Raw genomic sequence first — 69,164 nt, 5'->3', positions numbered from 1 at the left:
TCTCTGTCTCTCTCTCTCTCTGTCTCTCTCTCTCTCTGTCTCTCTCTCTCTCTGTCTCTCTCTCTCTGTCTCTGTCTGTCTCTCTCTCTGTCTGTCTCTCTGTCTCTCTCTCTCTCTCTCTCTCTCTCTCTCTCTCTCTCTCTCTCTCTCTCTCTCTCTCTCTCTCTCTCTCTCTCTCTCTCTCTCTCTCTCTCTCTCTCTCTCTCTCTCTCTCTCTCTCTCTCTCTCTCTCTCTCTCTCTCTCTCTCTCTCTCTCTCTCTCTATATATATATATATATATATATATATAATATGCCTATTTTTGTTTTCTTTGCTTCCTTAGGCCCAACCATCCAGAAGAGAGCAGACCATCATGCAGGCTTTGGAGAGTTTAACTGAAACTCAGGTTGGTCTCTGATCTTTCACTGGACTTCTGTGTCATAAGATGGCTGTAACACTGTTGTCTCAATGTGGTAGGATTGAAGGCCTATTTAAATAAATAAGCAGCATTTTATTTCTGTCTTCATTCATACCAGCTCAGTACGGCTGGGTTGTTTCATGAAACAGCAAGGTTGTGCATTTGTGGTTGTGTGTCTGCATATGTATGTGTGTGTGGTTGAGATGGGAAGGAGTGACTCAACTCGACAAAGAACAGTTTTCTAAGAAATGGCTAGGTAGTTCTCATTATGGTCTGACTGCCCCCGCCCCTGACTGCACCTCACGCGCACGCACGCGCGCGCACACACACACGTGCGCACGCAGTGACCTAGCCTCCACCACAAGTTGAAAATATCACCACTATATAGAGTATATTGGTTCTATTTACACAGAATATCAGAAGCCATTTTGTACCCGAATGCAAACCCTCACATCAGATATTACAATGGAGAGGTGAGCAGTTCAACGAGACTGTTGTCTGTTGTCGTGACTGCCGTCTTTAGGCCTGATAGCCTCTTTGTTACTGAAGTGTTCTGCTTCGTGACTGGGCTGGGCTAAATAGAGACATCAGACTGATAATAATAAAACAAATCTAAATTGTAATGCCTCTGTGTCCATAGAAAGCAGTTGTCTCTCAGTAAATAGCTCTGAATGTCTGGGGCAATAACACTAGTGAGAGAGTACCAATATGACTTGTCTGTTTAAGCTTATTACATCTTGGATCATTAAGGACCCTTGTAATGGAGAGAGACAGCAAACAAATAAGTGCTGTAAATATATTAATCAAGTTATTCCTCCTTTTCTGTATCTGCAGGTCAGTGACTTCCTGTCTGGCCGCTCACCCCTGACCCTTGCCCTCAGGGTCGGTGATCACATGATGTTCGTCCATCTCCAACTGGCCCCCCAGAGTGCCGCTGGGCAGCAGCAGAGTCACCTCATCACCCAGCGAGCAGGCAGAGCTGGGGTTGAACAGGTGCATGATGCGAAGTGTGGGTCCACCAGGTTCCCTTACCCCAGCCCAGCCCACCTCTCCTCCAACACCCCCGCCTCCCCTGCCCCTTTCTCCTCTCATACCCCCTCCTCAACCTCTCACGCCACCTACCTCTCTCCCTCACCTAGTGCCCCCCTCCGCTCCACCAACCCCACCTGCTTCAGCCCTGGACCCCAGAGCCCAACCCCTGCCACCACCTACCCAGAGGTGGGACTAATAGATTATTCATATTATTATAATGTGACTATTATGTGTGTATTATCACATGCTAATGTTATTTAAATACTTCAAAGCCTGATCCTGTTAGTAAGGCAAGGAATAACTTTTCAATCTAATGTAGTTGCAGATTTATTGTAATATTATTATATGACAGGTAGGCTACTGCTAGTATCATTATACAGGCTCTATTTGACTAGAGAGGGAGTATCTTATATACAATATCTATATTATATAATTTTGGTGCGGCAGGTAGCCTAGTGGTTAGAGCGTGGGCTAGTAACCGAAAGGTTGCTAGATCGAATCACCGAGCTGACAAGGTACAAATCTGTCTTTCTGCCCCTGAACAAGGCAGTTAACCCACTGTTCCTAGGCCGTCATTGTAAATAAGAATTTGTTCTTAACTGACTTGCCTAGTTAAATAAAGGTTAAATAGAAAATACAACTCTTTCGCTCTCTTTATCACAGGGTGACTGCAGTGTGGCTGGTACTCCCACCTCTAATAAAACAGCTGCCGGGGAACCAGGTGCTGTCATAGAGAGCTTTGTGAGCCATGCCCCAGGAGTCTTCTCAGGGACCTTTTCAGGCACTCTGCCCCCAGCTGGGCAGGACAGCACCAGTACCGGTGTCAAGTCATCCAGACGAGGCATCAACACCATCGTCCAGATCCTCAACGACCTTCTCAGTGCCACTCGCCACTACCAGGGGGCTCCACTGTCCCTCTCCCAGCTCCTCTGCCGCCCTCCCAGCACCCCAACCAGCAGCACTCCGAGTACCCCAACCTCGCCCTTCCCGCCGCCCTCACCTCTCACCCCTGACCTTGTCAGCACTGCTACCTCAGGACCACTTACAGACAACATCAGCCAGGAGCAAAGTCACTCATGTAAACCTACTGGTGAGTTGAGGTCCCACAGAATAACCAAAACTTGTCAATGCTGTGTGTAGCTGATTATAGGCTAAACAAAGTACAACATTATGCTGAGACAAAGGATGTTTAGGTTTTGTTATACCATGCTGTCTTTATTCGACTCCTTTTCTTCATAACACAACTAGAGAACCAAATTAATGAGATAGAGATTCTCTTTTTTGTCTTCATTGAAAACGTATGTACTGTTTGTGCATTAAATTAATGTTTAGCATTCAAGTATTCCTTGTCAGTGGTCTGTCACCTAGTTCTCGCTCCTGCATTCCGGAACCCTAGCGTCATGTTTGGAAACCAGTCCAGCCTTCTCAAGCAGGTCCCACAATAGTTGAGTTCTGGTTCTGCTTAGTGTCCAAGTTTAGAAAGTAGCAGCTGTACAGCAGAGAACACTGGTTGTGAGGGTATTGTTGGAAAGGAGGAAGTGGTTTCTGCGCCCCCTATTAATGAACAAGCGTTGTTTATATCCGTTCCCTGGCGGCCTACGCATTCATTTGTTCCCCAGTCTGCAATGAATAAGAAAAGTGTGTGTGTGTGGTTATAAGTGTTTTGCGGCAGAGTGAGCATGTAGCTACATGGCCCACAGGGGTCAGTTAGTAACAGGAATGCACTCACCGTCACACACACATAGTAACAGGACCTTAACCTTTTAACCTGAGGGTGTGAACTATTGTATCTTACTAGCACCTTTTCACCCTAGCGCCGGAAACATACTAATGAACACATAATCATTGGCGACAGTGGCAGCTCTGGGTCACGTTGTCAGGGAAACGGCACTGCTCCATTCTTGGAATTAGAATTTATTCCATTTTGTTCATGGTCCCAAAAACAATGCTAGGCTGATTATATGAGTATGGTGCAATGTACTGTACGCTATATATACAAAAGTATGTGGACACGCCTTCAAATGAGTGGATTTGGCTATTTCAGCTACACCGTTGCTGACAGGTGTGTAAAAGCGAGCACACAGCCATGCAATCTCCATAGACAAACATTGGCAGTAGAATGACCTTACTGAAGAGCTCAGTGACTTTCAACATGGCACCATCATAGGATGCCAGCTTTCCAACAAGTCAGTTTGTCACATTTTTGCCCTGCTAGAGCTGCCCAGATCAACTGTAAGTGATGTCATTGTGATGTGGAAACGTCTAGGAGCAACAATGGCTCAGATGCGAAATGGTAGGCCACGCAGCTCACAGAACAGGACCAACGAGTGCTAAGGCGCATGGTGCATAAAAATGATCTGTCCTCGGTTGCAACACTCACTAACAATTTCCAAACTGGCTCTGGAAGCAACGTCGGCACAATAACTGTTATTCGGGAGCTTCATGAAATGGGTTTCCATGGCCAAGCAGCCACACACAGCCTAAGATCACCATGCGCAATGCCAAGCGTCGGATAGAGTGGTATAAAGCTCTCTGGAGTGAGGATTCAGGCTTCACAATCTGGCAGTCCGACGGACAAATCTGGGTTTAGCGGATGCCAGTAGAAACGTTACCTGCCCGAATGCATAGTTCCAACTGTAACATTTGGTGGAGGAGTAATAATGGTCTGGAGCTGTTTTTCATGGTTCAGTCTAGGCCCCTTAGTTCCAGTGAAGGGAAACCTACAGCAAACGACATTCTAGACGATTCTGTGCTTCCTTCTTTGTTGCAACAGTTTGGGGAAGGCCCTTTCCTGTTTCAGCATGACAATGCCCCTGTGCGCAAAGTGGGGTCCATACAGAAATGATTTGTCGAGACCGGTGTGGAAGAACTTGACTGACCTGCACAGAGCCCTGACCTCAACCCCATCGAATACCTTTGGGATGAATTGGAACGCCAACTGCGAGCCAGACCTAATCACCCAACATCAGTCCCTGACCTCACTAATGCTCTTGTGGCTGAATGGAAGCAAGTCTGTTATAGCAGCAAAGGGGGATCGACTCCATATTAATGCCCATCATTTTGGAATGAGATGTTCGACCAGCAGGTGTCCACATACATTTGGTCATGTGGTGTATATGTAAACTCAGCAAAAAAAGAAACATCCCTTTTCAGGACCCGGTCTTTCAAAGATCAACAGATCTTCATTGTAAAGGGTATAAACACTGTTTCCCATGCTTGTTCAATGAACCATAAACAATTAATGAACATGCACCTGTGGAATGGTCGTTAAGACACTAACAGCTTACTTAGGACACTAAAGAGGCCTTTCTACTGACTCTGAAAAACACCAAAGAAAGATGCCCAGGGTCCCTGCTCATCTGCGTGAACGTGCCTTAGGCATGCTGCAAGGAGGCATGAGGACTGCAGATGTGGCCAGGGAAATAAATTGCAATGTCCACACTGTGAGACGCCTAAGACAGCACTACAGGGAGACAGGATGGACAGCTGATCGTCCTCGCAGTTGCAGATCACGTGTAACAACACCTGCACAGGATCGGTACATCTGAACATCACACCTGCGGGACAGGTACAGGATGGCAACAACAACTGCCCGAGTTACACCAGAAACGCACAATCCCTCCATCAGTGCTCAGACTGTCCGCAATAGGCTGAGAGAGGCTGGACAGAGGGCTTGTAGGCCTGTTGTAAGGTAGGTCCTCACCAGACATCACCGGCAAAAACGTCACCTATGGGCACAAACCCACCGTTGCTGGACCAGACAGCACTGGCAAATAGTGCTCTTCACTGTCGCGTCGCGGTTTTGTCTCACCAGGGGTGATGGTCAGATTCGCGTTTATCGTCAAAGGAATGAGCGTTACACAGAGGCCTGTACTCTGGAGCGGGATCGAATGTCATTGCAGGCAATCTCAACGCTGTGCGTTACAGGGAAGACATCCTCCTCCCTTATGTGGTACCCTTCCTGCAGGCTCATCCTGACATGATCCTCCAGCATGACAATGCCACCAGCCATACTGCTCGTTCTGTGCGTGATTTCCTGCAAGACAGGAATGTCAGTGTTCTGCCATGGTAAGCGAAGAGCTCGAATCTCAATCCCATTAAGCACATCTGGGACCTGTTGGATCAGAGAGTGAGGGCTAGGGCCCAGAAATGTCTGTGAACTTGCAGGTGCCTTGGTGGAAGAGTGGGATAACATCTCACAGCAAGAACTGGCAAATCTGGTGCAGTCCATGAGGAGGAGATGCACTACAGTACTTAATGCAGCTGGTGGCCACACCAGATACTGACTGTTACTTTTGATTTTGACACCCCCGTTTGTTCAGGGACACATTATTCAATTTCTGTTAGTGACATGTCTGTGGAACTTGTTCAGTTTATGTCTGTTGTTGAATCTTGTTATGTTCATATAAATATTTACACATGTTAAGTTTGCTGAAAATAAACTCAGTTGACAGTGAGAGGACATTTCTTTTTTGCTGAGTTTATATACTTCCTGAATTCCTGCTATAATATTCTTCCTCATGACCAGTGGTGTAAAGTACTTACATAAAAATACTTTAAAGTTCTACTTCAGTAGTTTTTTTGGGTATCTGTACTTTACCATTTATATTTGACATCTTTTACTTTCACTCCACTACATCCCTAAAGAAAATAATGCACTTTTTACACAAATTTTCACTGACACCCCAAAAGTACTCATTACATTTTGAATGCTTAGCAGGACAGAAAACGTGTAAAATTCACGCACTTATCAAGAGAACATCCCTGGTCATCCCTATTGCCTCTGATCTGGCAGACTCACTAAACACAAATGCTTCGTTTGTAAATGAGTGTGCCACTGGCTATACGAAAAAAATACAATTGTGCCGTCTGGTTTACTTAATAAGGAATTAGAAATTATTTATACTTTTGATATTTAAGTATATTTTAGCAATTACATTTGCTTTTGATACTTAAGTATATTTTAAACCAAATACATTTACTCAAGTAGTATTTTACTGGGTGACTTTAAATTTTACTTGAGTCATTTTCTATTAAGGTATCTTTACTTTTACTACAGTATGACATTTGGGTACTTTTTCCTCCACTGCTCATGACTCTACCCATCTTCTTCCTCCCACCTCCTGTTTTCTCTATTCCCTCTCATCCTCCCTCCCTCCTCTTCCTCTCTCAGCAGGCCTGTGTTCCAGTCAATCTGAGGAAGAGAACCAGTCGTTGCGTTGTAAACTGGAGCGCCTTCAGATGTTGATGCACCAGAGACGCCTGCGCAGGCGGGCTCGCAGGGACACACGCACCTCACACCCCTACCCTCACCGTCAACCCTGGTCGCCTGGACGAGACAAAGCCAACGCCAGCCGCCATAGCAACGGCAGCCTGTCCAGCAGTGAGGGCTCTTCCCTGGACGACCTGGAGTTGCAATGGAAACCGGAGCTACCCTCCGACCTTGTGATGGCATAAAGAGAGAGCATGAGATTAAAATAAGTTTGGACCTATGTCATTGGCTGTCCTTTGAATGGCTGAGTAGGAGAAATAAACTGTCCATTTTGGGACTCGATCACACTGCACAAGGACTCTTCAAATAGACGACTGTGTCCTTTCTTGAAACTGGACATTCAAACAGAACTTCAGTAGTATATTGTATGTAATTAATTAGGTAAATAGTTTTTTACCTAGTTTATACTCCCTTGACTGAGCTTTCTGCGGATCATATGACACTTCTTTACTGTCAGTCTGTCTATTTTCCAGAGTCTGTTGGAACCGGACTGTCTAACATTTGAGGGTCTAAGCTTTGTCTACCAGTAATCATCACTTTACCTACCATTTTAAACTCATCTGACGCACATCTTCAGTTGCTGTTCGCATTGTCAGAACTATGTAGCATTATGAGGTTGTCAAATATACGTTTCTGCACATTTGTTTTGACAGCTTTATTGCAAGGTTTTGCAGTCGCTCAAGAGTGAGCGAAATTATACTTTCGTCTTTGTATACAGTATGTTTGATGCATACAGCATGCAGGTAAAGGATAACATGTATAATGTATTGATTTGACCTTGGTAAATATGTAGACGGTTTCAAAGTTTGAAGCAATAATTGTTAAGCAGACTTTTCTAGGAAATACAAATTCTGAAGTCAGTAATTTGCCTCTGTTATACTCCTAACATCCATTTGACAACACAATACTCCAAGCCCAATGCCTGTATTTAGTGCTGGGGTGCGTTCAGGACAGTTATTACTGCAGGACACTTCTCTAAAACTTGACAGGTGTTTCCTCCATTTCTTGGGTGTGACCTGAACATATTAAGTGCAGTGGAATGTTCTGCAACCAGTTTACTAGTTGTTCAGAACACTAATTGAATGTTGCAGTACATTTGTTTTGTACTGAACGCAAGCCCTGGGGTGTTGAAATGGAAAAATGGTTTCTATTGACATATTCAGGTAAGTTTGCTTCCTAGTGAAGAGCTAGAATCAGGTCCCTCCCCCCCCGGGGCATGTAGTCTTCAGATCCAAGACAACTTATCCTGAAAGTTAACGCCTTACTGCGACAAATTGAGATGGTGTGAGTTTAAACAGTTGCCAAACGTTCTGCAACTAGTGTTTATTTGACAAATTCAGACAAGTCCCTCCCAATTAAGAAACATTCTGCAATTTTAATAACCCCAGGTGTGTAAGGCGTTGCTACCAGCTCAGACGTTTTCTGCAATACTTGCAGTTCCTTATACAAGTGTCAAAATACAACTTCTGCCAATTTTAATTAAAGAAATAACAGAAGACTGCTTTTGAGTCACCCATTTACAAATACAGGAAGTCAAACAAGTTTCAGAAAAGTATGGGCTCCGGCAGTTCGTGTTCCTACGGTCGGTGCTGGTGATAGGAAGGTTCGACACTCAGCTGGCCTCTTCCAGCCCCAAATCAGCCATTATTTCTCTTGTTTACTCCAAGCTTCTGTTATAGCTGCGAGGTCAGCTCAGACTAATGCCTCCTGCCTAAACTGACATATTGGACTTGCCCTCACAAACATCACAAGTCAAGCGCACATGAATCCAGACACTTTAAAATGTTTATTTTCCCAAAAAATCAAGTAGTCAATTGACAAATCACTCCTGGAAATTGATGGTGCCCAAGGGAACAATTCAGTAGCAATGTTACAAACCTGAGAAATGTAGCTCATGAAAGTTCTGGGAATGAAAGTGATCAGCTACACATTCCTGAATTTTACATTCCAAATAAATCCAGTCAGATGTGAAATTTGTAAAGTAATAAGTTTATTCACCTCAAAACAGTTAAAAAAAAGGCAACATTCTTGTAATATTACTCTTGGACCATGATAGGGCCCATGGTAGCTTCACCTTCCTTCTGCACATCTGAGGAGAGTAGAGAACAGTGATAGGATTTAAAAAAAACTGATGATAAAGCTCTGGCTTTGATTGACACTTACCTGAATCACTGTCCAGATCTCTAGCCTTGATTGCAACACAGCTGGAGTCACAGCAGCCACAAACCTGGTCATCCCCACCTGCAGCCTTCCAGCTACAGATAAATATGAAGGTTAGTTTATATAGCAGCATGTCATAAAGGTAATATACCCACAACTCAGTTTATACATACCCATCTGTGAAAGAGCAGGCCTTGTTCTCAGCATCAATGGGGGACGAGGCTGCAGTCGCTTTCAGATGACATGTTATGTAGAGCTGTTGGGAATCATTCTGTGTTTGGAACCTGAAGGACTCCAGCTGAAACTGGATCTTGTCATCCTGGGATCTGGACAGGAACTGGGAGCTGGAGCCGGTCAACTTGGCATCAACCAGACACCTGAGGAGACCAAGGGTCAACGTTAGACTTCAGGGGTTACATTTAAGGTAATATAAGAGGAGTCAAACTGACAACTAAACTCACCCATGGTCCTCAATGAAAGAATATCTAGGGACAGTGTGAACATCAGGCGCCAAGGTGGCGACACAGCGGTCCACAAAGACACGGAGGGGAACGTGGTGGTACGGCATGACCGAGGCTTCCATGTTGATGATGTCACCTAGACGGTAATGGTTGGAGGGCCTCTCAAACTGCCAGTCAGCTGGAAAGACGAGTGGCATGTCAGTGGGGGTTTACACAAAGGAAGAGGCTTCCAGTCAGGTTTACCTACCAGTCATTAACCTCAGGGAGAAGTAGAGGAGTTCCTCTGCCACCATGTTGGAAGTGTAGGGGATCCAGGTCGGCTTCAGGTATTTGCTGCTCACATCGTGATTCCTAGAAACAAACATGGAATATGGCATTACTCAAACCTCAGAATGATATGGGTTGTCCAAGTGAAGAACGCAACAATAGTTACCTCAAGTAGTGGCACTCAATATCAACCATAGCTGCACTGGTCTTCAATATAGCAGTGTTAGCAAGAGGTTTTGGCTCATAGACAAGAGTGAAGGTGTAGATCAGCACATCCTCAGTCATCTAGGAACAGGATCACAAATGATGTAGCACAAGAATAATGATTCACAGTCAGGAAGTTAAACAACAAATGTGACATACCGTCAGCTCACTGCCACAGCCATGCAGCTCTGATTCAAAGGTGAGCACATGAGCTTCAGCGTCCTTCTCAGTGGCAGCACAACCTCCTAGAGTGATACGCTCTGGCTGGATGAGCCGGCCAATCCCCAGCAGGTCCTGGTTCACTTGCACACGGACCACACTCTCCCCACACTGAGCCGACACACTGTTGGCAGCCACCTGCTTCAGCCGCTCAGACACAGTAGGCTTGTGCTCAGGCGTTGCAACTTTAGGATAGCGCCAAGTCAAAGGGTTCTCGGAAGTCTGCTTGGACTGGGAGCTCTCAGGGTCTTCATCCTGGCTAGGTTTCTGGCCCAAAGGCACACCAACAGGTTCCTGGCCCACAGACTCTCCTCTAGGTTGCTGGACCACAGGCTCTTGGCCCACAGGCTGCTCGCTAGGTTCCTGGCCCACAGGCTGCTCGCTAGGTTCCTGGCCCACAGGCTGCTCGCTAGGTTCCTGGCCCACAGGCTGCTCGCTAGGTTACTGGCCCACAGGCTGCTCGCTAGGTTCCTGGCCCACAGGCTGCTCGCTAGGTTCCTGGCCCACAGGCTGCTCGCTAGGATCCTGGCCCACAGGTTCACCAACATGCTCGCTAAGTTCCTTACCTAAAATCTCACTTGGTTCCTGGCCCACAGGCTGCTCTCCAACAGGTTCGCTGCCCACATCCTCGCTATGTTCCTGGCCCACAGGCTGCTCTCCAGGATCTTCACCCAAAGGCTCTCCAGGATCTTGATCCACAGGTTCACCGCTAGGATCCTGGCCCACAGGCTGCTCTCCAAACGGTTCCTGGCCCACAGGCTGCTCGCTAGGTTCCTGGCCCACAGGCTGCTCGCTAGGTTCCTGGCCCACAGGCTGCTCTCCAACAGGTTCGCTAAGCTCTTTACCCAAAATCTCACTTGGTTCCTGGCCCACAGGCTCTCCAACATGCTCATTAGGTTCCTGGCCCAAAGGCTCGCTAGGTTGCTGACCCAAAGGCTCGCCAACAGGCTGCTCGCTAGGTTCCTGGCCCACAGGCGGCTCGCTAGGTTCCTGGCCCACAGGCTGCTCGCTAGGTTCCTGGCCCACAGGCTGCTCGCTAGGTTCCTGGCCCACAGGCTGCTCGCTAGGTTCCTGGCCCACAGGCTGCTCGCTAGGTTCCTGGCCCACAGAATGTTCGCTTGGTTCTTGGCCCACAGGCTGCTCGCTAGGTTCCTGGCCCACAGGCTGCTCGCTAGGTTCCTGGCCCACAGGCTGCTCGCTAGGTTCCTGGCCTACAGAATGTTCGCTTGGTTCTTGGCCCACAGGCTGCTCGCTTGGTTCTTGGCCCACAGGCTGCTCGCTATGTTCCTGGCCCACAGGCTGCTCGCTAGGTTCCTGGCCCACAGGCTGCTCGCTAGGTTCCTGGCCCACAGGCTCTCCAACATGCTCGCTAAGCTCATTACCCAAAATCTCACTTGGTTCCTGGCCCACAGGCTCTCCAACATGCTCGCTAGGTTGCTGACCCAAAGGCGCGCCAACAGGCTGCTGGCTAAGTTCCTGGCCCACAGGCTGCTCTCCAACAGGTTCGCTGCCCACATCCTCGCTATGTTCCTGGCCCACAGGCTCCTCTCCAGGATCTTCACCCAAAGGCTCTCCAGGATCTTGACCCACAGGTTCGCCGCTAGGATCCTGGCCCACAGGCTGCTCTCCAAACGGTTCCTGGCCCACAGGCTGCTCGCTTGGTTCTTGGCCCACAGGCTGCTCGCTATGTTCCTGGCCCACAGGCTGCTCGCTAGGTTCCTGGCCCACAGGCTGCTCGCTAGGTTCCTGGCCCACAGGCTGCTCGCTAGGTTCCTGGCCCACAGGCTCTCCAACATGCTCGCTAAGCTCATTACCCAAAATCTCACTTGGTTCCTGGCCCACAGGCTCTCCAACATGCTCATTAGGTTCCTGGCCCAAAGGCTCGCTAGGTTGCTGACCCAAAGGCGCGCCAACAGGCTGCTGGCTAAGTTCCTGGCCCACAGGCTGCTCTCCAACAGGTTCGCTGCCCACATCCTCGCTATGTTCCTGGCCCACAGGCTGCTCTCCAGGATCTTCACCCAAAGGCTCTCCAGGATCTTGACCCACAGGTTCGCCGCTAGGATCCTGGCCCACAGGCTGCTCTCCAAACGGTTCCTGGCCCGCAGGCTGCTCGCTTGGTTCTTGGCCCACAGGCTGCTCGCTTGGTTCTTGGCCCACAGGCTGCTCGCTAGGTTCCTGGCCCACAGGCTGCTCGCTAGGTTCCTGGCCCACAGGCTGCTCGCTAGGTTCCTGGCCCACAGGCTCTCCAACATGCTCGCTAAGCTCATTACCCAAAATCTCACTTGGTTCCTGGCCCACAGGCTCTCCAACATGCTCATTAGGTTCCTGGCCCAAAGGCTCGCTAGGTTGCTGACCCAAAGGCGCGCCAACAGGCTGCTGGCTAAGTTCCTGGCCCACAGGCTGCTCTCCAACAGGTTCGCTGACCACATCCTCGCTATGTTCCTGGCCCACAGGCGGCTCGCTAGGTTCCTGGCCCACAGGCGGCTCGCTAGGTTCCTGGCCCACAGGCGGCTCGCTAGGTTCCTGGCCCACAGGCTGCTCGCTAGGTTCCTGGCCCACAGGCTGCTCGCTAGGTTCTTGGCCCACAGGCTGCTCGCTAGGTTCCTGGCCTACAGAATGTTCGCTTGGTTCTTGGCCCACAGGCTGCTCGCTAGGTTCCTGGCCCACAGGCTGCTCGCTAGGATCCTGGCCCACAGGCTGCTCGCTAGGTTCCTGGCCTACAGAATGTTCGCTTGGTTCTTGGCCCACAGGCTGCTCGCTATGTTCCTGGCCCACAGGCTGCTCGCTATGTTCCTGGCCCACAGGCTGCTCGCTAGGTTCCTGGCCCACAGGCTGCTCGCTAGGTTCCTGGCCCACAGGCTCTCCAACATGCTCGCTAAGCTCATTACCCAAAATCTCACTTGGTTCCTGGCCCACAGGCTCTCCAACATGCTCATTAGGTTCTTGGCCCAAAGGCTCGCTAGGTTGCTGACCCAAAGGCGCGCCAACAGGCTGCTGGCTAAGTTCCTGGCCCACAGGCTGCTCTCCAACAGGTTCGCTGCCCACATCCTCGCTATGTTCCTGGCCCACAGGCTGCTCTCCAGGATCTTCACCCAAAGGCTCTCCAGGATCTTGACCCACAGGTTCGCCGCTAGGATCCTGGCCCACAGGCTGCTCTCCAAACGGTTCCTGGCCCACAGGCTGCTCGCTTGGTACTTGGCCTACAGAATGTTCGCTTGGTTCTTGGCCCACAGAATGCTCGCTAGGTTCCTGGCCCACAGGCTGCTCGCTAGGTTCCTGGCCCACAGGCTGCTCGCTAGGTTCCTGGCCCACAGGCTCTCCAACATGCTCGCTAAGCTCATTACCCAAAATCTCACTTGGTTCCTGGCCCACAGGCTCTCCAACATGCTCATTAGGTTGCTGACCCAAAGGGTCTACAACAGGCTGCTCGCTAGGTTCCTGGCCCACAGGCGGCTCGCTAGGTTCCTGGCCCACAGGCGGCTCGCTAGGTTCCTTGCCCACTGGCGGCTCGCTAGGTTCCTGGCCCAAAGCCTGCTCGCTAGGATCCTGGCCCAAAGCCTGCTCGCTAGGATCCTGGCCCAAAGGTTCACCAACATGCTCGCTAAGTTCATTACCTAAAATCTCACTTGGTTCCTGGCCCACAGGCTGCTCCCCAACAGGTTCGCTGCCCACATCCTCACTATGTTCCTGGCCCACAGGCTGCTCTCCAGGATCTTCACTCAAAGGCTCTCCAGGATCTTGACCCACAGGTTCGCCGCTAGGATCCTGGCCCACAGGCTGCTCTCCAAACGGTTCCTGGCCCACAGGCGGCTCGCTTGGTTCTTGGCCCACAGGCTGCTCGCTAGGTTCCTGGCCCATAGGCTGCTCGCTAGGTTCCTGGCCCACAGGCTCTCCAACATGCTCGCTAAGCTCATTACCCAAAATCTCACTTAGTTCCTGGCCCACAGGCTCTCCAACATGCTCGTTAGGTTCCTGGCCCAAAGGCTCGCTAGGTTGCTGACCCAAAGGCTTGCCAACAGGCTGCTCGCTAGGTTCCTGGCCCACAGGCTGCTCGCTAGGTTCCTGGCCCACAGGTTCACCAACATGCTCGCTAAGTTCATTACCTAAAATCTCACTTGGTTCCTGGCCCACAGGCTGCTCGCTAGGTTCCTGGCCCACAGGCTGCTCTCCAACAGGTTCGCTGCCCACATCCTCGCTATGTTCCTGGCCCACAGGCTGCTCTCCAGGATCTTCACCCAAAGGCTCTCCAGGATCTTGACCTACAGGTTCGCCGCTAGGATCCTGGCCCACAGGCTGCTCTCCAAACGGTTCCTGGCCCACAGGCTGCTCGCTTGGTTCTTGGCCTACAGAATGTTCGCTTGGTTCTTGGCCCACAGGCTGCTCGCTAGGTTCCTGGCCCACAGGCTGCTCGCTAGGTTCCTGGCCCACAGGCTGCTCGCTAGGTTCCTGGCCCACAGGCTCTCCAACATGCTCGCTAAGCTCATTACCCAAAATCTCACTTGGTTCCTCGCCCACAGGCTCTCCAACATGCTCATTAGGTTCCTGGCCAAAAGGCTCGCTAGGTTGCTGACCCAAAGGCTCGCCAACAGGCTGCTGGCTAAGTTCCTGGCCCACAGGCTGCTCTCCAACAGGTTCGCTGCCCACATCCTCGCTATGTTCCTGGCCCACAGGCTGCTCTCCAGGATCTTCACCCACAGGTTTGCCGCTAGGATCCTGGCCCACAGGCTGCTCTCCAAACGGTTCCTGGCCCACAGGCTGCTCGCTTGGTTCTTGGCCCACAGGCTGCTCGCTAGGTTCCTGGCCCACAGGCTGCTCGCTAGGTTCCTGGCCCACAGGCTGCTCGCTAGGTTCCTGGCCCACAGGCTCTCCAACATGCTCATTAGGTTCCTGGCCCAAAGGCTCGCTAGGTTGCTGACCCAAAGGCTCGCCAACAGGCTGCTGGCTAAGTTCCTGGCCCACAGGCTGCTCTCCAACAGGTGCCTGGGCCACAGGCTCACTAAGGTCTTGGCCCACAGGCTGCTCTCCAGGTTCCTGGCCCACAGGCTGCTCGCCAGGTTCCTGGCCCACAGGCTTTTGGCCCACAGGCTGCTCGCTAGGTTCCTGCCCCACAGGCTGCTCGCTAGGTTCCTGGCCCACAAGCTGCTCGCTAGGTTCCTGGCCCACAGGCTCTCCAACATGCTCACTAGGTTCTTGGTCCAAAGGCTTGCCAACAGGCTGCTGGCTAAGGTCCTGGCCCACAGGCTGCTCTCCAACAGGTGCCTGGGCCACAGGCTCACTAAGGTCTTGGCCCACAGGCTGCTCTCCAGGTTCCTGGCCCACAGGCTGCTCGCCAGGTTCCTGGCCCACAGGCTTTTGGCCCACAGGCTGCTCGCTAGGTTCCTGCCCCACAGGCTGCTCGCTAGGTTCCTGGCCCACAGGCTGCTCTCCAGGTTCCTGCCCCACAGGCTGCTCGCTAGGTTCCTGGCCCACAGGCTGCTCTCCAGGTTCCTGGCCCACAAGCTCTCCAACATGCTCACTAGGTTCTTGGCCCAAAGGCTCACTAGGTTCCTGACCCAAAGGCTTACCAACAGGCTGCTGGCTAAGTTCCTGGCCCACAGGCTGCTCTCCAACAGGTGCCTGGGCCACAGGCTGCTCGCCAGGTTCCTGGCCCACAGGCTGCTCGCTAGGTTCCTGCCCCACAGGCTGCTCGCTAGGTTCCTGGCCCACAGGCTGCTCTCCAGGTTCCTGGCCCACAGGCTCGCCAACATGCTCACTAGGTTCCTGACCCAAAGGCTTGCCAACAGGCTGCTGGCTAAGACCCTGGCCCACATGCTGCTCTCCAACAGGTTGCTGGCCCACAGGCTCACTAGGTTCTTGGCCCACAGGCTCACTAGGTTCTTGGCCCACAGGCTCCTGGCCCACAGGCTGGCTAGGTTCCTGGCCCACAGGCTGCTCTCCAACAGGTTCTTGGCCCACAGGCTGCTCTCCAACAGGTTCTTGGCTCACAGGCTCTTGGCCCATAGGCTGGCTAGGTTGCTGGCCCACAGGCTCACTAGGTTCTTGGCCCACAGGCTGCTCTCCAACATGCTCACTAGGTTCCTGACCCAAAAGCTCACCAAAAGGCAGCTGGCTAGCTTCGTGGCCCACAGGCTGCTCTCCAGCTTCGTGGCCCACAGGCTCGCCAACAGGCACGCTAGGTTCCTGGCCCACAGGCTCTACGCTAGGTTCCCGGCCCACAGGCTTTATAACAAGCTTGCTAGTTTCTAGATCCAGAAGCCCGCCAAAACACTTGCTAGGTTCCTGTCCAACAGTCTTTCCAACCGGATCCTGGCCCACAGGCTGCTCACTAGGTTCCTGGCCCACAGGCTGCACGCCAACAGCTTCATAGCCCAAAGGCCCGCCATAAGGCTGTATAGGTTCCTGTCCAACAGTCTCTCCAACCGGATCCCGGCCCACAAACTGCTCGCTAGGTTCCTGGCCCACAGGCTCTACGCTAGGTTCCCGGCCCACAGGCTCTACGCTAGGTTCCCGGCCCACAGGCTTTATAACAACCTGGCTAGGTTCTACAGCAAACTTCAGGGCATTGCTGCTCACATCATGATTCCTAGAAGCACAGAATTTACCATTACTCAAACTTCAGAATGATATGGGTTGTCAAAGTGAAGAACGCAACAATAGTTACCTCAAGTAGTGGCACTCAATATCAACCATAGCTTTACTGGTCTTCACTATAGCAGTGTTAGCAAGAGGTTTTGGCTCATAGACAAGAGTGAAGGTGTAGATCAGCACATCCTCAGTCATCTAGGAACAGGATCACAAATCATGTAGCACAAGAATAATGATTCACAGTCAGGAAGTTAAACAACGAATGTGACATACCTTCATCTCACTGCCACAGCCATGCGGCTCTGATTCAAAGATGAGCACATGAGCTTCAGCATCCTCCTCAATGGCAGCACAGCCTCCTAGTGTGAGACGCTCTGGCTGGATGAGCCGGCCAATCCCCAGAAGTTCCTGCTTCACCTCCACACGGACCACACTTTGCCCACACCGAGCCACCACACCGTTGGCTGCCACCTGCTTTAGCCGCTCAAACACAGTAGAATTGCGCTCATTCTTCTCAAGCGTAGGATAGAGCCAAGTCAGAGGGTTCTCAAATGTCTGCTTGGACTGGAAGCTCTCAGGGTCTTCATCCTGGCTAGTTTCCTGTCCGACAGGCTCGACGCTGGGCTCCTGGCCCACAGGCTCGCTAGGTCCTTGTCCACTAGGGTTCTCTCCCACAGGCTCTTGCACTGGCTTCTGAGAGTCAAACTGGGCTGAAACTTCATCGTCACACAGAAACCCCATTCTCAGATAAAACGTTCTGGAGGTCCAAGCATCACTAACACAGCCAAAAGTCACCACCAACAGCAGCACTGCAGACGCTTGCCTGAACCCCATCACTCCAAATAGACATGAGTTAATCTTGTCAATTCTTCCACAGTGTCTGTCAAACCATTTTATAGCCACAATGTCTGACAAAGGCCCCACCCCATTCAGCAATCAGCTTGATTATTGTCCAGACCTGATTAATTATACAGGTGCTGAAGAATGTGAAGTTGATTGTCATTTACCTTCCATTGGTTGCCTTTGTGCAGACAAAATCACGCACACCTGGAGCTTATTGAGGAGGGCTCAACTTTAGAGAGTGTTCATAGAAATGTGTTATGTAGGACAGACATGCTTTTCTGTAGTGGATGTTACTCCCTGATCCTGTTGTTGTTCTAACCTTGGTAGAGAAAATGAAAGATTGGTCAGAAGTCAGTGATATAGGGAAACTGGTTGACTTTGGTTGAAGTTTTTACGCATTTTTATCGCTTTTCACACATGGATCCAAGGACCCAGAAACTGGGTGCACAGCTAGCAGGTGTTTACGTTCCTGAATTTGATGTGCAAATATGTAGAAGACTAACAGATGAACTGTCAGTATAATCATTTGAACTGTTGGCGATTAGTAGTTTCCCTCCAGTGGGTGGAGGACGTACAACCTGTCAGAATTATAGTACGCTCAGATTCCCTGTCTATATTGAATTGTTTATCATCTGGCTAATCTAATAGGAGTGACCTACTATTGGAGGTATTAATGTTATTATGGAGAGTTGAGAGACAGGGCGTGTTGAATGAATGAATTAATGAATTAAATGTATTTCCGTATCAAATCGCCAATTGGAAACCCATCCCTTATGTTTATGAGATTAATTGACACAAACAAACATTACAATAATTCACTATGGTAATTAAATGATCATTCTTCTTCCGGTGTGCTCTGCATTGTGCATCGCATAAAGAGTGAAAAAAACAAGTCAAAATCAATACATATTAGTAAATAAGGTTATCCAAATAATAATTACATCCCTAGAGCAGTAAAATAATAAACATACATTGTACACAGTTGAAGTAGGAAGTTCTCAGTGTCTCCCGACCCCTCCTGTCTCAGCTTCCAGTATTTCGTGGGGCTAGGGTCAGTCTGTTATCTGGAGTATTTCTCCTGTCTTATCCGGTGTCCTGTGTGAATTTAAGTATGCTCTCTCTAATTTTCTCTTTCTTTCTCTCTCTCGGAGGACCTGAGCCCTAGGACCATGCCTCAGGACTACCTGGCCTGATGACTCGTTGCTGTCCCCAGTCCACCTGGCTGTTCTGCTGCTCCAGTTTCAACTGTTCTGCCTGCTACTATGGATCCCTGACCTGTTCACCGGATGTGCTACCTGTCCCAGACCTGCTGTTTTCAACTCTCTAGAGACAGCAGGAGCGGTAGAGATACTCTGAATGATCGACTATGAAAAGCCAACTGACATTTACTCCTGAGGTGCTGACCTGTTGCACCCTCGACAACCACTGTGATTATTATTAGTTAACCATGCTGGTCATCTATGAACATGTGAACATCTTGGCCATGTTCTGTTATGATCTCCACCCGGCACAGCCAGAAGAGGACTGGCCACCTCTCAAAGCCTGGATCCTCTCTAGGTTTCGTCCTAGGTTCTGGCCTTTCTAGGGAGTTTTTCCTAGCCACCGTGCTTCTACACCTGCATTGCTTGCTGTTTGGGGTTTTAGGCTGGGTTTCTGTACAGCACTTTGAGATATCAACTGATGTAAGAAGGGCTTTATAAATAAATGTGATTTGATTGGATTTATATGCACTTAGATTGGAGTCATTAAAACTCATTTTTCAACCACTCCACAAATTTCTTGTTAACAAACTACAGTTTTGGCAAGTCAGTTAGGACATCTATTTTGTGCATGACACAAGTCATTTTTCCAACAATTGTTTAAAGACAGATTATTTCACTTATAATTCACTGCATCACAATTCAAGTGGGTCAGAAGTTTACATACACTAAGTTGACTGTGCCTTTAAACAGCTTGGACAATTCCAGAAAATGATGTCTTGGCTTTAGAAGCTTCTGATAGGCTAATTGCAAGTGCATCGGCGATGTCATACCCACAGCGTCTATTAAAACATTCCCAAACCAGAAACCGTGGATTGATGGCAGCATTCGAGCAAAACGGAAAGCGCGAACCACTGCTTTTAATCAGGGCAAGGTGACCGGAAACATGACCGAATACAAACAGTGTAGCTATTCCCTCCGCAAGGCAATCAAACAAGCTAAGCGTCAGTATAGAGACAGAGTAGAGTCGCAATTCAACGGCTCAGACACGAGAGGTATGTGGAAGGGTCTACAGTCAATCACGGACTATAAAAAGAAAACCAGCCCCGTCGCGGACCAGGATGTCTTGCTCCCAGACTGACTAAACAACTTCTTTGCTCGCTTTTTGAGGACAACACAATGCCACTGACACGGCCCGCTGCTAAAACCTGCGGGCTCTCCTTCACTGCAGCCGACGTGAGCAAAACATTTAAACGTGTCAACCCTCGCAAGGCTGCAGGCCCAGACGGCATCCCCAGCCGCGTCCTCAGAGCATGCGCAGACCAGCTGGCTGGTGTGTTTACGGACATATTCAATCAATCCTTATCCAAGTCTGCTGTCCCCACATGCTTCAAGAGGGCCACCATTGTTCCTGTTCCCAAGAAAGCTAAGGTAACTGAGCTAAATGACTACCGCCCCGTAGCACTCACTTCCATCATCATAAAATGCTTTGAGAGACTAATCAAGGACCATATCAACTCCACCCTACCTGACACCCTAGACCCACTCCAATTTGCTTACCGCCCCAATAGGTCCACAGACGACGCAATCGCAATCACACTGCACACTGCCCTAACCCATCTGGACAAGAGGAATACCTATGTGAGAATGCTGTTCATCGACTACAGCTCAGCATTTAACACCATAGTACCTCTATAGCTCAGCCCTCTCCTGTACTCCCTATTCACCCACGACTGCGTGGCCATGCACGCCTCCAAGGCAATCATCAAGTTTGCAGACAACACTACAGTGGTAGGCTTGACCAACAACGACGAGACGGCCTACAGGGAGGAGGTGAGGGCCCTCGGAGTGTGGTGCCAGGAAAATAACCTCACACTCAACGTCAACAAAACAAAGGAGATGATCGTGGACGTCAGGAAACAGCAGAAGAAGCACCCCCCTATCCACATCGACGGGACAATAGTGGAGAGGGTAGAAAGTTTTAAGTTCCTCGGCGTACACATCACGGACAAACTGAAATGGTCCAATCACACAGACAGCGTGGTGAAGAAGGCACAGCAGCGCCTCTTCAACCTCAGGAGGCTGAAGAAATTCGGCTTGTCACCAAAAACACAAACTTTTACAGATGCACAATCGAGAGCATCCTGTCGGGCTGTATCACCGCCTGGTACGGCAACTGCTCTGCCCACAACCGTAAGGCTCTCCAGAGGGTAGTGAGGTTTGCACAATGCATCACCGGGGGCAAACTACCTGCCCTCCAGGACACCTACACCACCCAATGTCACAGAAAGGCCAAAAAGATCATCAAGGACAACAACCACCCGAGCCACTGCCTGTTCACCCCGCTATCATCCAGAAGGCGAGGTCAGTACAGGTGCATCAAAGCAGGGACCGAGAGACTGAAAAACAGTTTCTATCTCAAGGCCATCAGACTGTTAAACAGCCATAACTAACATTGAGTGGCTGCTGCCAACATACTGACTCAACTCCAGCCACTGGAAAAATTTATGTAATAAATGTAGCACCAGCCACTTCATATAATGTTTACATACCCTACATTACTCATCTCATATCATCTCATATACTGTACTCTATACCATCTACTGCGTCTTTCCATCTTTTATTTTTTTTAATATATTTTTTAAATTTGACCCCCCTTTCTCCCCAATTTCATGGTATCCAATTGTTAGTAATTACTATCTTGTCTCATCGCTACAACTCCCGTACGGGCTCGGGAGAGACGAAGGTCGAAAGCTATGCGTCCTCCGAAACACAACCCAACCAAGCCGCACTGCTTCTTAACACAGCGCGCCTCCAACCCGGAAGCCAGCCCACCAATCTGTCGGAGGAAACACCGTGCACCTGGCTACCTTGGTTTGCGCGCACTGCGCCCGGCCCGCCACAGAACTCACTGGTGTGCGATGAGACAAGGATATCCCTACCGGCCAAACCCTCCCTAACCCGGACGACGCTAGGCCAATTGCGCGTCACCCCACGGACCTCCCGGTCGCGGCCGGCTGCGACAGAGCCTGGGCACGAACCCAGAGTCTCTGGTGGCACAGCTAGCGCTGCGATGCAGTGCCCTAGACCACTGCGCCACCCGGGAGGCCCACTGCATCTTTCCATCTTGATGTAATGTATCACGAGCCACTTTAAACAATGCCACTTCATATAATGTTTACATACCCTACATTACTCATTCTCATATGTACAGTGGGGCAAAAAAGTATTTAGTCAGCCACCAATTGTGCAAGTTCTCCCACTTAAAAAGATGAGAGAGGCCTGTCATTTTCATCATAGGTACACTTCAACTATGACAGACAAAATGATTTAAAAAAATCCAGAAAATCACATTGTAGGATTTTTAATGCATTTATTTGCAAATTATGGTGGAAAATAAGTATTTGGTCAATAACAAAAGTTTATCTCAATACTTTGTTATATACCCTTTGTTGGCAATGACAGAGGTCAAACGTTTTCTGTAAGTCTTCACAAGGTTTTCACACACTGTTGCTGGTATTTTGGCCCATTCCTCCATGCAGATCTCCTCTAGAGCAGTGATGTTTTGGGGCTGTTGCTGGGCAACACGGACTTTCAACTCCCTCCAAAGATTTTCTATGGGGTTGAGATCTGGAGACTGGCTAGGCCACTCCAGGACCTTGAAATGCTTCTTACGAAGCCACTCCTTCGTTGCCCGGGCGGTGTGTTTGGGATCATTGTCATGCTGAAAGACCCAACCACGATACACGATACATGGCCCCATTCATTCTTTCCTTTACACGGATCAGTCGTCCTGGTCCCTTTGCAGAAAAACAGCCCCAAAGCATGATGTTTCCACCCCCATGCTTCACAGTAGGTATGGTGTTCTTTGGATGCAACTCAGCATTCTTTGTCCTCCAAACACGACGAGTTGAGTTTTTACCAAAAAGTTATATTTTGGTTTCATCTGACCATATGACATTCTTCCAATCTTCTTCTGGATCATCCAAATGCTCTCTAGCAAACTTCAGACGGGCCTGGACATGTACTGGCTTAAGCAGGGGGACACGTCTGGCACTGCAGGATTTGAGTCCCTGGCGGCGTAGTGTGTTACTGATGGTAGGCTTTGTTACTTTGGTCCCAGCTCTCTGCAGGTCATTCACTAGGTCCCCCGTGTGGTTCTGGGATTTTTGCTCACCGTTCTTGTGATCATTTTGACCCCACGGGGTGAGATCTTGCGTGGAGCCCCAGATCGAGGGAGATTATCAGTGGTCTTGTATGTCTTCCATTTCCTAATAATTGCTCCCACAGTTGATTTCTTCAAACCAAGCTGCTTACCTATTGCAGATTCAGTCTTCCCAGCCTGGTGCAGGTCTATAATTTTGTTTCTGGTGTCCTTTGACAGCTCTTTGGTCTTGGCCATAGTGGAGTTTGGAGTGTGACTGTTTGAGGTTGTGGACAGGTGTCTTTTATACTGATAACAAGTTCAAACAGGTGCCATTAATACAGGTAACGAGTGGAGGACAAAGGAGCCTCTTAAAGAAGAAGTTACAGGTCTGTGAGAGCCAGAAATCTTGCTTGTTTGTAGGTGACCAAATACTTATTTTCCACCATAATTTGCAAATAAATTCATAAAAAATCCTACAATGTGATTTTCTGGATTTTGTCTGTCATAGTTGAAGTGTACCTATGATGAAAATGACAGGCCTCTCTCATCTTTTTAAGTGGGAGAACTTGCACAATTGGTGGCTGACTAAATACTTTTTTGCCCCACTGTGTATATACTGTACTCTATACCATCTACTGCATCTTACCATCTTGATGTAATGTATCACTAGCCACTTTAAACAATGCCACTTTTGTATGTTTACATACCACACATTACTCATCTCATATGTACATACTGTACTCTATACCATCCACTGCATCTTGCCTATGCCGTTCTATACCATCACTCATTCATATATTTTTTTATGTACATATTCTTATTAATTCCTTTACACTTGTGTGTATAAGGTAATTCTTGTGAAATTGTTAGGTTAGATTACTCGTTGGATATTACTGCATTGTCGGAACTAGAAGCCCAAGCATTTCGCTACACTCGCATTAACATCTGCTAACCATGTGTATGTGACAAATAAAATTTGATTTGATTTTGATTTGACATAATTTGAGTCAATTGAAGGTGTAACTGTGGATCTATTTCAAGGCCTACCTTCAAACCCAGTGCCTCTTTGCTTGACATCATGGGAAAAAGAAAAGAAATCAGCCAAGACCTCAGAAAAAATAATTGTAGACATCCACAAGTCTGGTTTGTCCTTGGGAGCAATTTCTAAACGCATGAAGGTACCATATTTATCTGTACAAATAGTAGTTTGCAAGTATAAACACCATGGGACCACGCAGCCATTATACCGCTCAGGGAGGAGAGGCGTTCTGTCTCCTAGAGATGAATGTACTCTAGTGCAAAAAGTGCAAATCAATCCCAGAACAACAGCAAAGGACATTGTGAAGATGCTGGAGGAAACAGGTACAAAAGCATCTATATCCACAGTAAAACGAGTCCGCCATAAAAAAGCCAGACTACGGTTCGCAACTGCACATGGGGACAAAGATTGTACTTTTTGGAGAAATGTCCTCTGGTCTGATGAAACAAAAAGAGAACTGTTTGGCCATAATGACCATCGTTGTGTTCGGAGGAACAAGGGGGAGGCTTGCAAGCCGAAGAACACCATCCCAACCATGAAGCACGGGGGTGGCAGCATCATGTTGTGGGGGTGCTTTGCTGCAGGAGGGACTGGTGCACTTCACAAAATAGATGGCATCACGAGGGAGGGAAATTATGTGGATATATTGAAGCAACATCTTAAGACATCAGTTACGAAGTTAAAGCTTGGTCGCAAATGGGTCTTCCAAATGGACAATGACCCCAAGCATACTTCCAAAGTTGTGGGGAAATGGCTTAAGGACAACAAAGTCAAGGTATTGGAGTGGCCATCACAAACCCCTGACCTCAATCCTATAGAAAATTTGTGGGCAGAACTGAAAAAGCGTGTGTGAGCAAGGAGATCTACAAACCTGACTCAGTTACACCAGCTCTGTCAAGAGGAATGGTCCAAAATTCACCCAGCTTATTGTGGGAAGCTTGTGGAAGGCTACCCAAAATGTTTGACCCAAGTTAAACATTTTCAAGGCAATGCTACCAAATAGTAATTGAGTGTATGTAAACTTCTGCCACACTGGGAATGTGATGGAAGAAATAAATGATGAAATAAATCATTCTCTCTATTATTAGTCTGACATTTCACATTCTTAAAATAAAGTGGTAATCCTAACTGAGACAGGGAACTTTTACTAGGATTAAATGTCAGGAATTGTGAAAAACTGAGTTTAAATGTGTTTGGCTAAGGTGTATGTAAACTTCCGACTTCAACTGTACATACATACATAACATATATAGATAAATATATATACAGAAGAAAAAAATAAACAGAAGTCATTTGAACCCAGTCTGGCACAAAGAGAATGTTCATATGGGAGAGTAGCCTATACACAATCTATATACATACATGCCATTTACCACATAGAAGCTAAATATTTTTACAATTTAATTATAGGTAGCCTTTTTTCTTTTATTCCAGGCGTTATAAAAGAAAAAGGGCTAGTAGTGAGGTTCTACTGGATCCCAGCCTATTCGCTTGTGGAAGGGAATGAAATTGTAGAGCAGTTAGCTAAAAGAGCTTTAAAACAAGATATAATTCATATTAATGTTCAACGGGGTAGAGGTGAGGCTAAATGTTAGATCAGAGACATTGTGATAGATGTGTGGCAGTAGAGATGGGAATCTGAGCCCATGGGCCGGAATTTATATGCTCTCCAAAGAAAGGTTGGTAGACCAATATTCAAAGGTCAGATTAGGAAGGAAGAGGTGATGTAACAGTAGTGTCCCGTCCTCTCAGGTCGTTGGCCTGGGGTAAGATCAGATAGGGTTCAAGTAGTGGATTAAGGTGTTGGGTTTTAATGAGTATAGGGTTAGTTGGTGGTTAATAAAAAATGTGTGTCACCCTCAAAATTGTCTGAATTAATCTGATGAATCAAGAAATCTGTAATTTGGATGTTTTTACCAAGGAAGTCTTAGCTAGATGTAAAATTGTGTGACTAAGGTGTTTGGTGCAGTTTTTCTCAAGTACAAAAATGTGCCTGAAAACTAGTAGTGCACTGCAGACAGATTCCAGTCAGCTGCTGCAGTGCAGGACAGATTTCTGAGAACATGTCTACAACTTCATCAGCAAGCTGTCAAACTATCAGAAATAAAGTACATACAGTTTATCAGTGCCCAAAATCACTAGCTAGCTAAGTTCCATCTCTGTGTTTGTCAATGAAGCTTGCTAACAGCTAGCAGGCACATTGAGCAAATAAAAAGAAATCTGATTGTATGTGTCACATGCTTCGTAGACAACTAACAGTGAAACTCTTACTTACGGGTCCATTTCCAGCAATGAAGAGTTAAAGATAACATAAACAAATGTGAAATAGTGACACAAGGAATAAGTACACAGTGAATAACAAATAAAAAATAATGAGTAAAAATAACATGGCTACCTACAGGGAGTACCAGTACCGAGTCGATGTGCAGGGGTACAGGGTAATCAAATGACTACCCGGACTATTTGCATTGTGTGCCCCCCCCAACCCCTCTTTTTACGCTGCTGCTACTCTCTGTTTATCATATATGCATAGTCACTTTAACTATACATTCATGTACATACTACCTCAATAAGCCTGACTAACCGGTGTCTGTATGTAGCCTCAAAACTTTTATAGCCTCGCTAGTGTATATAGCCTGTCTTTTTACTGTTGTTTTATTTCTTTACCTACCTATTGTTCACCTAATACCTTTTTTGCACTATTGGTTAGAGCCTGTAAGTAAGCATTTCACTGTAAGGTCTACACGGTTGTATTCAGCGCACGTGACAAAAAAACTTTGATTTGCTATGTGTTGTACATAGAGCTAAAGTAACTAGGCAACAGTATAAATAATAGACAGGAGCAGCAGTGTGTGTATGTAGCATCAGTATGCATGTGTGTGCATGATATGTGTGTGTGGGCGTGTTTGTGTGTGTGTGTTGGGGTGTTACTGAAAGTATGTGTGAGTGTGTGCACATAGAGCAGGGTTTCCCAACTGGCAGCCCGTGGACTGAATTTGACCCGAGGATGGTCTTATTTGCCCTCCCAAGTTTTCTGAGCAAAACATGAAAGACTATAAATACACCAGGAAATAAGCTCCAAGTGATTTTAATTTAAGAACTCTGTTCTAAGGTATTCCCACGCATAGTATAGAAACACGTGACCGGTTTGAAATAATGTTTTAGTCAAACATATCTGTTTGGGCTTCTTGAGGTCAATTTGCAGTCTACAAATGATTTTGTAATTATGTTCTGGCCCCCCAATCATGCACTCAACAAAACAATTGGCCGCGGCTGAATCTAGCTGATGATCCCCGGCATGGAGTCAGTGCAAATGGGTAAGTACAAAAAAGGGTCAATGCAAGTACAATAGTATGTGTAGCCATTAGCTTGTTAAGAAGTCTTATGGCTTGGAGGTAGAAGCTGTTCGGGGTCCTGTTGGTGCCAGACTTGGTGCACTGGTACCGCTTGTCATGCGGAAACAGAGAACGCAGTCTGTGGCTTGGGTGGCTGTAGTCTGACAATTTTTTGGCCTTTGACACCGCCTAGTATAGAGGTCCTGGATGGCAGGGAGTGATGTACTAGGCCATACGCATTACCCTCTGTAGCAACTTGCGATCAGATGCCAATCAGTTTCCATACCAAGCTGTGATGCAGCCAGTCCAGATGCTCTCAATGGTTCAGCTGTAGAACTTTTTGAGTATCTGAGGGCCTATGCCAAATCTTGGGGTTAGAGGCATTGTGTGTTCTTCACAACTGTGTTGTGTTTGGACACCCCTCCACTGCTAACAAATTCACAACTGGGAGCGGACAAGCTTCACCTATTCCTCTTTTTGGATTGATGGATACATACCCTTATTTGAACTTGCTTTGAATATTCAATGAGGGGTGTTGTCAACCTCCTGAATTCTAAGGCGAAGGTACTTCAAATTGAGAAGTGAAAACCAACTCCAACTTCTTGCCAAAGTAAGTTGGTCATACACTGACAAAGTCAGGTGTGTAAATTTGACACATTTTTCTTCAGATGAAGTTGCACTTTGGTTCTTGATAACTGACTGTCAGTTATCTAGCTTATTTTCCCCAATGCACAATAATTTTCTACTAACAATATGGGTTCGGGGGGGGGGGGGGGTCTTGGATGGTTAGGGGTGGCCTGGCCCAAACATCACTGGTTCGGATCCCCGAGTCAGCTGGGTGGGGGAATCTGTCGTTGTGCCCTTGATCCTGACTGCTCCTGTGGGTCGCTCTGGATGGGAGCGTCTGTTAAATGACTAGAAAGTAATGTAAACGTTGAGCAGCTTCACTGCACTTTAAAATTCAGGTCCGTACAGGTATGCCACATTTTTAGCTGGCTACCAGTAACAACCTTAGCTCAGAAAGTTCATCCAGCGCTTGAAGACAATTGTTGACAGACCTCATGAAAATGCATAGGCCGTAGTACATTTTACACTAGACTCAACATTTGACTTATATTGATGCAACACAGGCCTTTTCTCAGCACTACGCATCATGCCTCTTGTCCACTCAATGATCTTCTGTTACAGCTGCAATGGTTCTGAGGTCAGTTTAGACATTAATGCCTCCTGCCTAAACTGACATGACTTGCCCTCACAAACATCACTGAAGTCAAGCGCGCATGAATCCAGACACTTTAAATGTTTATTTTCAAAAAAAATCTAGTCAATTGACAAATCACTCCTGGAAATTGATGGGGCCCAAGGGAACAATTCAGTAGCAATGTTACAAACCTGAGAAATGTAGCTCATGAAAGTTCTGGGAATGAAAGTGATCAGCTACACATTCCTGAATTTTACATTCCAAATAAATCCAGTCAGATGTGAACTTTGTAATGTAATAGGTTTATTCTCCTCAACAGTTTAAAAAAAGGCAACATTCTTGTAATATTACTCTTGGACCATGATAGGGCCCATGGTAGCTTCACCTTCCTTCTGCACATCTGAGGAGAGTAGAGAACAGTGATAGGATTTTTTTTAAACTGATAAAGCTCTGGCTTTGATTGACACTTACCTGAATCACTGTCCAGATCTCTAGCCTTGCTTGCAACACAGCTGGAGTCACAGCAGCCACAAACCTGGTCATCCCCACCTGCAGCCTTCCAGCTAAATATGAAGGTTAGTTTATATAGCAGCATGTCATAAAGGTAATATACCCACAACTCAGTTTATACATACCCATCTGTGAAAGAGCAGGCCTTGTTCTCAGCATCAATGGGGGACGAGGCTGCAGTTGCTTTCAGATGACATGTTATGTAGAGCTGTTGGGAATCATTCTGTGTTTGGAACCTGAAGGACTCCAGCTGAAACTGGATCTTGTCATCCTGGGATCTGGACAGGAACTGGGAGCTGGAGCCGGTCAACTTGGCATCAACCAGACACCTGAGGAGACCAAGGGTCAACGTTAGACTTCAGGGGTTACATTTAAGGTAATATAAGAGGAGTCAAACTGACAACTAAACTCACCCATGGTCCTCAATGAAAGAATATCTAGGGACAGTATGAACATCAGGCGCCAAGGTGGCGACACAGCGGTCCACAAAGACACGGAGGGGAACGTGGTGGTACGGCATGACCGAGGCTTCCATGTTGATGATGTCACCTAGACGGTAATGGTTGGAGGGCCTCTCAAACTGCCAGTCAGCTGGAAAGACGAGTGGCATGTCAGTGGGGGTTTACACAAAGGAAGAGGCTTCCAGTCAGGTTTACCTACTAGTCATTAACCTCAGGGAGAAGTAGAGGAGTTCCTCTGCCACCATGTTGGAAGTGTAGGGGATCCAGGTCGGCTTCGGGTATTTGCTGCTCACATCGTGATTCCTAGAAACAAACATGGAATACGGCCTCAGAATGATATGGGTTGTCAAAGTGAAGAACGCAACAATAGTTACCTCAAGTAGTGGCACTCAATATCAACCATAGCTGCACTGGTCTTCAATATAGCAGTGTTAGCAACAGGTTTTGGCTCATAGACAAGAGTGAAGGTGTAGATCAGCACATCCTCAGTCATCTAGGAACAGGATCACAAATGATGTAGCACAAGAATAATGATTCACAGTCAGGAAGTTACACAACAAATGTGACATACCGTCAGCTCACTGCCACATCCATGCAGCTCTGATTCAAAGATGAGCACATGAGCTTCAGCATCCTCCTCAGTGGCAGCACAACCTCCTAGAGTGATACGCTCTGGCTGGATGAGCCGGCCAATCCCCAGCAGGTCCTGGTTCACCTGCACACGGACCACACTCTCCCCACACTGAGCTGACACACTATTGGCCGCCACCTGCTTCAGCCGCTCAGACACAGTAGGCTTGTGCTCAGGCTTTGCAACTTTAGGATAGCGCCAAGTCAAAGGGTTCTCAGAAGTCGGCTTGGACTGGGAGCTCTCAGGGTCTTCATCCTGGCTAGGTTTCTGGCCCAAAGGCACACCAACAGGTTCCTGGCCCACAGACTCTCCTCTAGGTTGCTGGACCACAGTCTCTTGGCCCACAGGCCGCTCGCTAGGATCCTGGCCCACAGGCTGCTCTCCAAACGGTTCCTGGGCCACAGGCTCACTAGGTTCTTGTCCCACAGGGTCACCAACATGCTCGCTAAGTTTATTACCCAAAATCTCACTTGGTTCCTGGCCCACAGGCTGCTCGCCAAAAGGTTCATGGGCCACAGCCTGCTCGCCAACAGGTTCCTGGGCCACAGCCTGCTCGCCAACAGGTTCCAAAGCCACAGGCTGCTCTCCAGCAGGTTCCAAAGCCACAGGCTGCTCACTAGGTTCCTGGCCCACAGGCTGCTCACTAGGTTCCTGGCCCACAGGCTCTTGGCCCACAGGCTGGCTAGGTTCCTGGCCCACAGGCTGCTCTCCAACAGGTTCCTGGCCCACAGGCTGCTCACTAGGTTCCTGGCCCACAGGCTCTTGGCCCACAGGCTGGCTAGGTTCCTGGCCAACAGGCTGCTCTCCAACAGGTTCCTGGCCCACAGGCTGCTCACTTGGTTCTTGGCCCATAGGCTCTTGGCCCACAGGCTGGCTAGGTTCCTGGCCAACAGGCTGCTCTCCAACAGGTTCCTGGCCCACAGGCTGCTCTCCAACAGGTTCCTGGCCCACAGGCTGCTCACTTGGTTCTTGGCCCACAGGCTCTTGGCCCACAGGCTGGCTAGGTTCCTGGCCCACAGGCTGCCCGCTAGGTGCCTGGCCCACAGGCTTTCCAACATACTCGCTAAGCTCATCACCCAAAAACTCACTTGGTTCCCGACCCACAGGCTCACTAGGTTCTTGGCCCACAGGGTCATTGCCCACAGGCTGCTCTCCAGGATCATCACCCAAAGGCTCTCCAGGATCTTGACCCACAGGCTCGCCACTAGGATCCTGGCCCACAGGCTGCTCTCCAACCGGTTCCTGGCCCACAGGCTGCTCTCCAGCTTCGTGGCCCACAGGCTGCTCTCCAGCTTCGTGGCCCACAGGCTGCTCGCCAACAGGCACGCTAGGTTCCTGGCCCACAGGCACGCTAGGTTCCTGGCCCACAGGCTCGCCAGGTTCCTGGCCCACAGGCTCGCCAACAAGCTCGCTAGTTTCTAGACCCAAAAGCCCACCAAAAATCTCACTAGGTTCCTGTCCAACAATCTTTCCAACCGGATCCTGGCCCACAGGCTGCTCACTAGGTTCCTGGCCCACAGGCTGCTCACTAGGTTCCCAGCCCACAGGCTGCTCACTAGGTTCCCAGCCCACAGGCTGCTCTCCAACAGCTTCATGGCCCAAAGGCCCACCAACAGGCTCGCTAGGTTCCTGTCCAACAGTCTTTCCAACCGGATCCCAGCCCACAAGCTGCTCGCTGGGTTCCCGGCCCACAGGGTCACCAACATGCTCGCTAAGTTTATTACCCAAAATCTCACTTGGTTCCTGGCCCACAGGCTGCTCGCCAACAGGTTCCTGGCCCACAGGCTGCTCACTAGGTTCCTTTCCCACAGGCTGCTCACTAGGTTCCTGGCCCACAGGCTGGCTAGGTTCCTGGCCCACAGGCTGCTCTCCAACAGGTTCCTGGACCACAGGCTGCTCTCCAACAGGTTCCTGGCCCACAGGCTGCTCTCCAACAGGTTCCTGGCCCACAGGCTGCTCTCCAACAGGTTCCTGGCCCACAGGCTGCTCTCCAACAGGTTCCTGGCCCACAGGCTGCTCACTCGGTTCCTGGCCCACAGGCTGCTCACTCGGTTCCTGGCCCACAGGCTCTTGGCCCACAGGCTGGCTAGGTTCCTGGCCAACAGGCTGCTCTCCAACAGGTTCCTGGCCCATAGGCTGCTCTCCAACAGGTTCCTGGCCCACAGGCTGCTCTCCAACAGGTTCCTGGCCCACAGGCTCTTGGCCCACAGGCTGGCTAGGTTCCTGGCCCACAGGCTGCTCGCCAGGTGCCTGGCCCACAGGCTTTCCAACATACTCGCTAAGCTCATTACCCAAAATCTCACTTGGTTCCTGACCCACAGGCTCACTAGGTTCTTGGCCCACAGGCTCATGGCCCACAGGTTGCTCTCCAGGATCTTCACCCACAGGCTCGCCGCTAGGATCCTGGCCCACAGGCTGCTCTCCAACCGGTTCCTGGGCCACAGGCTCACTAGGTTCTTGGCCCACAGGCTCACCAACATGCTCGCTAAGTTCATTACCCAAAATCTCACTTCGTTCCAGGCCCACAGGCTCCTCGCCAACAGGTTCATGGGCCACAGGCTGCTCGACAACAGGTTCCAAAGCCACAGGCTGCTCGCCAACAGGTTCCTGGCCCACAGGCTGCTCACTAGGTTCCTGGCCCACAGGCTGCTCACTAGGTTCCTGGCCCACAGTCTGGCTAGGTTCCTGGCCCACAGGCTGCTCGCCAACAGGTTCCTGGCCCACAGGCTCTTGGCCCACGGGCTGGCTAGGTTCCTGGCCCACAGGCTGCTCGCTAGGTTCCTGGCCCACAGGATTTCCAACATACTCGCTAAGCTCATTATCCAAAATCTCACTTGGTTCCTGACCCACAGGCTCGCTAGGTTCCTGACCCGAAGGTTCGCCAACAGGCTGCTGGCTAAGTTCCTGTCCAACTGGCTGCTCTCCAACAGGGTGCTGGCCCACAGGCTCACTAGGTTCTTGGCCCACAGGGTCATGGCCCACAGGCTGCTCTCCAGGGTCATGGCCCACAGGCTCTTGGCCCATAGTCTGGCTAGGTTCCTGGCCCACAGGCTGCTCGCTAGGTTCCTGGCCCAAAGGCTCTCCAACATGCTCACTAAGTTCTTGGCCCAAAGGCTCGCTAGGTTCCTGACCCAAAGGCTTGCCAACAGTCTGCTCTCCAACAGGTTCCTGGGCCACAGGCTCACCAAAATGCTCGCTAAGTTCATTACCCAAAACCTCACTTGGTTCGTGGCCCACAGGCGGCTCTCCAGCTTCGTGGCCCACAGGCGGCTCTCCAGCTTCATGGCCCAGAATCGGCTCGCCAACAGGGACGCTAGGTTCCTGGCCCACAGGCTGCTCACTAGGTTCCTGGCCCACAGGCTGCTCACTAGGTTCCTGGCCCACAGGCTGCTCACTAGGTTCCTGGCCCACAGGCTGCTCACTAGGTTCCCGTCCCACAGGCTGCTCACTAGGTTCCCGTCCCACAGGCTGCTCTCCAACAGCTTCATGGCCCAAAGGCCCACCAACAGGCTCCCTAGGTTCCTGTCCAACAGTCTTTCCAACCGGATCCCGGCCCACAAGCTGCTCGCTAGGTTCCCGGGCAACAGGCTCTACCACATGCTCGCTAGGTTCCCGGCCCACAGGCTTTATAACAACCTGGCTAGGTTCTTGGCCCACAGGCTTGCTAGGTTCTACAGCATACTTCAGGGCATTGCTGCTCACATCATGAATCCTATGAACACGAAATATACCATTACTCAAACTTCAAATTCTAGGTGTTGTCAAAGTGAAGAATGCAACAATAGTTACCTCAAGTAGTGGCACTCAATATCAACCATAGCTTTACTGGTCTTCAATATAGAAATGTTAGCAAGAGGTTTTTGCTCATAGACAAGAGTGAAGGTGTAGATCAGCACATCCTCAGTCATCTAGGAACAGGATCACAAATCATGCATCAGATAATAATAACATTCTTCAGGAAGTTAAACAACAAATGTGACATACCGTCATCTCACTGCCACAGCCATGCAGCTCTGATTCAAAGGTGAGCACAAGAGCTTCAGCATCCTCCTCAATGGCAGCACAGCCTCCTAGAGTGAGACGCTCTGGCTGGATGAGCCGGCCAATCCCCAGAAGTTCCTGCTTCACCTCCACACGGACCACACTTTGCCCACACCGAGCCACCACACCGTTGGCTGCCACCTGCTTTAGCCGCTCAAACACTGTAGAATTGCGCTCATGCTTATCAAGCGTAGGATAGAGCCAAGTCGGAGGGTTCTCAAATGTCTGCTTGGACTGTAAGTTCTCAGGGTCTTCATCCTGGCTAGTTTCCTGTCCCACGGGCTCGACGCTGGGCTCCTGCCCCACAGGCTCGCTAGGTTCTTGTCCCACAGGGTCACCAGGGTCCTCTCCCACAGGCTCTTCTTGCACTGGCTGCTGAGAGTCAAACTGGGCTGAAACTTCATCGTCATGCAGAAACCCCAATCTCGGATATAACCATCTGGAGTCCAAAGCATCACTTACACAGCCAACAGCCACGACCAACAGCAGCACTGCAGACGCTTGCCTGAACCCCATCACTCCAAATTGACATGAGTTATTCTTGTCAATTCTTCCACAGCGTCTGTCAAACCATTTTATAGCCACGATGTCTGACAAAGGCCCCACCCCATTCAGCAATCAGCTTGATTATTGTTCAGACCTGATTAATTATACAGGTGCTGAAGAATGTGAAGTTGATTGTCATTTACCTTCCATTGGTTGCCTTTGTGCAGACAAAATCACGCACACCTGGAGCTTATTGAGGAGGGCTCAACTTTAGAGAGTGTTCATAGAAATGTGTTATGTAGGACAGACATGCTTTTCTGTAGTGGATGTTACTCCCAGATCCTGTTGTTGATCTAACCTTGGTAGAGAAAATGAAAGATTGGTCAGAAGTCAGTGATATAGGGAAACTGGTTGACAATTACTTTGGTAGAAGTTTTTACGCATTTTTACCGCTTTTCACAAATGGATCCAAGGACCCAGAAACTGGGCGCACAGCTAGCAGGTGTTTACATTCCTGAATTTGATGTGCAGATATGTAGAAGACTAACAGATGAACTGTCAGTATAATCATTTGAACTGTTGGCGATAGTAGTTTCCCTCCAGTGGGTGGAGGATGTACAACCTGTCAGAATTATAGTACGCTCAGATTCCCTGTCTATATTGAATTGTTTATCATCTGGCTAATCTAATAGGAGTGACCTACTATTGGAGGTATTAATGTTATTATGGAGAATTGAGAGACAGGGCGTGTTGAATGAATGAATGAAATGTATTTCCATATCAAATCGCCAATTGGAAACCCATCCCTTATGCTTATGGGATTAATTGACACAAACAAACATTACAATATTTCACTATGGTAATTAAATTATCATTCTTCTTCCGGTGTTCCCTGCATTGTGCATCGCATAAAGAGTGAAAAAAAAATTGTAAAGAATGTGAAATGTCAGAATAATCGGAGAGAGAATGATCTAGTTCAGCTTTTAGTCCTTTCATCACATTCCCAGTGGGTCAGAAGTTTACACACTCAGTATTTGGTAGCATTGCCTTTAAATTGTTTAACTTGGGTCAAATGTTTTGGGTAGCCTTCCACAAGCTTCCCACAATAAGTAGAGTGAATTTTGGACCATTCCTCTTGACAGAGCTGGTGTAACTGAGTCAGGTTTGTAGGCCTCTTTGCTCGCACACGCTTTTTCAGTTCTGCCCACAAATTTCTATAGGATTGTGGTCAGGGCTTTGTGATGGCCACTCCAATACCTTGACTTTGTTGTCCTTAAGCCATTTTGCCACAACTTTGGAAGTATGCTTGAGGTCATTGTCCATTTGGAAGACCCATTTGCGACCAAGCTTTAACTTCCTGACTGACGTCTTGAGATGTTGCTTCAATATATCCACATAATTTTCCTGCCTCGTGATGCCATCTATTTTGTGAAGTGCACCAGTTTTTCCTGCAGCAAAGCACTCCCACAACATGGTGCTGCCACCCCCGTGCTTGGGATGGTGTTCTTCAGCTTGCAAGCATCCCCCTTGTTCCTCCAAACATAACAATGGTCATTATGGCCAAACAGATAAATAGATCTATTTTTGTTTCATCAGACCAGAGGACATTTCTCCAAAAAGTACGATCTTTGTCCCCATGTGCAGTTGCAAACCGTAGTCTGTTTTTTTATGGCGGTTTTGGAGCAGTGGCTTCTTCCTTGCTGAGCGGCCTTTCAGGTTGTGTCGATATAGGACTCGTTTTACTGTGGATATAGATACTTTTGTACCGGTTTGCTCCAGCATCTTCACAAGGTCCTTTGCTGTTGTTCTGGGATTTGCACTTTTCGCACCAAAGTACGTTCATCTCTAGGCGACAGAACGCGTCTCCTTCCTGAGCGGTATGACGGCTGCGTGGTCCCATTGTGTTTATACGTGTGTACTATTGTTTGTACAGATGAACGTGGTACCTTCAGGCGTTTGGAAATAGCTTCTAAGGACAAACCAGACTTGTTGAGGTCTATAATTGTTTTTCTGAGGTCGGCTGATTTCTTTTGATTTTCCCTCATGATGTCAAGCAAAGATGCACTGAGTTTGAAGGTAGGCCTTGAAATACATCCACAGGTAAACCTCCAATTGACTCAAATTATGTCAATTAGCCTATCCGGCTTCTGAAGCCATGACAATCATTTTCTGGAATTTTCCAAGCTGTTTAAAGGCACAGTCAACTTAGTGTATGTAAACGTCTGACCCACTGGAATTGTGATACAGTGAATTATAAGTGGAATAATCTGTCTGTAAACAATTGTTGGAAAAATTACTTGTGTCATGCACAAAGTAGATGTCCTATCCGACTTCCCAAAACTATAGTTTGTTAACAAGACATTTGTGGATTGGTTGAAAAACGGGTTTTAATGACTCCAACCTAAGTGTATGTAAACTTCCGACTTCAACTGTATACAGCATGGGTGTCAAACTCTGGCCCGCGGGCCAAATTTGGCCCGCGGGGTAATTATATTTGGCCCGCGAGACAATACCAAATTACTACTAGAGCTGGCCCGCCGGTATTATACAGCGCATTCACCGCTAATACTACGAATCCCATAATGCTCTGCTGTTGTTTTCGCGCGCCAATCAGGACAGGACCCAGAAACGCCCTCTCCTCTGTGACAGTAGTCATAGCAACATAGACGCTACAACTGTCAGCGCGCTATCCCTTCCCAAAAATGGCGAAAAGAAAGGCAGAAAACAGGAGCTTTCTGGACAAGTGGAGGCAGAATATCTGTTTACATATGTAAAAGACAAACCTGTTTGTCTTGTTTGTGGAGTCAACGTGGCTGTAAGTAAGGAGTACAACATTAGACGACACTATGAAACGAAACACCATGACAAATACAAGGACCTGGACATGACTCAAAGGAGCCAGAAAGTAGAGGAGATGAAAAGAAGTTTGGTTTCACAACAGAATATGTTCAAAAAAGCCACATCACAAAGTGAGGCTGCTGTAAAGGCTAGTTATATAGTGGCAGCAGAGATCGCAAAATCAGCCCGGCCCTTTAATGAGGGAGAGTTCGTGAAAAAGTGCATGGTGAAAGTTTGTGACCTCGTATGCCCAGAGAAAAAGCAAGCATTTTATTTGTAAAATTATTAGCCAGTGGAAAAAGTTTATTTTGGTATTTAAATCAGAAGGCTGCAAATAGAAAAGAGGCATACGATTTTTATTTAAATTTGATTTATTTAATAAATGAATGCCATTGGTGTTTTTTCATTTGAAATTCGATTTTGCATGTCTCCACTATTAAATTATATATTGTATGGTAATAAGCGATGCTTGTTCCATATTCAATGTTAAAGCAAAACTTGTTTGGGTCCATATTAAAAGGTTCATTTGTTCAATGTTGGCCCTCGACTTTGTTCAGGTTTTACATTTTGGCCCACTGGGTATTTGAGTTTGACACCCCTGGTATACAGTGTGTATGTATATTATTTTACTGCTCTAATTATTGTTTGGATAACCTTATTTACTATAAAGTGGTGATCCTAACTGACCTTAGCCAGGGGATTTTTACTAGGATTAAATGTCAGGAGTTGTGAAAAACTGAGTTTAAATGTATTTGGCTAAGGTGTATGTAATCACAACTTCAACTCTATATACACAAACATATATATATACAGATAAATACATAAGAAAAGCTAAAAAGATACATTAGTCATTTGAACCCAGTCTGGCACAAAGAGAATGTTCATATGGGAGAGTAGCCTATACACAATCTATATACATACATGCCATTTACCACATAGAAGCTAAATATTTTTACAATTTAATTATAGGTAGCCTTTTTTCTTTTATTCCAGGCGTTATAAAAGAAAAAGGGCTAGTAGTGAGGTTCTACTGGATCCCAGCCTATTCGCTTGTGGAAGGGAATGAAATTGTAGAGCAGTTAGCTAAAAGAGCTTTAAAACAAGATATAATTCATATTAATGTTCAACGGGGTAGAGGTGAGGCTAAATGTTAGATCAGAGACATTGTGATAGATGTGTGGCAGTAGAGATGGGAATCTGAGCCCATGGGCCGGCATTTATATGCTCTCCAAAGAAAGGTTGGTAGACCAATATTCAAAGGTCAGATTAGGAAGGAAGAGGTGTGGATTCTGTGTGTATTCTGTGTTTGCAGAGTAAGTTCAAATAATCAAAAAAGTAGGTGTTGTTATATTGTTGTAAGTTTGTTTAAGAGAGGGAAAGACTGAAGTGTAGGATCATTGAGGTTGGATGGGGGGGTTGGAAGGGATTTTGGGTAAGGGGGAGGGTCTATTAGAAGTTAGTAGGGCTCTTTTTAATATTCTCAGAAGTACTGAGTTCGGTAGGAGGATTTAGAAATGAGGAGCTAATGTTGTAAATAGTGATTGACCAAACACTCCAGCACAGTGGGTGGCGGCATGCACCTTTTTTAACATGTGTTTGCGGACTGCCAAAATATCATAGAGGAAGAAGAAGAATACTTTTCTATAATGGTGTGAGCTCTATATCACAGGAGGTTAGTGGCACATTAATTGGGGAGGACGGGATAGTGGTAATGGCTGGAGAAGAATGAGTGGAATGTTATCAAATACATCAAACACATGGTTTGATGCCATTCCATTCGCACTGTTCAAGCCATTATTATGAGCTTGAATATTATTATCCTCCCCTCAGCAGCCTCCACTGCTCTATAAATTGCATTGCTATAGGATCACACAGGTGCTCACGATAATAAAGTTGACTGTAATTTAACCACACACCTTGTGTTGCGTCATGGGGTGGGAATATATGCTTGAGTAAGGTTGGCTTTTTAGCGTTCATAGCAATGGTTATCAACTGTACCACAGAAATGGAATGTAAATCACAGAAAATAGATGTGGCAGCAGCAGAGAAGAATTTAGGGGTACAACATTTGACTTCAGAAGAGTTACAGCATGTGTTGAGTGATAGTGTCCCGTCCTCTCAGGTCGTTGGCCTGGGGTAGGATCAGATAGGGTTCAAGTAGTGGATTAAGGTGATGGGTTTTAATGAGTATAGGGTTAGTTGGTGGGTAATAAAAAATATGTGTCTGTGTGTCACCCTCAAAATTGTCTGATGAATCTGATGAATCAAGAAATCTGTAATTTGGATGTTTTTACCAAGGAAGTCTTAGCTAGGTGTAAAATTGTGTGACTAAGGTGTTTGGTGCAGTATTTCTCAAGTACAAAAATGTGCCTGAAAACTAGTAGTGCACTGCAGACAGATTCCAGTCAGCTGCTGCAGTGCAGGACTGATTTCTGAGAACATGTCTACAACTTCATCAGCAAGCTGTCAAACTATCAGAAATAAAGCACAAACTACATACAGTTTATCAGTGTCCAAAATCACTAGCTAGCTAAGTTCCATCCCTGTGTTTGTCAATGAAGCTTGCTAACAGCTAGCAGGCACATTGAGCAAATAAAAATAAATCTGATTGTATGTGTCACATGCTTCATAGACAACTAACAGTGAAACTCTTACTTACGGGTCCATTTCCAGCAATGCAGAGTTAAAGATAACATAAAAAAATTGAAATAGTGACACAAGGAATAAATACAGTGAATAACAAATAAAAATAAAGAGTAAAAATAACATGGCTACCTACAGGGAGTACCAGTACAGAGTCGATGTGCAGGGGTACAGGGTAATCAAATGACTACCCGGACTATTTGCATTGTGTGCCCCCCCCAACCCCTCTTTTTACGCTGCTGCTACTCTCTGTTTATCATATATGCATAGTCACTTTAACTATACATTCATGTACATACTACCTCAATAAGCCTGACTAACCGGTGTCTGTATGTAGCCTCAAAACTTTTATAGCCTCGCTAGTGTATATAGCCTGTCTTTTTACTGTTGTTTTATTTCTTTACCTACCTATTGTTCACCTAATACCTTTTTTGCACTATTGGTTAGAGCCTGTAAGTAAGCATTTCACTGTAAGGTCTACACGGTTGTATTCAGCGCACGTGACAAAAAAACTTTGATTTGCTATGTGTTGTACATAGAGCTAAAGTAACTAGGCAACAGTATAAATAAGACAGTAGCAGCAGTGTGTGTGTGTGTGGCGTCAGTATGCATGTGTGTGCGTGTTATGTGGGTGTGTTTGTGTGTGTGTTGGGGTGTTACTGAAAGTATGTGTGAGTGTGTGCACATAGAGCAGGGTTTCCCAACTGGCAGCCCGTGGACTGAATTTGACCCGAGGATGGTCTTATTTGCCCTCCCAAGTTTTCTGAGCAAAACATGAAAGACTATAAATACACCAGGAAATAAGCTCCAAGTGATTTTAATTTAAGAACTCTGTTCTAAGGTATTCCCACGCATAGTATAGAAACACGTGACCGGTTTGAAATAATGTTTTAGTCAAACATATCTGTTTGGGCTTCTTGAGGTCAATTTGCAGTCTACAAATGATTTTGTAATTATGTTCTGGCCCCCCAATCATGCACTCAACAAAACAATTGGCCGCGGCTGAATCTAGCTGATGATCCCCGGCATGGAGTCAGTGCAAATGGGTTAGTACAAAAAAGGGTCAATGCAAGTACAATAGTATGTGTAGCCATTAGCTTGTTAAGAAGTCTTATGGCTTGGAGGTAGAAGCTGTTCGGGGTCCTGTTGGTGCCAGACTTGGTGCACTGGTACCGCTTGTCATGCGGAAACAGAGAACGCAGTCTGTGGCTTGGGTGGCTGTAGTCTGACAATTTTTTGGCCTTTGACACCGCCTAGTATAGAGGTCCTGGATGGCAGGGAGTGATGTACTAGGCCATACGCATTACCCTCTGTAGCAACTTGCGATCAGATGCCAATCAGTTTCCATACCAAGCTGTGATGCAGCCAGTCCAGATGCTCTCAATGGTTCAGCTGTAGAACTTTTTGAGTATCTGAGGGCCTATGCCAAATCTTGGGGTTAGAGGCATTGTGTGTTCTTCACAACTGTGTTGTGTTTGGACACCCCTCCACTGCTAACAAATTCACAACTGGGAGCGGACAAGCTTCACCTATTCCTCTTTTTGGATTGATGGATACATACCCTTATTTGAACTTGCTTTGAATATTCAATGAGGGGTGTTGTCAACCTCCTGAATTCTAAGGCGAAGGTACTTCAAATTGAGAAGTGAAAACCAACTCCAACTTCTTGCCAAAGTAAGTTGGTCATACACTGACAAAGTCAGGTGTGTAAATTTGACACATTTTTCTTCAGATGAAGTTGCACTTTGGTTCTTGATAACTGACTGTCAGTTATCTAGCTTATTTTCCCCAATGCACAATAATTTTCTACTAACAATATGGGTTCGGGGGGGGGGGGGTCTTGGATGGTTAGGGGAGGCCTGGCCCAAACATCACTGGTTCGGATCCCCGAGTCAGCTGGGTGGGGGAATCTGTCGTTGTGCCCTTGATCCTGACTGCTCCTGTGGGTCGCTCTGGATGGGAGCGTCTGTTAAATGACTAGAAAGTAATGTAAACGTTGAGCAGCTTCCCTGCACTTTAAAATTCAGGTCCGTACAGGTATGCCACATTTTTAGCTGGCTACCAGTAACAACCTTAGCTCAGAAAGTTCATCCAGCGCTTGAAGACAATTGTTGACAGACCTCATGAAAATGCATAGGCCGTAGTACATTTTACACTAGACTCAACATTTGACTTATATTGATGCAACACAGGCCTTTTCTCAGCACTACGCATCATGCCTCTTGTCCACTCAATGATCTTCTGTTACAGCTGCAATGGTTCTGAGGTCAGTTTAGACATTAATGCCTCCTGCCTAAACTGACATGACTTGCCCTCACAAACATCACTGAAGTCAAGCGCGCATGAATCCAGACACTTTAAATGTTTATTTTCAAAAAAAATCTAGTCAATTGACAAATCACTCCTGGAAATTGATGGGGCCCAAGGGAACAATTCAGTAGCAATGTTACAAACCTGAGAAATGTAGCTCATGAAAGTTCTGGGAATGAAAGTGATCAGCTACACATTCCTGAATTTTACATTCCAAATAAATCCAGTCAGATGTGAACTTTGTAATGTAATAGGTTTATTCTCCTCAACAGTTTAAAAAAAGGCAACATTCTTGTAATATTACTCTTGGACCATGATAGGGCCCATGGTAGCTTCACCTTCCTTCTGCACATCTGAGGAGAGTAGAGAACAGTGATAGGATTTTTAAAAAACTGATAAAGCTCTGGCTTTGATTGACACTTACCTGAATCACTGTCCAGATCTCTAGCCTTGCTTGCAACACAGCTGGAGTCACAGCAGCCACAAACCTGGTCATCCCCACCTGCAGCCTTCCAGCTAAATATGAAGGTTAGTTTATATAGCAGCATGTCATAAAGGTAATATACCCACAACTCAGTTTATACATACCCATCTGTGAAAGAGCAGGCCTTGTTCTCAGCATCAATGGGGGACGAGGCTGCAGTTGCTTTCAGATGACATGTTATGTAGAGCTGTTGGGAATCATTCTGTGTTTGGAACCTGAAGGACTCCAGCTGAAACTGGATCTTGTCATCCTGGGATCTGGACAGGAACTGGGAGCTGGAGCCGGTCAACTTGGCATCAACCAGACACCTGAGGAGACCAAGGGTCAACGTTAGACTTCAGGGGTTACATTTAAGGTAATATAAGAGGAGTCAAACTGACAACTAAACTCACCCATGGTCCTCAATGAAAGAATATCTAGGGACAGTATGAACATCAGGCGCCAAGGTGGCGACACAGCGGTCCACAAAGACACGGAGGGGAACGTGGTGGTACGGCATGACCGAGGCTTCCATGTTGATGATGTCACCTAGACGGTAATGGTTGGAGGGCCTCTCAAACTGCCAGTCAGCTGGAAAGACGAGTGGCATGTCAGTGGGGGTTTACACAAAGGAAGAGGCTTCCAGTCAGGTTTACCTACTAGTCATTAACCTCAGGGAGAAGTAGAGGAGTTCCTCTGCCACCATGTTGGAAGTGTAGGGGATCCAGGTCGGCTTCGGGTATTTGCTGCTCACATCGTGATTCCTAGAAACAAACATGGAATACGGCCTCAGAATGATATGGGTTGTCAAAGTGAAGAACGCAACAATAGTTACCTCAAGTAGTGGCACTCAATATCAACCATAGCTGCACTGGTCTTCAATATAGCAGTGTTAGCAACAGGTTTTGGCTCATAGACAAGAGTGAAGGTGTAGATCAGCACATCCTCAGTCATCTAGGAACAGGATCACAAATGATGTAGCACAAGAATAATGATTCACAGTCAGGAAGTTACACAACAAATGTGACATACCGTCAGCTCACTGCCACATCCATGCAGCTCTGATTCAAAGATGAGCACATGAGCTTCAGCATCCTCCTCAGTGGCAGCACAACCTCCTAGAGTGATACGCTCTGGCTGGATGAGCCGGCCAATCCCCAGCAGGTCCTGGTTCACCTGCACACGGACCACACTCTCCCCACACTGAGCTGACACACTATTGGCCGCCACCTGCTTCAGCCGCTCAGACACAGTAGGCTTGTGCTCAGGCTTTGCAACTTTAGGATAGCGCCAAGTCAAAGGGTTCTCAGAAGTCGGCTTGGACTGGGAGCTCTCAGGGTCTTCATCCTGGCTAGGTTTCTGGCCCAAAGGCACACCAACAGGTTCCTGGCCCACAGACTCTCCTCTAGGTTGCTGGACCACAGTCTCTTGGCCCACAGGCCGCTCGCTAGGATCCTGGCCCACAGGCTGCTCTCCAAACGGTTCCTGGGCCACAGGCTCACTAGGTTCTTGTCCCACAGGGTCACCAACATGCTCGCTAAGTTTATTACCCAAAATCTCACTTGGTTCCTGGCCCAAAGGCTGCTCGCCAAAAGGTTCATGGGCCACAGCCTGCTCGCCAACAGGTTCCTGGGCCACAGCCTGCTCGCCAACAGGTTCCAAAGCCACAGGCTGCTCTCCAGCAGGTTCCAAAGCCACAGGCTGCTCACTAGGTTCCTGGCCCACAGGCTGCTCACTAGGTTCCTGGCCCACAGGCTCTTGGCCCACAGGCTGGCTAGGTTCCTGGCCCACAGGCTGCTCTCCAACAGGTTCCTGGCCCACAGGCTGCTCACTAGGTTCCTGGCCCACAGGCTCTTGGCCCACAGGCTGGCTAGGTTCCTGGCCAACAGGCTGCTCTCCAACAGGTTCCTGGCCCACAGGCTGCTCACTTGGTTCTTGGCCCACAGGCTCTTGGCCCACAGGCTGGCTAGGTTCCTGGCCAACAGGCTGCTCTCCAACAGGTTCCTGGCCCACAGGCTGCTCTCCAACAGGTTCCTGGCCCACAGGCTGCTCACTTGGTTCTTGGCCCACAGGCTCTTGGCCCACAGGCTGGCTAGGTTCCTGGCCAACAGGCTGCTCTCCAACAGGTTCCTGGCCCACAGGCTGCTCTCCAACAGGTTCCTGGCCCACAGGCTGCTCACTTGGTTCCCGACCCACAGGCTCACTAGGTTCTTGGCCCACAGGGTCATTGCCCACAGGCTGCTCTCCAGGATCATCACCCAAAGGCTCTCCAGGATCTTGACCCACAGGCTCGCCACTAGGATCCTGGCCCACAGGCTGCTCTCCAACCGGTTCCTGGCCCACAGGCTGCTCTCCAGCTTCGTGGCCCACAGGCTGCTCGCCAACAGGCACGCTAGGTTCCTGGCCCACAGGCACGCTAGGTTCCTGGCCCACAGGCTCGCCAGGTTCCTGGCCCACAGGCTCGCCAACAAGCTCGCTAGTTTCTAGACCCAAAAGCCCACCAAAAATCTCACTAGGTTCCTGTCCAACAATCTTTCCAACCGGATCCTGGCCCACAGGCTGCTCACTAGGTTCCTGGCCCACAGGCTGCTCACTAGGTTCCCGGCCCACAGGCTGCTCACTAGGTTCCCAGCCCACAGGCTGCTCACTAGGTTCCCAGCCCACAGGCTGCTCTCCAACAGCTTCATGGCCCAAAGGCCCACCAACAGGCTCGCTAGGTTCCTGTCCAACAGTCTTTCCAACCGGATCCCAGCCCACAAGCTGCTCGCTGGGTTCCCGGCCCACAGGGTCACCAACATGCTCGCTAAGTTTATTACCCAAAATCTCACTTGGTTCCTGGCCCACAGGCTGCTCGCCAACAGGTTCCTGGCCCACAGGCTGCTCACTAGGTTCCTTTCCCACAGGCTGCTCACTAGGTTCCTGGCCCACAGGCTGGCTAGGTTCCTGGCCCACAGGCTGCTCTCCAACAGGTTCCTGGACCACAGGCTGCTCTCCAACAGGTTCCTGGCCCACAGGCTGCTCTCCAACAGGTTCCTGGCCCACAGGCTGCTCTCCAACAGGTTCCTGGCCCACAGGCTGCTCTCCAACAGGTTCCTGGCCCACAGGCTGCTCACTCGGTTCCTGGCCCACAGGCTCTCTCGGCCCACAGGCTGGCTAGGTTCCTGGCCAACAGGCTGCTCTCCAACAGGTTCCTGGCCAACAGGCTGCTCTCCAACAGGTTCCTGGCCCATAGGCTGCTCTCCAACAGGTTCCTGGCCCACAGGCTGCTCTCCAACAGGTTCCTGGCCCACAGGCTCTTGGCCCACAGGCTGGCTAGGTTCCTGGCCCACAGGCTGCTCGCCAGGTGCCTGGCCCACAGGCTTTCCAACATACTCGCTAAGCTCATTACCCAAAATCTCACTTGGTTCCTGACCCACAGGCTCACTAGGTTCTTGGCCCACAGGCTCATGGCCCACAGGTTGCTCTCCAGGATCTTCACCCACAGGCTCGCCGCTAGGATCCTGGCCCACAGGCTGCTCTCCAACCGGTTCCTGGGCCACAGGCTCACTAGGTTCTTGGCCCACAGGCTCACCAACATGCTCGCTAAGTTCATTACCCAAAATCTCACTTCGTTCCAGGCCCACAGGCTCCTCGCCAACAGGTTCATGGGCCACAGGCTGCTCGACAACAGGTTCCAAAGCCACAGGCTGCTCGCCAACAGGTTCCTGGCCCACAGGCTGCTCACTAGGTTCCTGGCCCACAGGCTGCTCACTAGGTTCCTGGCCCACAGTCTGGCTAGGTTCCTGGCCCACAGGCTGCTCGCCAACAGGTTCCTGGCCCACAGGCTCTTGGCCCACGGGCTGGCTAGGTTCCTGGCCCACAGGCTGCTCGCTAGGTTCCTGGCCCACAGGATTTCCAACATACTCGCTAAGCTCATTATCCAAAATCTCACTTGGTTCCTGACCCACAGGCTCGCTAGGTTCCTGACCCGAAGGTTCGCCAACAGGCTGCTGGCTAAGTTCCTGTCCAACTGGCTGCTCTCCAACAGGGTGCTGGCCCACAGGCTCACTAGGTTCTTGGCCCACAGGGTCATGGCCCACAGGCTGCTCTCCAGGGTCATGGCCCACAGGCTCTTGGCCCATAGTCTGGCTAGGTTCCTGGCCCACAGGCTGCTCGCTAGGTTCCTGGCCCAAAGGCTCTCCAACATGCTCACTAAGTTCTTGGCCCAAAGGCTCGCTAGGTTCCTGACCCAAAGGCTTGCCAACAGTCTGCTCTCCAACAGGTTCCTGGGCCACAGGCTCACCAAAATGCTCGCTAAGTTCATTACCCAAAACCTCACTTGGTTCGTGGCCCACAGGCGGCTCTCCAGCTTCGTGGCCCACAGGCGGCTCTCCAGCTTCATGGCCCAGAATCGGCTCGCCAACAGGGACGCTAGGTTCCTGGCCCACAGGCTGCTCACTAGGTTCCTGGCCCACAGGCTGCTCACTAGGTTCCTGGCCCACAGGCTGCTCACTAGGTTCCTGGCCCACAGGCTGCTCACTAGGTTCCTGGCCCACAGGCTGCTCACTAGGTTCCTGGCCCACAGGCTGCTCACTAGGTTCCCGGCCCACAGGCTGCTCTCCAACAGCTTCATGGCCCAAAGGCCCACCAACAGGCTCCCTAGGTTCCTGTCCAACAGTCTTTCCAACCGGATCCCGGCCCACAAGCTGCTCGCTAGGTTCCCGGGCAACAGGCTCTACCACATGCTCGCTAGGTTCCCGGCCCACAGGCTTTATAACAACCTGGCTAGGTTCTTGGCCCACAGGCTTGCTAGGTTCTACAGCATACTTCAGGGCATTGCTGCTCACATCATGAATCCTATGAACACGAAATATACCATTACTCAAACTTCAAATTCTAGGTGTTGTCAAAGTGAAGAATGCAACAATAGTTACCTCAAGTAGTGGCACTCAATATCAACCATAGCTTTACTGGTCTTCAATATAGAAATGTTAGCAAGAGGTTTTTGCTCATAGACAAGAGTGAAGGTGTAGATCAGCACATCCTCAGTCATCTAGGAACAGGATCACAAATCATGCATCAGATAATAATAACATTCTTCAGGAAGTTAAACAACAAATGTGACATACCGTCATCTCACTGCCACAGCCATGCAGCTCTGATTCAAAGGTGAGCACAAGAGCTTCAGCATCCTCCTCAATGGCAGCACAGCCTCCTAGAGTGAGACGCTCTGGCTGGATGAGCCGGCCAATCCCCAGAAGTTCCTGCTTCACCTCCACACGGACCACACTTTGCCCACACCGAGCCACCACACCGTTGGCTGCCACCTGCTTTAGCCGCTCAAACACTGTAGAATTGCGCTCATGCTTATCAAGCGTAGGATAGAGCCAAGTCAGAGGGTTCTCAAACGTCTGCTTGGACTGTAAGTTCTCAGGGTCTTCATCCTGGCTAGTTTCCTGTCCCACGGGCTCGACGCTGGGCTCCTGCCCCACAGGCTCGCTAGGTTCTTGTCCCACAGGGTCACCAGGGTCCTCTCCCACAGGCTCTTCTTGCACTGGCTGCTGAGAGTCAAACTGGGCTGAAACTTCATCGTCATGCAGAAACCCCAATCTCGGATATAACCATCTGGAGTCCAAAGCATCACTTACACAGCCAACAGCCACGACCAACAGCAGCACTGCAGACGCTTGCCTGAACCCCATCACTCCAAATTGACATGAGTTATTCTTGTCAATTCTTCCACAGCGTCTGTCAAACCATTTTATAGCCACGATGTCTGACAAAGGCCCCACCCCATTCAGCAATCAGCTTGATTATTGTTCAGACCTGATTAATTATACAGGTGCTGAAGAATGTGAAGTTGATTGTCATTTACCTTCCATTGGTTGCCTTTGTGCAGACAAAATCACGCACACCTGGAGCTTATTGAGGAGGGCTCAACTTTAGAGAGTGTTCATAGAAATGTGTTATGTAGGACAGACATGCTTTTCTGTAGTGGATGTTACTCCCAGATCCTGTTGTTGATCTAACCTTGGTAGAGAAAATGAAAGATTGGTCAGAAGTCAGTGATATAGGGAAACTGGTTGACAATTACTTTGGTAGAAGTTTTTACGCATTTTTACCGCTTTTCACAAATGGATCCAAGGACCCAGAAACTGGGCGCACAGCTAGCAGGTGTTTACATTCCTGAATTTGATGTGCAGATATGTAGAAGACTAACAGATGAACTGTCAGTATAATCATTTGAACTGTTGGCGATAGTAGTTTCCCTCCAGTGGGTGGAGGATGTACAACCTGTCAGAATTATAGTACGCTCAGATTCCCTGTCTATATTGAATTGTTTATCATCTGGCTAATCTAATAGGAGTGACCTACTATTGGAGGTATTAATGTTATTATGGAGAATTGAGAGACAGGGCGTGTTGAATGAATGAATGAAATGTATTTCCATATCAAATCGCCAATTGGAAACCCATCCCTTATGCTTATGGGATTAATTGACACAAACAAACATTACAATATTTCACTATGGTAATTAAATTATCATTCTTCTTCCGGTGTTCCCTGCATTGTGCATCGCATAAAGAGTGAAAAAAAAATTGTAAAGAATGTGAAATGTCAGAATAATCGGAGAGAGAATGATCTAGTTCAGCTTTTAGTCCTTTCATCACATTCCCAGTGGGTCAGAAGTTTACACACTCAGTATTTGGTAGCATTGCCTTTAAATTGTTTAACTTGGGTCAAATGTTTTGGGTAGCCTTCCACAAGCTTCCCACAATAAGTAGAGTGAATTTTGGACCATTCCTCTTGACAGAGCTGGTGTAACTGAGTCAGGTTTGTAGGCCTCTTTGCTCGCACACGCTTTTTCAGTTCTGCCCACAAATTTCTATAGGATTGTGGTCAGGGCTTTGTGATGGCCACTCCAATACCTTGACTTTGTTGTCCTTAAGCCATTTTGCCACAACTTTGGAAGTATGCTTGAGGTCATTGTCCATTTGGAAGACCCATTTGCGACCAAGCTTTAACTTCCTGACTGACGTCTTGAGATGTTGCTTCAATATATCCACATAATTTTCCTGCCTCGTGATGCCATCTATTTTGTGAAGTGCACCAGTTTTTCCTGCAGCAAAGCACTCCCACAACATGGTGCTGCCACCCCCGTGCTTGGGATGGTGTTCTTCAGCTTGCAAGCATCCCCCTTGTTCCTCCAAACATAACAATGGTCATTATGGCCAAACAGATAAATAGATCTATTTTTGTTTCATCAGACCAGAGGACATTTCTCCAAAAAGTACGATCTTTGTCCCCATGTGCAGTTGCAAACCGTAGTCTGGTTTTTTATGGCGGTTTTGGAGCAGTGGCTTCTTCCTTGCTGAGCGGCCTTTCAGGTTGTGTCGATATAGGACTCGTTTTACTGTGGATATAGATACTTTTGTACCGGTTTGCTCCAGCATCTTCACAAGGTCCTTTGCTGTTGTTCTGGGATTTGCACTTTTCGCACCAAAGTACGTTCATCTCTAGGCGACAGAACGCGTCTCCTTCCTGAGCGGTATGACGGCTGCGTGGTCCCATTGTGTTTATACGTGTGTACTATTGTTTGTACAGATGAACGTGGTACCTTCAGGCGTTTGGAAATAGCTTCTAAGGACAAACCAGACTTGTTGAGGTCTATAATTGTTTTTCTGAGGTCGGCTGATTTCTTTTGATTTTCCCTCATGATGTCAAGCAAAGATGCACTGAGTTTGAAGGTAGGCCTTGAAATACATCCACAGGTAAACCTCCAATTGACTCAAATTATGTCAATTAGCCTATCCGGCTTCTGAAGCCATGACAATCATTTTCTGGAATTTTCCAAGCTGTTTAAAGGCACAGTCAACTTAGTGTATGTAAACGTCTGACCCACTGGAATTGTGATACAGTGAATTATAAGTGGAATAATCTGTCTGTAAACAATTGTTGGAAAAATTACTTGTGTCATGCACAAAGTAGATGTCCTATCCGACTTCCCAAAACTATAGTTTGTTAACAAGACATTTGTGGATTGGTTGAAAAACGGGTTTTAATGACTCCAACCTAAGTGTATGTAAACTTCCGACTTCAACTGTATACAGTGTGTATGTATATTATTTTACTGCTCTAATTATTGTTTGGATAACCTTATTTACTATAAAGTGGTGATCCTAACTGACCTTAGCCAGGGGATTTTTACTAGGATTAAATGTCAGGAGTTGTGAAAAACTGAGTTTAAATGTATTTGGCTAAGGTGTATGTAATCACAACTTCAACTCTATATACACAAACATATATATATACAGATAAATACATAAGAAAAGCTAAAAAGATACATTAGTCATTTGAACCCAGTCTGGCACAAAGAGAATGTTCATATGGGAGAGTAGCCTATACACAATCTATATACATACATGCCATTTACCACATAGAAGCTAAATATTTTTACAATTTAATTATAGGTAGCCTTTTTTCTTTTATTCCAGGCGTTATAAAAGAAAAAGGGCTAGTAGTGAGGTTCTACTGGATCCCAGCCTATTCGCTTGTGGAAGGGAATGAAATTGTAGAGCAGTTAGCTAAAAGAGCTTTAAAACAAGATATAATTCATATTAATGTTCAACGGGGTAGAGGTGAGGCTAAATGTTAGATCAGAGACATTGTGATAGATGTGTGGCAGTAGAGATGGGAATCTGAGCCCATGGGCCGGCATTTATATGCTCTCCAAAGAAAGGTTGGTAGACCAATATTCAAAGGTCAGATTAGGAAGGAAGAGGTGATGTAACAGTAGTGTCCCGTCCTCTCAGGTCGTTGGCCTGGGGTAAGATCAGATAGGGTTCAAGTAGTGGATTAAGGTGTTGGGTTTTAATGAGTATAGGGTTAGTTGGTGGTTAATAAAAAATGTGTGTCACCCTCAAAATTGTCTGAATTAATCTGATGAATCAAGAAATCTGTAATTTGGATGTTTTTACCAAGGAAGTCTTAGCTAGATGTAAAATTGTGTGACTAAGGTGTTTGGTGCAGTTTTTCTCAAGTACAAAAATGTGCCTGAAAACTAGTAGTGCACTGCAGACAGATTCCAGTCAGCTGCTGCAGTGCAGGACAGATTTCTGAGAACATGTCTACAACTTCATCAGCAAGCTGTCAAACTATCAGAAATAAAGTACATACAGTTTATCAGTGCCCAAAATCACTAGCTAGCTAAGTTCCATCTCTGTGTTTGTCAATGAAGCTTGCTAACAGCTAGCAGGCACATTGAGCAAATAAAAAGAAATCTGATTGTATGTGTCACATGCTTCGTAGACAACTAACAGTGAAACTCTTACTTACGGGTCCATTTCCAGCAATGAAGAGTTAAAGATAACATAAACAAATGTGAAATAGTGACACAAGGAATAAGTACACAGTGAATAACAAATAAAAAATAATGAGTAAAAATAACATGGCTACCTACAGGGAGTACCAGTACCGAGTCGATGTGCAGGGGTACAGGGTAATCAAATGACTACCCGGACTATTTGCATTGTGTGCCCCCCCCAACCCCTCTTTTTACGCTGCTGCTACTCTCTGTTTATCATATATGCATAGTCACTTTAACTATACATTCATGTACATACTACCTCAATAAGCCTGACTAACCGGTGTCTGTATGTAGCCTCAAAACTTTTATAGCCTCGCTAGTGTATATAGCCTGTCTTTTTACTGTTGTTTTATTTCTTTACCTACCTATTGTTCACCTAATACCTTTTTTGCACTATTGGTTAGAGCCTGTAAGTAAGCATTTCACTGTAAGGTCTACACGGTTGTATTCAGCGCACGTGACAAAAAAACTTTGATTTGCTATGTGTTGTACATAGAGCTAAAGTAACTAGGCAACAGTATAAATAATAGACAGGAGCAGCAGTGTGTGTATGTAGCATCAGTATGCATGTGTGTGCATGATATGTGTGTGTGGGCGTGTTTGTGTGTGTGTGTTGGGGTGTTACTGAAAGTATGTGTGAGTGTGTGCACATAGAGCAGGGTTTCCCAACTGGCAGCCCGTGGACTGAATTTGACCCGAGGATGGTCTTATTTGCCCTCCCAAGTTTTCTGAGCAAAACATGAAAGACTATAAATACACCAGGAAATAAGCTCCAAGTGATTTTAATTTAAGAACTCTGTTCTAAGGTATTCCCACGCATAGTATAGAAACACGTGACCGGTTTGAAATAATGTTTTAGTCAAACATATCTGTTTGGGCTTCTTGAGGTCAATTTGCAGTCTACAAATGATTTTGTAATTATGTTCTGGCCCCCCAATCATGCACTCAACAAAACAATTGGCCGCGGCTGAATCTAGCTGATGATCCCCGGCATGGAGTCAGTGCAAATGGGTTAGTACAAAAAAGGGTCAATGCAAGTACAATAGTATGTGTAGCCATTAGCTTGTTAAGAAGTCTTATGGCTTGGAGGTAGAAGCTGTTCGGGGTCCTGTTGGTGCCAGACTTGGTGCACTGGTACCGCTTGTCATGCGGAAACAGAGAACGCAGTCTGTGGCTTGGGTGGCTGTAGTCTGACAATTTTTTGGCCTTTGACACCGCCTAGTATAGAGGTCCTGGATGGCAGGGAGTGATGTACTAGGCCATACGCATTACCCTCTGTAGCAACTTGCGATCAGATGCCAATCAGTTTCCATACCAAGCTGTGATGCAGCCAGTCCAGATGCTCTCAATGGTTCAGCTGTAGAACTTTTTGAGTATCTGAGGGCCTATGCCAAATCTTGGGGTTAGAGGCATTGTGTGTTCTTCACAACTGTGTTGTGTTTGGACACCCCTCCACTGCTAACAAATTCACAACTGGGAGCGGACAAGCTTCACCTATTCCTCTTTTTGGATTGATGGATACATACCCTTATTTGAACTTGCTTTGAATATTCAATGAGGGGTGTTGTCAACCTCCTGAATTCTAAGGCGAAGGTACTTCAAATTGAGAAGTGAAAACCAACTCCAACTTCTTGCCAAAGTAAGTTGGTCATACACTGACAAAGTCAGGTGTGTAAATTTGACACATTTTTCTTCAGATGAAGTTGCACTTTGGTTCTTGATAACTGACTGTCAGTTATCTAGCTTATTTTCCCCAATGCACAATAATTTTCTACTAACAATATGGGTTCGGGGGGGGGGGGGGTCTTGGATGGTTAGGGGTGGCCTGGCCCAAACATCACTGGTTCGGATCCCCGAGTCAGCTGGGTGGGGGAATCTGTCGTTGTGCCCTTGATCCTGACTGCTCCTGTGGGTCGCTCTGGATGGGAGCGTCTGTTAAATGACTAGAAAGTAATGTAAACGTTGAGCAGCTTCCCTGCACTTTAAAATTCAGGTCCGTACAGGTATGCCACATTTTTAGCTGGCTACCAGTAACAACCTTAGCTCAGAAAGTTCATCCAGCGCTTGAAGACAATTGTTGACAGACCTCATGAAAATGCATAGGCCGTAGTACATTTTACACTAGACTCAACATTTGACTTATATTGATGCAACACAGGCCTTTTCTCAGCACTACGCATCATGCCTCTTGTCCACTCAATGATCTTCTGTTACAGCTGCAATGGTTCTGAGGTCAGTTTAGACATTAATGCCTCCTGCCTAAACTGACATGACTTGCCCTCACAAACATCACTGAAGTCAAGCGCGCATGAATCCAGACACTTTAAATGTTTATTTTCAAAAAAAATCTAGTCAATTGACAAATCACTCCTGGAAATTGATGGGGCCCAAGGGAACAATTCAGTAGCAATGTTACAAACCTGAGAAATGTAGCTCATGAAAGTTCTGGGAATGAAAGTGATCAGCTACACATTCCTGAATTTTACATTCCAAATAAATCCAGTCAGATGTGAACTTTGTAATGTAATAGGTTTATTCTCCTCAACAGTTTAAAAAAAGGCAACATTCTTGTAATATTACTCTTGGACCATGATAGGGCCCATGGTAGCTTCACCTTCCTTCTGCACATCTGAGGAGAGTAGAGAACAGTGATAGGATTTTTAAAAAACTGATAAAGCTCTGGCTTTGATTGACACTTACCTGAATCACTGTCCAGATCTCTAGCCTTGCTTGCAACACAGCTGGAGTCACAGCAGCCACAAACCTGGTCATCCCCACCTGCAGCCTTCCAGCTAAATATGAAGGTTAGTTTATATAGCAGCATGTCATAAAGGTAATATACCCACAACTCAGTTTATACATACCCATCTGTGAAAGAGCAGGCCTTGTTCTCAGCATCAATGGGGGACGAGGCTGCAGTTGCTTTCAGATGACATGTTATGTAGAGCTGTTGGGAATCATTCTGTGTTTGGAACCTGAAGGACTCCAGCTGAAACTGGATCTTGTCATCCTGGGATCTGGACAGGAACTGGGAGCTGGAGCCGGTCAACTTGGCATCAACCAGACACCTGAGGAGACCAAGGGTCAACGTTAGACTTCAGGGGTTACATTTAAGGTAATATAAGAGGAGTCAAACTGACAACTAAACTCACCCATGGTCCTCAATGAAAGAATATCTAGGGACAGTATGAACATCAGGCGCCAAGGTGGCGACACAGCGGTCCACAAAGACACGGAGGGGAACGTGGTGGTACGGCATGACCGAGGCTTCCATGTTGATGATGTCACCTAGACGGTAATGGTTGGAGGGCCTCTCAAACTGCCAGTCAGCTGGAAAGACGAGTGGCATGTCAGTGGGGGTTTACACAAAGGAAGAGGCTTCCAGTCAGGTTTACCTACTAGTCATTAACCTCAGGGAGAAGTAGAGGAGTTCCTCTGCCACCATGTTGGAAGTGTAGGGGATCCAGGTCGGCTTCGGGTATTTGCTGCTCACATCGTGATTCCTAGAAACAAACATGGAATACGGCCTCAGAATGATATGGGTTGTCAAAGTGAAGAACGCAACAATAGTTACCTCAAGTAGTGGCACTCAATATCAACCATAGCTGCACTGGTCTTCAATATAGCAGTGTTAGCAACAGGTTTTGGCTCATAGACAAGAGTGAAGGTGTAGATCAGCACATCCTCAGTCATCTAGGAACAGGATCACAAATGATGTAGCACAAGAATAATGATTCACAGTCAGGAAGTTACACAACAAATGTGACATACCGTCAGCTCACTGCCACATCCATGCAGCTCTGATTCAAAGATGAGCACATGAGCTTCAGCATCCTCCTCAGTGGCAGCACAACCTCCTAGAGTGATACGCTCTGGCTGGATGAGCCGGCCAATCCCCAGCAGGTCCTGGTTCACCTGCACACGGACCACACTCTCCCCACACTGAGCTGACACACTATTGGCCGCCACCTGCTTCAGCCGCTCAGACACAGTAGGCTTGTGCTCAGGCTTTGCAACTTTAGGATAGCGCCAAGTCAAAGGGTTCTCAGAAGTCGGCTTGGACTGGGAGCTCTCAGGGTCTTCATCCTGGCTAGGTTTCTGGCCCAAAGGCACACCAACAGGTTCCTGGCCCACAGACTCTCCTCTAGGTTGCTGGACCACAGTCTCTTGGCCCACAGGCCGCTCGCTAGGATCCTGGCCCACAGGCTGCTCTCCAAACGGTTCCTGGGCCACAGGCTCACTAGGTTCTTGTCCCACAGGGTCACCAACATGCTCGCTAAGTTTATTACCCAAAATCTCACTTGGTTCCTGGCCCACAGGCTGCTCGCCAAAAGGTTCATGGGCCACAGCCTGCTCGCCAACAGGTTCCTGGGCCACAGCCTGCTCGCCAACAGGTTCCAAAGCCACAGGCTGCTCTCCAGCAGGTTCCAAAGCCACAGGCTGCTCACTAGGTTCCTGGCCCACAGGCTGCTCACTAGGTTCCTGGCCCACAGGCTCTTGGCCCACAGGCTGGCTAGGTTCCTGGCCCACAGGCTGCTCTCCAACAGGTTCCTGGCCCACAGGCTGCTCACTAGGTTCCTGGCCCACAGGCTCTTGGCCCACAGGCTGGCTAGGTTCCTGGCCAACAGGCTGCTCTCCAACAGGTTCCTGGCCCACAGGCTGCTCTCCAACAGGTTCCTGGCCCACAGGCTGCTCACTTGGTTCTTGGCCCACAGGCTCTTGGCCCACAGGCTGGCTAGGTGCCTGGCCCACAGGCTTTCCAACATACTCGCTAAGCTCATCACCCAAAAACTCACTTGGTTCCCGACCCACAGGCTCACTAGGTTCTTGGCCCACAGGGTCATTGCCCACAGGCTGCTCTCCAGGATCATCACCCAAAGGCTCTCCAGGATCTTGACCCACAGGCTCGCCACTAGGATCCTGGCCCACAGGCTGCTCTCCAACCGGTTCCTGGCCCACAGGCTGCTCTCCAGCTTCGTGGCCCACAGGCTGCTCTCCAGCTTCGTGGCCCACAGGCTGCTCGCCAACAGGCACGCTAGGTTCCTGGCCCACAGGCACGCTAGGTTCCTGGCCCACAGGCTCGCCAGGTTCCTGGCCCACAGGCTCGCCAACAAGCTCGCTAGTTTCTAGACCCAAAAGCCCACCAAAAATCTCACTAGGTTCCTGTCCAACAATCTTTCCAACCGGATCCTGGCCCACAGGCTGCTCACTAGGTTCCTGGCCCACAGGCTGCTCACTAGGTTCCCAGCCCACAGGCTGCTCACTAGGTTCCCAGCCCACAGGCTGCTCTCCAACAGCTTCATGGCCCAAAGGCCCACCAACAGGCTCGCTAGGTTCCTGTCCAACAGTCTTTCCAACCGGATCCCAGCCCACAAGCTGCTCGCTGGGTTCCCGGCCCACAGAGTCACCAACATGCTCGCTAAGTTTATTACCCAAAATCTCACTTGGTTCCTGGCCCACAGGCTGCTCGCCAACAGGTTCCTGGCCCACAGGCTGCTCACTAGGTTCCTTTCCCACAGGCTGCTCACTAGGTTCCTGGCCCACAGGCTGGCTAGGTTCCTGGCCCACAGGCTGCTCTCCAACAGGTTCCTGGACCACAGGCTGCTCTCCAACAGGTTCCTGGCCCACAGGCTGCTCTCCAACAGGTTCCTGGCCCACAGGCTGCTCTCCAACAGGTTCCTGGCCCACAGGCTGCTCTCCAACAGGTTCCTGGCCCACAGGCTGCTCTCCAACAGGTTCCTGGCCCACAGGCTGCTCACTCGGTTCCTGGCCCACAGGCTGCTCACTCGGTTCCTGGCCCACAGGCTCTTGGCCCACAGGCTGGCTAGGTTCCTGGCCAACAGGCTGCTCTCCAACAGGTTCCTGGCCCATAGGCTGCTCTCCAACAGGTTCCTGGCCCACAGGCTGCTCTCCAACAGGTTCCTGGCCCACAGGCTCTTGGCCCACAGGCTGGCTAGGTTCCTGGCCCACAGGCTGCTCGCCAGGTGCCTGGCCCACAGGCTTTCCAACATACTCGCTAAGCTCATTACCCAAAATCTCACTTGGTTCCTGACCCACAGGCTCACTAGGTTCTTGGCCCACAGGCTCATGGCCCACAGGTTGCTCTCCAGGATCTTCACCCACAGGCTCGCCGCTAGGATCCTGGCCCGCAGGCTGCTCTCCAACCGGTTCCTGGGCCACAGGCTCACTAGGTTCTTGGCCCACAGGCTCACCAACATGCTCGCTAAGTTCATTACCCAAAATCTCACTTCGTTCCAGGCCCACAGGCTCCTCGCCAACAGGTTCATGGGCCACAGGCTGCTCGACAACAGGTTCCAAAGCCACAGGCTGCTCGCCAACAGGTTCCTGGCCCACAGGCTGCTCACTAGGTTCCTGGCCCACAGTCTGGCTAGGTTCCTGGCCCACAGGCTGCTCGCCAACAGGTTCCTGGCCCACAGGCTGCTCGCCAACAGGTTCCTGGCCCACAGGCTCTTGGCCCACGGGCTGGCTAGGTTCCTGGCCCACAGGCTGCTCGCTAGGTTCCTGGCCCACAGGATTTCCAACATACTCGCTAAGCTCATTATCCAAAATCTCACTTGGTTCCTGACCCACAGGCTCGCTAGGTTCCTGACCCGAAGGTTCGCCAACAGGCTGCTGGCTAAGTTCCTGTCCAACTGGCTGCTCTCCAACAGGGTGCTGGCCCACAGGCTCACTAGGTTCTTGGCCCACAGGGTCATGGCCCACAGGCTGCTCTCCAGGGTCATGGCCCACAGGCTCTTGGCCCATAGTCTGGCTAGGTTCCTGGCCCACAGGCTGCTCGCTAGGTTCCTGGCCCAAAGGCTCTCCAACATGCTCACTAAGTTCTTGGCCCAAAGGCTCGCTAGGTTCCTGACCCAAAGGCTTGCCAACAGTCTGCTCTCCAACAGGTTCCTGGGCCACAGGCTCACCAAAATGCTCGCTAAGTTCATTACCCAAAACCTCACTTGGTTCGTGGCCCACAGGCGGCTCTCCAGCTTCGTGGCCCACAGGCGGCTCTCCAGCTTCGTGGCCCAGAATCGGCTCGCCAACAGGGACGCTAGGTTCCTGGCCCACAGGCTGCTCACTAGGTTCCTGGCCCACAGGCTGCTCACTAGGTTCCTGGCCCACAGGCTGCTCACTAGGTTCCTGGCCCACAGGCTGCTCACTAGGTTCCTGTCCCACAGGCTGCTCACTAGGTTCCCGTCCCACAGGCTGCTCTCCAACAGCTTCATGGCCCAAAGGCCCACCAACAGGCTCCCTAGGTTCCTGTCCAACAGTCTTTCCAACCGGATCCCGGCCCACAAGCTGCTCGCTAGGTTCCCGGGCAACAGGCTCTACCACATGCTCGCTAGGTTCCCGGCCCACAGGCTTTATAACAACCTGGCTAGGTTCTTGGCCCACAGGCTTGCTAGGTTCTACAGCATACTTCAGGGCATTGCTGCTCACATCATGAATCCTATGAACACGAAATATACCATTACTCAAACTTCAAATTCTAGGTGTTGTCAAAGTGAAGAATGCAACAATAGTTACCTCAAGTAGTGGCACTCAATATCAACCATAGCTTTACTGGTCTTCAATATAGAAATGTTAGCAAGAGGTTTTTGCTCATAGACAAGAGTGAAGGTGTAGATCAGCACATCCTCAGTCATCTAGGAACAGGATCACAAATCATGCATCAGATAATAATAACATTCTTCAGGAAGTTAAACAACAAATGTGACATACCGTCATCTCACTGCCACAGCCATGCAGCTCTGATTCAAAGGTGAGCACAAGAGCTTCAGCATCCTCCTCAATGGCAGCACAGCCTCCTAGAGTGAGACGCTCTGGCTGGATGAGCCGGCCAATCCCCAGAAGTTCCTGCTTCACCTCCACACGGACCACACTTTGCCCACACCGAGCCACCACACCGTTGGCTGCCACCTGCTTTAGCCGCTCAAACACTGTAGAATTGCGCTCATGCTTATCAAGCGTAGGATAGAGCCAAGTCAGAGGGTTCTCAAATGTCTGCTTGGACTGTAAGTTCTCAGGGTCTTCATCCTGGCTAGTTTCCTGTCCCACGGGCTCGACGCTGGGCTCCTGCCCCACAGGCTCGCTAGGTTCTTGTCCCACAGGGTCACCAGGGTCCTCTCCCACAGGCTCTTCTTGCACTGGCTGCTGAGAGTCAAACTGGGCTGAAACTTCATCGTCATGCAGAAACCCCAATCTCGGATATAACCATCTGGAGTCCAAAGCATCACTTACACAGCCAACAGCCACGACCAACAGCAGCACTGCAGACGCTTGCCTGAACCCCATCACTCCAAATTGACATGAGTTATTCTTGTCAATTCTTCCACAGCGTCTGTCAAACCATTTTATAGCCACGATGTCTGACAAAGGCCCCACCCCATTCAGCAATCAGCTTGATTATTGTTCAGACCTGATTAATTATACAGGTGCTGAAGAATGTGAAGTTGATTGTCATTTACCTTCCATTGGTTGCCTTTGTGCAGACAAAATCACGCACACCTGGAGCTTATTGAGGAGGGCTCAACTTTAGAGAGTGTTCATAGAAATGTGTTATGTAGGACAGACATGCTTTTCTGTAGTGGATGTTACTCCCAGATCCTGTTGTTGATCTAACCTTGGTAGAGAAAATGAAAGATTGGTCAGAAGTCAGTGATATAGGGAAACTGGTTGACAATTACTTTGGTAGAAGTTTTTACGCATTTTTACCGCTTTTCACAAATGGATCCAAGGACCCAGAAACTGGGCGCACAGCTAGCAGGTGTTTACATTCCTGAATTTGATGTGCAGATATGTAGAAGACTAACAGATGAACTGTCAGTATAATCATTTGAACTGTTGGCGATAGTAGTTTCCCTCCAGTGGGTGGAGGATGTACAACCTGTCAGAATTATAGTACGCTCAGATTCCCTGTCTATATTGAATTGTTTATCATCTGGCTAATCTAATAGGAGTGACCTACTATTGGAGGTATTAATGTTATTATGGAGAATTGAGAGACAGGGCGTGTTGAATGAATGAATGAAATGTATTTCCATATCAAATCGCCAATTGGAAACCCATCCCTTATGCTTATGGGATTAATTGACACAAACAAACATTACAATATTTCACTATGGTAATTAAATTATCATTCTTCTTCCGGTGTTCCCTGCATTGTGCATCGCATAAAGAGTGAAAAAAAAATTGTAAAGAATGTGAAATGTCAGAATAATCGGAGAGAGAATGATCTAGTTCAGCTTTTAGTCCTTTCATCACATTCCCAGTGGGTCAGAAGTTTACACACTCAGTATTTGGTAGCATTGCCTTTAAATTGTTTAACTTGGGTCAAATGTTTTGGGTAGCCTTCCACAAGCTTCCCACAATAAGTAGAGTGAATTTTGGACCATTCCTCTTGACAGAGCTGGTGTAACTGAGTCAGGTTTGTAGGCCTCTTTGCTCGCACACGCTTTTTCAGTTCTGCCCACAAATTTCTATAGGATTGTGGTCAGGGCTTTGTGATGGCCACTCCAATACCTTGACTTTGTTGTCCTTAAGCCATTTTGCCACAACTTTGGAAGTATGCTTGAGGTCATTGTCCATTTGGAAGACCCATTTGCGACCAAGCTTTAACTTCCTGACTGACGTCTTGAGATGTTGCTTCAATATATCCACATAATTTTCCTGCCTCGTGATGCCATCTATTTTGTGAAGTGCACCAGTTTTTCCTGCAGCAAAGCACTCCCACAACATGGTGCTGCCACCCCCGTGCTTGGGATGGTGTTCTTCAGCTTGCAAGCATCCCCCTTGTTCCTCCAAACATAACAATGGTCATTATGGCCAAACAGATAAATAGATCTATTTTTGTTTCATCAGACCAGAGGACATTTCTCCAAAAAGTACGATCTTTGTCCCCATGTGCAGTTGCAAACCGTAGTCTGGTTTTTTATGGCGGTTTTGGAGCAGTGGCTTCTTCCTTGCTGAGCGGCCTTTCAGGTTGTGTCGATATAGGACTCGTTTTACTGTGGATATAGATACTTTTGTACCGGTTTGCTCCAGCATCTTCACAAGGTCCTTTGCTGTTGTTCTGGGATTTGCACTTTTCGCACCAAAGTACGTTCATCTCTAGGCGACAGAACGCGTCTCCTTCCTGAGCGGTATGACGGCTGCGTGGTCCCATTGTGTTTATACGTGTGTACTATTGTTTGTACAGATGAACGTGGTACCTTCAGGCGTTTGGAAATAGCTTCTAAGGACAAACCAGACTTGTTGAGGTCTATAATTGTTTTTCTGAGGTCGGCTGATTTCTTTTGATTTTCCCTCATGATGTCAAGCAAAGATGCACTGAGTTTGAAGGTAGGCCTTGAAATACATCCACAGGTAAACCTCCAATTGACTCAAATTATGTCAATTAGCCTATCCGGCTTCTGAAGCCATGACAATCATTTTCTGGAATTTTCCAAGCTGTTTAAAGGCACAGTCAACTTAGTGTATGTAAACGTCTGACCCACTGGAATTGTGATACAGTGAATTATAAGTGGAATAATCTGTCTGTAAACAATTGTTGGAAAAATTACTTGTGTCATGCACAAAGTAGATGTCCTATCCGACTTCCCAAAACTATAGTTTGTTAACAAGACATTTGTGGATTGGTTGAAAAACGGGTTTTAATGACTCCAACCTAAGTGTATGTAAACTTCCGACTTCAACTGTATACAGTGTGTATGTATATTATTTTACTGCTCTAATTATTGTTTGGATAACCTTATTTACTATAAAGTGGTGATCCTAACTGACCTTAGCCAGGGGATTTTTACTAGGATTAAATGTCAGGAGTTGTGAAAAACTGAGTTTAAATGTATTTGGCTAAGGTGTATGTAATCACAACTTCAACTCTATATACACAAACATATATATATACAGATAAATACATAAGAAAAGCTAAAAAGATACATTAGTCATTTGAACCCAGTCTGGCACAAAGAGAATGTTCATATGGGAGAGTAGCCTATACACAATCTATATACATACATGCCATTTACCACATAGAAGCTAAATATTTTTACAATTTAATTATAGGTAGCCTTTTTTCTTTTATTCCAGGCGTTATAAAAGAAAAAGGGCTAGTAGTGAGGTTCTACTGGATCCCAGCCTATTCGCTTGTGGAAGGGAATGAAATTGTAGAGCAGTTAGCTAAAAGAGCTTTAAAACAAGATATAATTCATATTAATGTTCAACGGGGTAGAGGTGAGGCTAAATGTTAGATCAGAGACATTGTGATAGATGTGTGGCAGTAGAGATGGGAATCTGAGCCCATGGGCCGGCATTTATATGCTCTCCAAAGAAAGGTTGGTAGACCAATATTCAAAGGTCAGATTAGGAAGGAAGAGGTGATGTAACAGTAGTGTCCCGTCCTCTCAGGTCGTTGGCCTGGGGTAAGATCAGATAGGGTTCAAGTAGTGGATTAAGGTGTTGGGTTTTAATGAGTATAGGGTTAGTTGGTGGTTAATAAAAAATGTGTGTCACCCTCAAAATTGTCTGAATTAATCTGATGAATCAAGAAATCTGTAATTTGGATGTTTTTACCAAGGAAGTCTTAGCTAGATGTAAAATTGTGTGACTAAGGTGTTTGGTGCAGTTTTTCTCAAGTACAAAAATGTGCCTGAAAACTAGTAGTGCACTGCAGACAGATTCCAGTCAGCTGCTGCAGTGCAGGACAGATTTCTGAGAACATGTCTACAACTTCATCAGCAAGCTGTCAAACTATCAGAAATAAAGTACATACAGTTTATCAGTGCCCAAAATCACTAGCTAGCTAAGTTCCATCTCTGTGTTTGTCAATGAAGCTTGCTAACAGCTAGCAGGCACATTGAGCAAATAAAAAGAAATCTGATTGTATGTGTCACATGCTTCGTAGACAACTAACAGTGAAACTCTTACTTACGGGTCCATTTCCAGCAATGAAGAGTTAAAGATAACATAAACAAATGTGAAATAGTGACACAAGGAATAAGTACACAGTGAATAACAAATAAAAAATAATGAGTAAAAATAACATGGCTACCTACAGGGAGTACCAGTACCGAGTCGATGTGCAGGGGTACAGGGTAATCAAATGACTACCCGGACTATTTGCATTGTGTGCCCCCCCCAACCCCTCTTTTTACGCTGCTGCTACTCTCTGTTTATCATATATGCATAGTCACTTTAACTATACATTCATGTACATACTACCTCAATAAGCCTGACTAACCGGTGTCTGTATGTAGCCTCAAAACTTTTATAGCCTCGCTAGTGTATATAGCCTGTCTTTTTACTGTTGTTTTATTTCTTTACCTACCTATTGTTCACCTAATACCTTTTTTGCACTATTGGTTAGAGCCTGTAAGTAAGCATTTCACTGTAAGGTCTACACGGTTGTATTCAGCGCACGTGACAAAAAAACTTTGATTTGCTATGTGTTGTACATAGAGCTAAAGTAACTAGGCAACAGTATAAATAATAGACAGGAGCAGCAGTGTGTGTATGTAGCATCAGTATGCATGTGTGTGCATGATATGTGTGTGTGGGCGTGTTTGTGTGTGTGTGTTGGGGTGTTACTGAAAGTATGTGTGAGTGTGTGCACATAGAGCAGGGTTTCCCAACTGGCAGCCCGTGGACTGAATTTGACCCGAGGATGGTCTTATTTGCCCTCCCAAGTTTTCTGAGCAAAACATGAAAGACTATAAATACACCAGGAAATAAGCTCCAAGTGATTTTAATTTAAGAACTCTGTTCTAAGGTATTCCCACGCATAGTATAGAAACACGTGACCGGTTTGAAATAATGTTTTAGTCAAACATATCTGTTTGGGCTTCTTGAGGTCAATTTGCAGTCTACAAATGATTTTGTAATTATGTTCTGGCCCCCCAATCATGCACTCAACAAAACAATTGGCCGCGGCTGAATCTAGCTGATGATCCCCGGCATGGAGTCAGTGCAAATGGGTTAGTACAAAAAAGGGTCAATGCAAGTACAATAGTATGTGTAGCCATTAGCTTGTTAAGAAGTCTTATGGCTTGGAGGTAGAAGCTGTTCGGGGTCCTGTTGGTGCCAGACTTGGTGCACTGGTACCGCTTGTCATGCGGAAACAGAGAACGCAGTCTGTGGCTTGGGTGGCTGTAGTCTGACAATTTTTTGGCCTTTGACACCGCCTAGTATAGAGGTCCTGGATGGCAGGGAGTGATGTACTAGGCCATACGCATTACCCTCTGTAGCAACTTGCGATCAGATGCCAATCAGTTTCCATACCAAGCTGTGATGCAGCCAGTCCAGATGCTCTCAATGGTTCAGCTGTAGAACTTTTTGAGTATCTGAGGGCCTATGCCAAATCTTGGGGTTAGAGGCATTGTGTGTTCTTCACAACTGTGTTGTGTTTGGACACCCCTCCACTGCTAACAAATTCACAACTGGGAGCGGACAAGCTTCACCTATTCCTCTTTTTGGATTGATGGATACATACCCTTATTTGAACTTGCTTTGAATATTCAATGAGGGGTGTTGTCAACCTCCTGAATTCTAAGGCGAAGGTACTTCAAATTGAGAAGTGAAAACCAACTCCAACTTCTTGCCAAAGTAAGTTGGTCATACACTGACAAAGTCAGGTGTGTAAATTTGACACATTTTTCTTCAGATGAAGTTGCACTTTGGTTCTTGATAACTGACTGTCAGTTATCTAGCTTATTTTCCCCAATGCACAATAATTTTCTACTAACAATATGGGTTCGGGGGGGGGGGGGTCTTGGATGGTTAGGGGTGGCCTGGCCCAAACATCACTGGTTCGGATCCCCGAGTCAGCTGGGTGGGGGAATCTGTCGTTGTGCCCTTGATCCTGACTGCTCCTGTGGGTCGCTCTGGATGGGAGCGTCTGTTAAATGACTAGAAAGTAATGTAAACGTTGAGCAGCTTCCCTGCACTTTAAAATTCAGGTCCGTACAGGTATGCCACATTTTTAGCTGGCTACCAGTAACAACCTTAGCTCAGAAAGTTCATCCAGCGCTTGAAGACAATTGTTGACAGACCTCATGAAAATGCATAGGCCGTAGTACATTTTACACTAGACTCAACATTTGACTTATATTGATGCAACACAGGCCTTTTCTCAGCACTACGCATCATGCCTCTTGTCCACTCAATGATCTTCTGTTACAGCTGCAATGGTTCTGAGGTCAGTTTAGACATTAATGCCTCCTGCCTAAACTGACATGACTTGCCCTCACAAACATCACTGAAGTCAAGCGCGCATGAATCCAGACACTTTAAATGTTTATTTTCAAAAAAAATCTAGTCAATTGACAAATCACTCCTGGAAATTGATGGGGCCCAAGGGAACAATTCAGTAGCAATGTTACAAACCTGAGAAATGTAGCTCATGAAAGTTCTGGGAATGAAAGTGATCAGCTACACATTCCTGAATTTTACATTCCAAATAAATCCAGTCAGATGTGAACTTTGTAATGTAATAGGTTTATTCTCCTCAACAGTTTAAAAAAAGGCAACATTCTTGTAATATTACTCTTGGACCATGATAGGGCCCATGGTAGCTTCACCTTCCTTCTGCACATCTGAGGAGAGTAGAGAACAGTGATAGGATTTTTAAAAAACTGATAAAGCTCTGGCTTTGATTGACACTTACCTGAATCACTGTCCAGATCTCTAGCCTTGCTTGCAACACAGCTGGAGTCACAGCAGCCACAAACCTGGTCATCCCCACCTGCAGCCTTCCAGCTAAATATGAAGGTTAGTTTATATAGCAGCATGTCATAAAGGTAATATACCCACAACTCAGTTTATACATACCCATCTGTGAAAGAGCAGGCCTTGTTCTCAGCATCAATGGGGGACGAGGCTGCAGTTGCTTTCAGATGACATGTTATGTAGAGCTGTTGGGAATCATTCTGTGTTTGGAACCTGAAGGACTCCAGCTGAAACTGGATCTTGTCATCCTGGGATCTGGACAGGAACTGGGAGCTGGAGCCGGTCAACTTGGCATCAACCAGACACCTGAGGAGACCAAGGGTCAACGTTAGACTTCAGGGGTTACATTTAAGGTAATATAAGAGGAGTCAAACTGACAACTAAACTCACCCATGGTCCTCAATGAAAGAATATCTAGGGACAGTATGAACATCAGGCGCCAAGGTGGCGACACAGCGGTCCACAAAGACACGGAGGGGAACGTGGTGGTACGGCATGACCGAGGCTTCCATGTTGATGATGTCACCTAGACGGTAATGGTTGGAGGGCCTCTCAAACTGCCAGTCAGCTGGAAAGACGAGTGGCATGTCAGTGGGGGTTTACACAAAGGAAGAGGCTTCCAGTCAGGTTTACCTACTAGTCATTAACCTCAGGGAGAAGTAGAGGAGTTCCTCTGCCACCATGTTGGAAGTGTAGGGGATCCAGGTCGGCTTCGGGTATTTGCTGCTCACATCGTGATTCCTAGAAACAAACATGGAATACGGCCTCAGAATGATATGGGTTGTCAAAGTGAAGAACGCAACAATAGTTACCTCAAGTAGTGGCACTCAATATCAACCATAGCTGCACTGGTCTTCAATATAGCAGTGTTAGCAACAGGTTTTGGCTCATAGACAAGAGTGAAGGTGTAGATCAGCACATCCTCAGTCATCTAGGAACAGGATCACAAATGATGTAGCACAAGAATAATGATTCACAGTCAGGAAGTTACACAACAAATGTGACATACCGTCAGCTCACTGCCACATCCATGCAGCTCTGATTCAAAGATGAGCACATGAGCTTCAGCATCCTCCTCAGTGGCAGCACAACCTCCTAGAGTGATACGCTCTGGCTGGATGAGCCGGCCAATCCCCAGCAGGTCCTGGTTCACCTGCACACGGACCACACTCTCCCCACACTGAGCTGACACACTATTGGCCGCCACCTGCTTCAGCCGCTCAGACACAGTAGGCTTGTGCTCAGGCTTTGCAACTTTAGGATAGCGCCAAGTCAAAGGGTTCTCAGAAGTCGGCTTGGACTGGGAGCTCTCAGGGTCTTCATCCTGGCTAGGTTTCTGGCCCAAAGGCACACCAACAGGTTCCTGGCCCACAGACTCTCCTCTAGGTTGCTGGACCACAGTCTCTTGGCCCACAGGCCGCTCGCTAGGATCCTGGCCCACAGGCTGCTCTCCAAACGGTTCCTGGGCCACAGGCTCACTAGGTTCTTGTCCCACAGGGTCACCAACATGCTCGCTAAGTTTATTACCCAAAATCTCACTTGGTTCCTGGCCCACAGGCTGCTCGCCAAAAGGTTCATGGGCCACAGCCTGCTCGCCAACAGGTTCCTGGGCCACAGCCTGCTCGCCAACAGGTTCCAAAGCCACAGGCTGCTCTCCAGCAGGTTCCAAAGCCACAGGCTGCTCACTAGGTTCCTGGCCCACAGGCTGCTCACTAGGTTCCTGGCCCACAGGCTCTTGGCCCACAGGCTGGCTAGGTTCCTGGCCCACAGGCTGCTCTCCAACAGGTTCCTGGCCCACAGGCTGCTCACTAGGTTCCTGGCCCACAGGCTCTTGGCCCACAGGCTGGCTAGGTTCCTGGCCAACAGGCTGCTCTCCAACAGGTTCCTGGCCCACAGGCTGCTCTCCAACAGGTTCCTGGCCCACAGGCTGCTCACTTGGTTCTTGGCCCACAGGCTCTTGGCCCACAGGCTGGCTAGGTGCCTGGCCCACAGGCTTTCCAACATACTCGCTAAGCTCATCACCCAAAAACTCACTTGGTTCCCGACCCACAGGCTCACTAGGTTCTTGGCCCACAGGGTCATTGCCCACAGGCTGCTCTCCAGGATCATCACCCAAAGGCTCTCCAGGATCTTGACCCACAGGCTCGCCACTAGGATCCTGGCCCACAGGCTGCTCTCCAACCGGTTCCTGGCCCACAGGCTGCTCTCCAGCTTCGTGGCCCACAGGCTGCTCTCCAGCTTCGTGGCCCACAGGCTGCTCGCCAACAGGCACGCTAGGTTCCTGGCCCACAGGCACGCTAGGTTCCTGGCCCACAGGCTCGCCAGGTTCCTGGCCCACAGGCTCGCCAA

At 48.0% G+C, this 69,164-nt stretch overlaps 6 protein-coding genes across 10 annotated transcripts in view; 1 reads left to right on the top strand and 5 right to left on the bottom strand.

The window, feature by feature from the left end:
* The window catches only part of LOC139550295 (midnolin-like), an 8,828-nt gene extending 1,483 nt beyond the window's left edge, over positions 1–7,345 (top strand). Inside the window, exons 3-6 of one of the 3 annotated variants that reach the window (XM_071361102.1) lie at positions 324–386; positions 1,233–1,616; positions 2,094–2,520; positions 6,607–7,345. In XM_071361102.1, the coding sequence (XP_071217203.1) occupies positions 324–386; positions 1,233–1,616; positions 2,094–2,520; positions 6,607–6,887 (1,155 nt within the window). In that variant the 3' untranslated portion in view covers positions 6,888–7,345. Of the gene's footprint in view, positions 1–323; positions 387–1,232; positions 1,617–2,093; positions 2,521–6,603 lie in introns of all 3 variants that reach the window. The other 2 variants (XM_071361101.1, XM_071361103.1) reach the window with 2 other exon arrangements.
* A 1,325-nt stretch (positions 7,346–8,670) lies between these two features.
* LOC139550297 (fap1 adhesin-like) lies at positions 8,671–17,488 on the bottom strand. Its single transcript, XM_071361104.1, is given in 9 exon segments — positions 8,671–8,791; positions 8,866–8,957; positions 9,036–9,239; positions 9,324–9,501; positions 9,571–9,674; positions 9,757–9,875; positions 9,954–16,596; positions 16,675–16,793; positions 16,872–17,488. Coding segments are annotated over 9 exon segments (7,980 nt in total). The 5' UTR covers positions 17,340–17,488; the 3' UTR covers positions 8,671–8,738.
* An 11,155-nt stretch (positions 17,489–28,643) lies between these two features.
* LOC139550294 (mediator of DNA damage checkpoint protein 1-like) lies at positions 28,644–34,579 on the bottom strand. Its single transcript, XM_071361100.1, has 10 exons — positions 33,949–34,579; positions 33,754–33,872; positions 32,310–33,676; positions 29,905–32,114; positions 29,708–29,826; positions 29,533–29,636; positions 29,286–29,463; positions 28,998–29,201; positions 28,834–28,925; positions 28,644–28,762 (listed from the first exon to the last, which is right to left on the bottom strand). The coding sequence occupies exons 1-10, from the start codon at positions 34,519–34,521 to the stop codon at positions 28,710–28,712; spliced, it is 5,019 nt and encodes a 1,672-aa protein (XP_071217201.1). The 5' UTR covers positions 34,522–34,579; the 3' UTR covers positions 28,644–28,709.
* Positions 34,580–42,516: 7,937 nt separating this feature from the next.
* Positions 42,517–48,694, bottom strand: LOC139551392 (fap1 adhesin-like). The gene is made up of 10 exons (XM_071362874.1): positions 47,854–48,694; positions 47,659–47,777; positions 45,859–47,581; positions 43,778–45,820; positions 43,581–43,699; positions 43,406–43,509; positions 43,159–43,336; positions 42,871–43,074; positions 42,707–42,798; positions 42,517–42,635 (listed from the first exon to the last, which is right to left on the bottom strand). The coding sequence occupies exons 1-10, from the start codon at positions 48,424–48,426 to the stop codon at positions 42,583–42,585; spliced, it is 5,208 nt and encodes a 1,735-aa protein (XP_071218975.1). The 5' UTR covers positions 48,427–48,694; the 3' UTR covers positions 42,517–42,582.
* Positions 48,695–54,601: 5,907 nt separating this feature from the next.
* Positions 54,602–60,581, bottom strand: LOC139550293 (fap1 adhesin-like). 2 transcript variants are annotated; one of them, XM_071361099.1, is made up of 11 exons: positions 59,817–60,576; positions 59,622–59,740; positions 58,544–59,544; positions 58,175–58,513; positions 55,863–57,979; positions 55,666–55,784; positions 55,491–55,594; positions 55,244–55,421; positions 54,956–55,159; positions 54,792–54,883; positions 54,602–54,720 (listed from the first exon to the last, which is right to left on the bottom strand). In XM_071361099.1, the coding sequence occupies exons 1-11, from the start codon at positions 60,387–60,389 to the stop codon at positions 54,668–54,670; spliced, it is 4,899 nt and encodes a 1,632-aa protein (XP_071217200.1). In that variant the 5' UTR covers positions 60,390–60,576; the 3' UTR covers positions 54,602–54,667. The 2 variants fall into 2 exon arrangements, with proteins under 2 accessions (XP_071217200.1, XP_071217199.1); XM_071361098.1 differs by having other exon boundaries at positions 55,863–58,513; positions 59,817–60,581.
* A 5,982-nt stretch (positions 60,582–66,563) lies between these two features.
* Positions 66,564–69,164, bottom strand: part of LOC139550292 (fap1 adhesin-like) — a 5,968-nt gene continuing 3,367 nt past the window's right edge. For both annotated transcript variants that reach the window (XM_071361096.1, XM_071361097.1), the window contains 7 exons: positions 67,825–69,164; positions 67,628–67,746; positions 67,453–67,556; positions 67,206–67,383; positions 66,918–67,121; positions 66,754–66,845; positions 66,564–66,682 (listed from right to left, as the gene is read on the bottom strand). The exon at positions 67,825–69,164 is cut by the window's right edge. In XM_071361096.1, coding sequence (XP_071217197.1) covers positions 66,630–66,682; positions 66,754–66,845; positions 66,918–67,121; positions 67,206–67,383; positions 67,453–67,556; positions 67,628–67,746; positions 67,825–69,164 — 2,090 coding nt within the window. In that variant the 3' untranslated portion in view covers positions 66,564–66,629. The remainder of the gene's footprint in view (positions 66,683–66,753; positions 66,846–66,917; positions 67,122–67,205; positions 67,384–67,452; positions 67,557–67,627; positions 67,747–67,824) is intronic.

This window comes from Salvelinus alpinus, chromosome 23 (genome assembly GCF_045679555.1).
Source record: "Salvelinus alpinus chromosome 23, SLU_Salpinus.1, whole genome shotgun sequence".
In the NCBI taxonomy this organism is placed as follows: Eukaryota; Metazoa; Chordata; class Actinopteri; order Salmoniformes; family Salmonidae; genus Salvelinus; species Salvelinus alpinus.
This window is presented reverse-complemented; position numbering and strand designations above follow the sequence as displayed.

Bases quoted from the DNA above. Each gene is read 5' to 3' on its own strand.
- LOC139550294 (XM_071361100.1), bottom strand. From the start codon at position 34,521: ATGGGGTTCAGGCAAGCGTCTGCAGTGCTGCTGTTGGTCGTGGCTGTT. The intron at 29,827-29,904 runs GTATGTCACATT...TCCTGTTCCTAG, and splicing joins GATGTGGCAGTGAGCTGACG to ATGACTGAGGATGTGCTGAT. The intron at 29,637-29,707 runs GTAACTATTGTT...GTTTGTTTCTAG, and splicing joins ATTGAGTGCCACTACTTGAG to GAATCACGATGTGAGCAGCA.
- LOC139551392 (XM_071362874.1), bottom strand. From the start codon at position 48,426: ATGGGGTTCAGGCAAGCGTCTGCAGTGCTGCTGTTGGTCGTGGCTGTT. The intron at 43,510-43,580 runs GTAACTATTGTT...GTTTGTTTCTAG, and splicing joins ATTGAGTGCCACTACTTGAG to GAATCACGATGTGAGCAGCA. The intron at 43,075-43,158 runs GTGAGTTTAGTT...TGGTCTCCTCAG, and splicing joins TCTTTCATTGAGGACCATGG to GTGTCTGGTTGATGCCAAGT.
- LOC139550293 (XM_071361098.1), bottom strand. From the start codon at position 60,389: ATGGGGTTCAGGCAAGCGTCTGCAGTGCTGCTGTTGGTCGTGGCTGTT. The intron at 55,785-55,862 runs GTATGTCACATT...TCCTGTTCCTAG, and splicing joins GATGTGGCAGTGAGCTGACG to ATGACTGAGGATGTGCTGAT. The intron at 54,721-54,791 runs GTAAGTGTCAAT...TACTCTCCTCAG, and splicing joins AGATCTGGACAGTGATTCAG to ATGTGCAGAAGGAAGGTGAA.